This window comes from Schistocerca americana, chromosome 6 (assembly GCF_021461395.2).
Source record: "Schistocerca americana isolate TAMUIC-IGC-003095 chromosome 6, iqSchAmer2.1, whole genome shotgun sequence".
NCBI lineage: Eukaryota > Metazoa > Arthropoda > Insecta > Orthoptera > Acrididae > Schistocerca > Schistocerca americana.
Window position 1 is genome coordinate 138,082,467 of NC_060124.1, and position 60,948 is coordinate 138,143,414.

At 41.3% G+C, this 60,948-nt stretch overlaps 1 protein-coding gene across 2 annotated transcripts; it reads left to right on the plus strand.

Moving 5' to 3' along the window:
- The first annotated feature begins 41,883 nt into the window (after positions 1 to 41,883).
- Positions 41,884 to 60,654, plus strand: LOC124619584 (trafficking protein particle complex subunit 2-like protein). 2 transcript variants are annotated; one of them, XM_047146084.1, is made up of 6 exons: positions 41,884 to 42,044; positions 42,126 to 42,298; positions 51,920 to 52,007; positions 52,091 to 52,170; positions 52,301 to 52,373; positions 60,264 to 60,654. In XM_047146084.1, the coding sequence occupies exons 1-5, from the start codon at positions 42,012 to 42,014 to the stop codon at positions 52,371 to 52,373; spliced, it is 447 nt and encodes a 148-aa protein (XP_047002040.1). In that variant the 5' UTR covers positions 41,884 to 42,011; the 3' UTR covers positions 60,264 to 60,654. The 2 variants fall into 2 exon arrangements, with proteins under 2 accessions (XP_047002040.1, XP_047002041.1); XM_047146085.1 differs by lacking the exon at positions 52,301 to 52,373.
- The last annotated feature ends 294 nt before the right edge of the window (positions 60,655 to 60,948 follow it).

The window sequence follows — 60,948 nt, forward strand, 5'->3', positions numbered from 1 at the left end:
CTACGGAACATTTTTGTTCTACATATTTATTCTCCTGTCTGTTACTAAAGAATAAGCAGTCTTCATAGCAAAACCGAAATTCAGATTTTATTTGAAAATTGTTGATGTGTAACGTGACGCAGAGGGGTGTTAGAATAAAAGTAAAGAAAACAGTATAGATTTATCATATAGCACTAGAAAACACAATTGCCTCAACAAAAAGGTAAAACAACTTTCGCACTCATCAGTAATTACAGGAAACTTTTGCCTTTGGTCACGACGAAGAACGTTCTATTGAGCACAAACTAAAAACAATATTTTTGTTGCTTGTACGATCTGTGGCGCACGGCCTTCTGGCCACCTTCAGGTGAATACAGACGAGCAATACATCCCGCCGGCACATGAATGCGCTTTTGCCGTAACTCTGTGCACTGTTATGGGCGCCCTCCGTGCTGAAAGCTCGCCTCTTCGATATCGAAACGATTGGCTTCGCAAAGCAATATGGCAGGACAACGCCGATTACGCGCAGCACGAAGATTTTCTATAGTCGAGTCCCACGCAGAATTTAATTTGAAACCACCGTCTCGATTCGTAAGGAATTCAGAGAGTCGTATTTCCACTGATTCATTGATGATTGAGCTCCAGAAGTTTGACGCATGGACAACAAGTTTTGTTTCATCATATTTCATCGAATGACCAGTGGAAATACAATGCTCAGCGATAGCGGAGTCATTTTCCTGGAGAAGGTGAGTATGCCACTGATCTTTTGTAATGCGATCCTGCACAGTATGCGTCGTTTGCCCTGTATAAGATATTCCGCTTTCGCACGAAATCCTCTAACCACCTGCTTTGCGCAATTCTGAATCGTCTTTAACAGATTCCAGAAGCGCTGATATTTTGCTAGGAGGTCGAAAAACTATTTCAACTTCGTGTCTTCTCAATACTCTGCCTATTTTAGCTAAACCATTTCCAATATATGGTAGACAAGCAGTCGTTTTGAAGGCCTGATTCTCTTCCTTGTTCTGTCGTTTGTGCGTCTATAGCTCTCTCTGTAGTTGTTCAGACGAATATCCATTGCTCAGGAATGCAATCTGTAGGTGTTTCGGTTCCATTTGCAGTCTGTTCGCATCTGAGATGGTATGGGCTCGATGAATCAAGGACCTTAGAACGCCCATTCTTTGTGCAGGATGGTGATAAGTATCAGATTGTAAATAAACGTCAGTATGAGTGGTCATTCGAAATACTGAATGCCCAATTGTGCCAACACTCAAGCAACATAGGCTCAGTGCCAACTGGGACACCACGCATGTGCCGTCGGGATCTTCAATAGGGAGGGTTAGTGTATCGCTCGTCAGTATTCACCTGAAGATGGCCAGAAGGCTGTGCACTGAAATATCGTACCAGTAAGTTACAGACATCTGGTAGTTCTCCCGAAATTTTATGGAACAATCTGTACACCGGAAAAGTTGTATATATATATATATATATATATATATATATATATATATATATATGATGTCCCAAAAAGAATGACCCGATTTTAAATAGAATTATTTATTAGGAAGAAGGGCTATATATATATATATATATATATATATATATATATATATATATATATATATAGCCCTTCTTCCTAATATATATATATATATATATATATATATATATATATATATAAACACCAACAAATTGCAAACTAAATTAATCAGAAAGGACAGAAGTTTATAAAAATCTATCATAAATGTTCAATATATTCTCCATTGGCTTCACGAACAACATCTAGCCAATAGCCGAATTCATCCCAAACTGAGCATAAGGTCACTTCTGTCACTGAAGCTACAGCAGCTGATATTCTGGTTTTTAGTCCATCAATGTCACGATGTAAGGGAGGAACGTAAACACATTGTTTATCATATCCCCACAGGAAGGAATCACGTATTTTTAAGTCAGGGGACCTAGGAGGCCAAGAGTCTAAAGCCTGGTCTCGTGGTCCTGTACGCCCTGTCCATCATTGAGGCACATTGGCATTCAGGAAACTGCACATGTTGTTGTGCCAGTGCAGTGGCGTCCCATCATGCTGATAGATGAAATTGTCAGAGTCAAGTTGTGGGGAATAACCATTTCCATAGCATTGCAAGATATGATTGTCCTGTTATGGTTTCTTCCTCAAAAAAGTAGGGTCCATAAACCTTGCTTTGCAAAACAGCACAAAAAACATTCACTTTTGGTGAATCACGTTCGTGTTCAATTGTTTCATGAGAATTTTCGAGCCCCCAAATACACACATTACGACTTTGAACCTTACCACTAATATCGAAAGTTGCCTCAACGCTGAATATCAACCATGACATAAAGGTGTCATCTTCCATGTCCTCTAGAATAGCATTGCTAAAGTCCACTCGCTTCACTTTGTCAGTATCTCGAAGAGCTTGTACCAGTTGTAATCGGTATGGTTTGAGGGCTAAACGACGCCGTTACACATGCCACACTGTTATGTGCGGTAATGCAAGTTCAAATGGCTCTGAGCACTATGGGACTCAACATCTGAGGTCATCAGTCCCCTATAACGTAGAACTACTTAAAGCTAACTAACCTAAGGACATCACACACATCCATGCCCGAGGCAGGATTCGAACCTGCGACCGTAGCGGTCTCGCGGTTCCAGACTGAACGCCTAGAACCGCTCGACCTTTCCAGGCGGCGTAACGCAAGTTCTCGGGTAGCACGACGCGTAGACTTGCGGGGGCTCTGCTCAAATGCTCGTTGGATTTGTTCCACTGTTTGTTCAGAAACGCAACCCGGCCAGGACTTTTACCTCTACAGAGACACCCTGTTTCTTAAAACTGTTTACACCACCGTCAAATGTTCTTTGGTGATGATGGTTTAGTACGAAATCAAATATGAAACGCCCGCTGAACTGCGATCACTGATTTAGTACGACTAAATTCAATAACACAATACGCTTTCTGTTGTGCGGACGCCATATTGAGCGAGACGCTACACGCTCCTGGTCAGCACTCGTAGCGACATGTAGTGGATTTTTTTCTGAAACTGTAGACCATGTCGATTAGTGATGGGCTAAACTGCGATTTTCCGATATCAGTGATTTCTGTGAATGCTACTTTTCAGTATCTGTTATTCTTAACTGTGATTTGTCGCAGCTAAGAGTCGCAGTTAAGGAACCTAGGTCGTGTATCCCTCCGCATTCTACCACTGCTATTTCCGTGATTTCTGCTACTTCTGCGACTTCCGCGACTTCTGCGATTTCTGCTACTTCTGCGATTTCTGCGACTTACCACCGTATGAAAAAGTTACATCTGTCCACACAGAAAATTGCATCTCAACGAACCTGTCATTAGTAAGTATGTTTTACGTTTATTCTTCCGTTTGCTTTAATTTTGTATTAAAGAAACAACTGTGAAAAGATTGATAGTGTAATTAATATGTAAGTAGCCATACAGTACCGTAATAGTTGGTGTTTAGAAAATGAATTCTAACATATTGTTATGTTCACAGGTACCCGAACTACATTTCAGTCACTCAGTAAAGTGATGACTCAAAATATCATTGTCAACAGATCTGGAGAAATTGCCCCAGCGTCTTTAGACCATTTTCGTCAGACGAGAGGTCAGTTTCTAAGTGTTTAGATGAACTTAATTACTTAAGTGAGATCGTTCTTGCAAATGTGAAATATACTCCATTGAGTGGCTTTCATTACAGTAAATATTAGCAATCTACTCTGTCAATTATATTGCTTGTAATTAGTGACAGCAAAAACTGTTTAATAATCCTTGTGATTTTGCAGACACAGTTCTGACTCTGATTACTGGTTGCTGTACATATCTATCCACATCAAGGCTGTTGAGAGAGACCCGTGAAGATTCGAGACAGCTCTTAGAGGATTTGCAGTTTAGAAGTGCCATAATTGTGGAAAAAGTGTGCAGATGAGTGATTAAACTGTGTTTTATTGAAGTTGTGCTATTTTAAAGGAATAATAAATGTTAAATACAGTGAGTGAATAATGAAAATCTCATTTTCCACATGTTAAGCCGTCCTATACCCGTAACTTTTCCGCCACTTATTTATTGGTAAACACTTGTTGGAGAGTGGCATGCCGCCCCCCCCCCCTTCTCCACCATCTTGGTGTGACACTGACCTGTAACAATATCCCGAAGTCTACAATATGCATTTTGAGGCTGTTGATGAAAGTGGGAAGTACAGATCTTCCAGTTAAATCAGGAATAGCTTAACTGTTAGTTGCGACTTGTCACTAAAATCGAAGAAAGCAGTACGGAATTCGGCCAACAGATGGCTCACGGCGTTGAATGTGAAATGCTACTTGCGACTGCTAACTGTGACTGAAATCGCAGTTAGATTCTGTAAAGTTGTTATTGTGATATCTGTAACTTCTCAATCACTGTGATTTCTAACAGATACGCGATTTCCTGCCCACCACTAATGCCGATTACAGCTAGCGCTGTTTCAGTTACCGGTACCTAGTGACATTTGTCTCAATATTATTACAAGTTAAAATCGGGTAATTCTCTTGGGTGTGTGTGTGTGTGTGTGTGTGTGTGTGTGTGTGTGTCAAAAGTAATTGTTTTGGTTACATAAAAGCGTGAAAGATGGACCTTCAACTAAATTTTATTACTTATAAAATGCAATTTATATTATGTAAGGACATAAAATAACTGAATGGTATTCGGCACTAATTATGCGCAAAACGAACAACTTAACACACAAGAAAACAAAAAGAAGTGTTCGTCTCCCATTTTCTCTCTTACACATTCATTTACATTTCTTTCTCTATCCATATTATCGATACTACGTGTAATCCTACCACTTACTCGTATTACTTCATTTGTGTAGTGTATAAAAATTAACAAACGCAGTTTCGGTAAAGAGCTGCTCTTATGGCGATAGAACCACTCAAAGAAGGAAAGACCTGTTGGCTAGTTCTGCTGGATTCTATTGCGCATGTCCTCCGTTTGATTCCCAGTGACCACATCCGATTAGGCTATGATGGAATGCGCTGGAGTAGGGACAGATCAGCCTTGTGAGATCACGTGGTGAGAAGCTACTTGATGATATGGTCAGCGATACTGACACGAAAGCCGCCGAAACGTCATCAGAACAAAAGGTGGGAGACACTCGACGTTTCAGTATTTTTGTCATTAAAATATTATTTCCTGTTGGTGTACAGCTTCATTTGAGAGCGGCGCTTCAAGTGATACTGAGATCAATGCCCCTTCTCGGTATAATTATTACAGTGCCTGATCTGGTAGCAACATGAGATGGTAAGCACAATTCCGAAATCTCATGTACACCATTATAATAGGTGGTCACACTCTCTGGGCTCTGTTATCTAAGGGAGCTTAAAATGGATATTGCAACACATATCCAAATTAAACGCAAATAATCAATGGTGGCAAGAACATCAGTTGTCTGAAGGACAACATTCGAGCGTTGATCTGGGCGATAATTTTACTGCGTAATTCTGAATCACAATATCTCAGTAGTTTATCTCCTATTAATAAATACTTGCAGCCTTCAGACTGAAGCACTGATGTATTGCAAAGGTCGGCGTTACCTCTGCCCAAGACACTATGCGGTATAACTCCATACAGCAAGTTGTTGAAAGTACAGCACAGAGGTAACGAATGATATGGTACAGAAAAGTCAGAAGTTGACCAAAGGGGGCATTCGAGCGCAGGGAAGTTTGTTTGCCACCGGAAAAACGACAATAGTTTTGAATGCGAGCTGATTTCCCGTATCGTATTAGTCATGGTAATGTGTTTTCGGTGTTGCCGTATTTTTGTTACCTCCTGTATGCACATCAGTCGTACACCTAATTGGAACACACTGGTCGTCTTATACACAATTCCGTTCTATTTTTTAAAAAAGATCATAGTTCCGCCAGCCACAGTGGCCGAACGGTTCTAGGCGCTTCAGTCTGGAACCGATACGGTCGCAGGTTCGAATCCTGCTTCGGGCATGGATGTGTGTGATGTCCTTAGGTTAGACAGGTTTAATTAGTTCTAAGTTCTGGGGGACTGATGACCTCAGATTTTAAGTCCCATAGTGCTCAGAGCCATTTGAACGATTACAGTTCCACCATCAAGAGCAGGTAATATGTACTTCATTATTTGTACTTCCTTATTACAACCGGTTTTAATCCTCAGACTATCAAAAGGTCATTTACAACAGCTTACATTGAAACTTCTTTATTTAAATGTGTGTGTCTGTACTTAAATTGCTGAATGACTGAGAAGATGAAACTTCTACGTTATTTGATTGTGAAACAGCTAAGTAAAACTGAACGTACTGAGCCTACTTTCTCTTTACTTTTTCTTATCATGTCAACACTGACCCTCAATATCCTAGGGCAACGCAAACTGACTGCTCAAGAAAATTACAAGCTGACTTCAAATAATTAATACAAAAGAATGGCCCTGAATAAGAAGGAATCCTGACAATAATCCACATATTTCATTAAGCACTTACCTCACAAAAATCTTCATTACGCGAACTACTGCAATACAGGGAGCGTCAATACTGCCAGCTAAATAAAAGATTCTAACTACTGAAGCCACTAACTACTAATAGGCATGTGGTTAGCAAAAGAAAGATTTTGTTGCAAACCAAACAATGTATTTTTTACCTTAATAATGTGACATCCAGTTCAAACACGAATATAAATCACCATTGACACCCAGTACAAAGATATATAATCATGAATAATTTTCAGTCTCCAAGTCGGATACTTCCAGTTCGTTAGCCTACGCTAACACTTCAGACCTCTACCCTCCATCAGTGCCAACTTCTCACATTTAACATCCATGACTGCTGGCTGTTCACCTCCAAATGCCCAACAGTAATTCCATCACTGCTGGCGACTAACTTCCAACTGCCCAACACTACTGGCGATTAACTTCCAACAACGAGTCCAACCAGCCACAGGGTCTCTTACAAAGAAAGCACAGTCAGAGATCCAATGCAAAGCGCTACACACCGATGCCATCACAGAATCAGCCCACTTACAACATGGCAATATTAAAACTAGGATGTCAAACAACATAAAACCCATCCCACAGCACTACTGTCAACAAGCGTGAGGGAAGGTGTCACCGGATAATGGTCAAGCACTTCCCTTCTTCATAGCTCCCTAAAATGAATAGCGAGCAGGCGCTTCTACTCCTTCTCTCTCTACCCCACTACATAAGAAGAGGCAACTGCAGGGAGTTCACGAAGTTATACAGACCCTCCCGCAGTGCACCTGGTGAATCACTGGTGACTCACAAAGAACCCCTTGCATGAGAGTTCGCAAGTTCAATCTTTAGTAAGGTTCATTTGAAAGTGTTGTGTTAACAATTATGACGCGAAAAAAATTAGCTGCTAGTGACTTATCATATGCATGAGGAGAGCGGCAGAAAATGAGCGACTGGCAGATGCAGAGATCAACCTTCTAGGGAACGTATGTATTACACTTCACAAAATGGATATCGTGACCTCCAAGAAATATTCAGAACAAACCATTAACTTTCACCATGAACACCGAATAAAAAATGGCATGCCACAGTGATCACAAAGGTTTTCACCATCAAGATCGAAGGCGAATTCCTTGGGAGGTACAAATCGTGCAGAACGTTCAGCTAGGCATCCACTCTTAAACAATGCATATATTTGAGAACTGACTGAATGTGATAGTATGCAACCGAATGCGAAACAGTCTGAGGGGGAACTTATCGTGGAACTATCCTCTAAGGCGTAGCTGCAGATAGTGAAATAACATGTTTTATAGACAAACATCCACAGGCCGAATTTGTCCAGTGATTCCATGTAATGTGAACTGCAATGTTACACTCTTTTCAAGAGGAATAGTTTGCTCTAAAGGAATATGATTTTTTTATACGCAGACCAGGAATCAAGCAAAATCAAGTTATTTTGACCAGCTGTTGGCCAAAAGTAGTGCTCATGTTATAGTTGTAGTTGTATTACGCCAATTTTTCCGCTCTTGCTTGCTGTGCCGTAAATATTCCCTACTGCCCTTGCAAGGTCACACACACGAGGGGCAGAGCACCTCCAACTCCTCGCTTCACAATAGATAACTTTCCAGCCAATTTAGTAACCAGTGGGCATAACTGTATGCGAACGCATTAAGGCATTAATGTTAGCTGATCTTGATACAACTCTCTTAGTACCTCTAATTTCCAAGGTCCTCTCGTATGCATCTCCTCTTCAAATATTGACTTGTCAGAGTTGAAAACAAGTTCCTTACTGAACGATGAGATACGTTTGCTAATCTCCTCTTCAAATTTTGGGGCCGATTGCGAGTTCGCTGTTCATCGTCAATTTGACGTTTTATTTGAACTTCCGTTATCTTACATCTTCCAAATCTGTAGCACTGTTTGAAGTTATGTAAACATCCACTGCTTCCCTTGAATTTACTGTAATCTACGTCACGCGCAATCTGATGTACACAACGTAGCAGGTCACTACCATGCATATCCCGTATAAATTGTTTCGAGTATCCTTGAAACGCGCAAATACCAGTTTTTGTAACAAGAGGGCCTGTCCTCCCTTTAATATCCGTAGTTTTTCTTGTGCACTACACGGTCATAATGCTGTGGACTTACTAGAAATCCGTTCTTAATTATTTTTTTTTACTACGCTGCGTATGATCTTCCAGATACCAGTACTCTTTCTTGGACAACGTTTCTTTACCACTTTACACTGGACACGGGATATCATATATATATACATATATATATACATATACCGTATAAATTGTTTCGAGTATCCTTGAAACGCACAAATACCAGTTTTTGTAACAAGAGGGCCTGTCCTCCCTTTAATATCCGTAGTTTTTCTTATGCACTACACGGTCATAATGCTGTGGACTTACTAGAAATCCGTTCTTAATTTTTTTTTTTACTACGCTGCGTATGATCTTCCAGATACCAATACCCTTTCTTGGACAACGTTTCTTTACCACTTTACACTGGACACGGGATTCGTGACTCCCTGTCGGACAAGTATGGTGAATTACATGGCTGGACACTTGTTTCAATATCACTGTCACTTCTTAAGCACGTATCGTCATTATTGTACTCCTCATGTAAATTGCCCGCTCGGTCGAGCATATGCGACGCCACACGTTCCATTGACTCATCTCACAGAAACGCTCATGTTTCATCTCCCACTTCTTTCTCGCTCTGCGAAATTCCTTTGGTTCCTTTCTGACGAAATTTCAACTTTGTCAAGTGTTGCAGTAGGTAGATTGCAATTATTGCTTTGTTTATTGTTGCCATTGCTCTGCTTTGTATTGACACCGCTAACGATGTAGCACTGTTGTGTGTTACTCGTCAAATAAGCAGCTCAACTACGCCCCGTAGCCTCATCCTGTGTTCGCAATTGGATACCTCCAGTCACGCCCCCTGTAGCCATTAGCAACCAATATTGCGTGGTTGAACGTCAGCCTGTTGCGATATCGCACTGAAGAGTTCCGGGTGTCAGAGCATAGACACACCGGGGGAAGGCGTGCGTTAACACTACTTGGAATACAGATATGACTTACTAATAATACTGACTCAAGAAAAGCATATCGACAGAATCTACACTCACGCTCATAAATTAAGGATAATTGCAGAACGTGGTTCCACGCAACGTGGCACTACACAAAACTGGCGCTGATAGCATAGGCACATAGGGAACATACACGACACAGACCTGTAAGTCCGCATTATTGGTGATAAGTTGAGAAAACCGTCCCGAAACACATGTGCTACAAAACGCCACTGTTTCTTACGCATGTACCCCGACATCAATATGGAATATGATCATCCTGCACACATACACAGTCTGCACAACGGGTTGGCATACTCTGGATCAAATGGTCGAGCAGCTGCTGGGGTATAGCCTCCCATTCTTGCGCCAGTGCCTGCCTGAGATCTTGAAGTGTCCTAGGGGTTTGAAGACGTGCAGCGATACGTCGGCCGAGAGCATCCCAGCCGTGCTCGATGGGGTTTAGATCTGGAGAACAGGCAGGCCACCCCATTCGCTTGACATCTTCTGTTTCAAGGTACTTCTCCACGATGGCAGCTCGGTGGGGCCGTGCGTTATCATCCATTAGGAGGAAGGTGGCACCCACTGCACCCCTGATAAGGCGGAAATACTGGTGGAAAATGACGTCCCGATACACCTGACCTGTTACAGTTCCTCTGTCAAAAACATGCAGAGGTATATGTGTACCAGTCATAATCCCACACCATACCATCAGACCACGACCTCCATACATGTCCCTTTCAAGGACATTAAGGGGTTGGTATCTGGTTCCTGGCTCACGCCAGATGAAAACCCGGCGAGAATCACTGTTCAGACTATACCTGTACTCGTCCGTGAACACAACCTGGGACCACTGTTCCAATGACCATGTACTGTGTTCTTGACACCAGGGTTTACAGGCTCTCCTCTGACCAGGGGCCAGTGGAATGCACCTTACAGGTCTCCGGGCGAATAAACCATGTCTGTTCAGTCGTCTGTAGATTGTGTGTCTGGAGATAACTGTTCCAGTGGCTGCGGTAAGGTTCCGAGCAAGGCTACCTGCAGTACTCTGTGGCCGTCTGCAGGCACTGATGGTGAGATATCGGTCTTCTTGTGGTGTTGTACACTGAGGACGTCCCGTACTGTAGGGTCTGGACACGTTTCCTGACTGCTGGAATCGTTGCCATAATCTTGGGATCACACTTTGTGGCACACGGAGGGCCTGTGCTACGACCTGCTGTGTTTGACCAGCCTCCAGTCGCCCTAGTATTCTACCCCTCATAACGTCATCAATATGTGTTCTTTGAGCCATTTTCAACACACAGTCACCATTAGCACGTCTGAGAACGTCTGCACACTTACTCGCTGCACCGTACTCTGACATGCACCAACACACCTCTGCGTATGTGGACTGCTGCCAGCGCCACCGTGCGACAACCATAGGTCAAATGCACCGCATGGTCATACCCCGAGTGATTTAAACCCTCAAACCGCCCACCAGAGATTTGTTTCACTATGTATCAGCATTATCCTTAATTTATGAACATGAGTGTATGTAAATCTCTGCACAATGTTCTGCGCTGTTGAAGGAGAACTTGATCCTTAGTCATCCTGTACGGCAGCTGTAGCGATCTTCTTGGAAAGGTAATTTTCCCCACCATAACCGCTAATCATTTTTCAGTTTGCAGACAGATTATATCTCTTCAGCATTTCCTGTCCAGTTCTTTTATCTGAGTAGACAAAATAGCTCCACTGAGTTCGTGTTTGTATAGCGGAGATATTTTCAGTTTATTAAGTTAGTACTTATTTGCAGTGAAGTGTGCTGTTATGTTAAGAACTCAACAGCTGTAGTCATCAACTGTCTGTCACACAGAAGAGCCTGGCCCCGGTGTTACATGCTCTTAATATTTACTCGAAAACGTTGATTTTATTGTCTGCACTATCAATGTCTCGAAAATTTCCCACAGGATGAGGGTTATCAAATGCATCAATCCAATCTCACCTCTCCCAAAATCTAAAGAGGACCAAAGTCTTAAATTGACTCCCTCTGCAATGGAGGTAGGTCACTTAAGTGTTAAGGAACTTCAGGTATTTCAGCATAAGTCAAACAATACCTTACAGCAGATTACTGTCCTAGACTTGAAAGTGATAAGTCCCATTCCACTATTCACACCCATCTTGGAAGATATACTGTGGATGTGTATGGTAAGTGACTCTACTCAATACGGCCCATCATATAAGTGCCGGCAATTTCTGAATGGAAGAGACTTATGCAGTCTACAAGTAACACAAATAATGGTAGGAGAATGGCAGTAACTTTCTGATCATTCAGTAATTCACTACCAAATGACTTCAATACGATTACATAGCTTTACAATACGATGTCAACGACAGACAACAGCAAGGTGCCATACTTAGCAATTCAATCCCTTTCCCCCTCAACACTGTACTGTAGGTCACTGGCAACATCACGCTTACTCATTCATCAATTCTAAACTATTGTTCATCAGAACGTATGCGGTCAGTTCAAAAATCCTGCACACTGCGCATGCACGACCGTTACGGTAGCGTGACCTAGTTGAAATTCGTGTCAGTTGTGAACAATACTTTAGGGATGACTGTACTGTAAGTGTTTGCTGATTTTCGTGGCTGTGCCGTGAGTAATTCAGTTTTAAAATGGAAGCAGAAACTGAATCAGGTCGGATTACACGCAGTGATCAGCGTTCCTACATCAAAATCGAATCCCAGCTTGGAAAATATCCATCAGAAGTTTACAACGCTTTGAGAGAGTTGTGGGTCGTAGCACAGTTATCTGCTCGTTTCCGTGAAGTTCTGGTAGGCATTGAGATCAACCTAGGAAGTGGAAGACCATCAACTACTACAGACTTCATCCGTTTGGTTATTGATAATGACATTTTGAGAATGGATCGATGAAAAACGTGAGTAAATTGCATATGAGGTCGGAATGTTTACCACTTCGGTTTATAGAATCATAACTTAAAAGTTAAAGATGAGAAAATTTGCTGCCAGATGGGCTCCACATGACCTCAGTGAAAATCAAAAAGCAGTTCACAAAACGAGTTGCAGTAGAATTGCTTCAGCGTTATCGAACAGAAGGAGAACAGTTCCTGAAAATAATTGTTGCACTTGGTAAAACCTGGATACGAGATTCTGAAACAGAACTGAAGTCGCTGTCGTCACAATGGAGAAGTTCCGACTCTCCAGGCCCAAAGAAATTCCGCCACCAACAATCAAAGGTGCAACTGATGATAATCTTTGCGTATGACATGAATGGAGTCATAGCTATAAATAGTGTCCCAAAGGACGTCTGCAACAGACGCGTATTACAAGTTCTTTCTGCAAAGTGTTTTGCTTCGAAAATTCGTCAAAGAAGGCCTGGCATAGTTACAGCTGGTGTCGTTTTGCACGATAATGCAAGACCACATGTTGTCCTACGCTACCAGTAAGAGAAACTCTTTGCGGATATGGGTGTGAAATACTTCCCCATGCTCCATACATTCCTGATAAGAGCCCACCAGACTCTGATTTGTTTCCCTAATTGAAGGAAAACTCCGTGGAAAATATTTTGATACAATTTGAAAAATTTTTGAGGTGATTCGAGTAATCAGATAGCTGAACAATGAAGGTGTCCTATCCAGATTACGAAAGCTTCCAAAACTTTGGGAAGCTGTCGCAAGCAAGAATGGAGGTTATATTGGAGGCCTGTAAAGGTATTTTGTAAAATAAATTATTTTCTTCAATTCTGTCTGAGCTGTAGGAACTTTAATTTTGGCGGGCATGGCACTCTGCTGGCACCAGTAACTACTCGGTCTGCCGATATCGATCATGATCATATGTCGAGGGCTAGGGTCTTTGGTCAAAGGATGTGTTGTTGGATTTTGGAGGGCCATAGTACTGAAGGTTAGCTGGAGGGCACATGGCTGGCAAGTTGTAGGTTTCGGAGGACTCCTCCTGTCTGGCATGAGTCTGGAAAAGCCGTGTATGATTAAATCGGCCGGAAGCAAGCTTCGACCGCTGGATTAACGATTGATAGTGGCGAGTTAAGGGACGAGCAGCGGACGCCACGTGCAGCCTGGTCAGCAAATTTTATGGCACCTGGAAGATCACCTATTTGGATTGGAGCCAATAATACCCCTTGTTGGTAGTTGTTATTGTAAGGCCATGTCTGTGATAACATGGAATTAGACATCTCATATTAATGCACCTCTGAGTGGTTGTGTGGATGGTCATTGGTCAGTGTAACTGATAATAATTTGTTGTTCCACGCCATATTCAGTGCAAGTGTACGAACTTCTCCATTGTAACTTGAAGTGAGAAATGGAAATTGCAACATAGTCTGTGTCGGAGGCAAATCACTTTTTATAGTTGAGAATGCCCTAGTAACTGGATTTGCAGGCGCTGATATTTTACCTTGTTGATTTTCAAGTCTGGAAGTCGTTTCTGAAAGTATTTGCATGGAGTGTAGCCATATATGTAAGTGAAACATGGACGATAAATAGTTTGGACAAGAAGAGAATAGAAGCTTTGGAAATGTGGTGCTACAGAAGAATGTTAAAGATTAGATGGGTATATCGCATAACTAATGAGGAGGTATTGAAGATAATTGGGGAGAAGAGAAATTTGTGATGCAACTTGACTAAAAGAATGGATCGGTTGGTAGGACATGTTCTAAGGCATCAAGGGATCATCAGTTTAGTACTGGAGGGCAGCGTGGAGGGCAAAAATCGTAGAGGGATACCAAGAGATGAATGAACTAAGCAGATTCAGAAGGATGTAGGTCGCAGTAGGTACTGGGAGATGAAGAAGCTTGCACAGGATAGAGTAGCGTGGAGAGCTGCATCAAACCAGTCTCTGGACTGAAGACCACGACAACAACAACATTTTTCAAGTAATTTTAAGCATTGTTAAGCTTGTAACCTGTATATGTAGTCACTTCTGGAATAAGTTAAAATTGCCTACATTCAAGATATGCTAGTTTGTGGGCTTATTTGGGCAGATTACTGTTCCCTTCTGATATGTGATGGCAGGGTAGTTCTGGCAGTGGACAACACTGGGCCTGGAGCAGAGACGTGTTTTCTTTGATCTGCAGTGATACTTCCATTGTCGCATAACATCTAGGTTGACCCACAATCAGGGGCCTCTACCAACTGCTTCATGTTGGCTCAAGTTAAGTAAATTTGATCGTTCTGTGCATGCCATAGCATAATGTCACTAATTAATTCCGGAACTCTTGATCTATTCAGTATCATGAATTCATTAATCACATAAGCTTTAAAGCATGTTCTGCAAGTCCTAAGTTCCTTGTCACTGTATTTGCTCTTTAACTCCTTGTTTAAACCTTACATCCTTATTGGTAGTTCTGGAGCACATTAAGTTTTACAGCCGTTTGCTTTGAGTATGAACTGTTGAGTTTTTCCTTTTTTATCCACAGTCATTAGCTAACTCCATTCACTGTGAAACTTGCCTGCTTGTTGCTTTTGATAGCCATTTGCTGTAATTTGCCACCTTTTCTTGTATTTTTAAGAATCATTGTCAATATTTCTCCTGGTGCGTACCAGATGAGAGTCACATTTAAATTGTATGCCTTCCATCTTTTCTTGTATTTTGGGGGATTGTGTATTTTATTACTTAAGGGATTTTATTAAGATTCATAAATTTTTAAGGGCTTTCCAACACCCACAATCAGTAGATGACTTGTTATCCTTTCTGTATTATGAGTGTGTGTTGTCTATGTATTTAAAGGTTTATCCATGTTTAGGAATTATTAGTACTTTCCATCACAGCCATTTCTAATTCATTTTACTGGTAAAACTCCACTTGTTGAACCAGTTTGTAGCCACACCTAATTGATGTGACTTCTTACTTGTATTTGGGGACTTATGTATATTCCTGGCTTTAAGTCGTGTTCTTAATGGTATAAATTGTTTTAAGTTTTTTTATTAATCAGTTGATCCTTCTTTAAATTATTCTGAGCATTTTATTCATTTTTGACAAGGTTTTTAATTTGTAATCATAATAATTGTTGTTAAGCAATAAAATGTATTCCATGAAATGACATTAGGAATATGTGGGTCCACCTTCCATGTGTTTTTCCTTAAAATTATCCCACCCTCGTTGTGAGGAACTACTGTCTCACACTGTGCAGAACTTTTGAAATTACCCTCTGTTTTACGTAAAAACTCAATTAACAACTGCAAATAAGTATTATTAATAAAATGAAAATAACTCCACTCTAAAGAATGAGTCAGGAGAAAAGGGGTGATGGTATTGGTGATTCTAAAAAATTCGAAATCGACATATGCCATTTTCTTCACTGTATCCAACATCATGCCCATCACCAGCAATCACATGTGAATACAATCAGAGTGGCGTTAAGCTACATAGTATTGTCTTTACTGACCATTTTAGTGTGTGCATCACAATGGACACAAAGAAGGATCTTCTCACTTGTATTTTACATGCATGTGCTCAGGTAAAGGACTGTATGAATGAGCTTAGATCAGTGACACAGCAGCTGTCTACAACAGCTGCAAAATGCATTGCAAATGATAGTGGAGTTCTTTAACATCTTTTCTGAGGAAATGTACATAACGAAACAAAACGTTAGATCACAGAGTTTCATTTACACCATGTAATCAAAAGTATCCAGACAACCCCAAAAACATATGTTTTTCATACTAGGTGCAGTGTACTGCCAGTTACTCTATATCAGCGACTTCAGTAGTGATTAGACATAGTGAGAGAGCAGAGTGGAGCACTCTGCGGAACTCATGGACTTCGAACGTGGTCAGGTAATTGGATGCCACTTGTGTCGTATGTCTGTACATGAGATTTCCACACTCCTAAACATCCCTAGGTCCACTGGTTCCGATGTGATAGTGAAGTGAAAACGTGAAGGGACATGTACAGCACAAAAGCGTACAGTCAAATCTCGTCTGTTGAATGACAGAGACCACCGACACTTGAAGAGGGTCGTCATGTGTAACAGGCACACATCTATCCATACCATCTCACAGGAATTCCAAACTGCATCAAGATCCACTGTAAGTACTATGACAGTTAGATGGGAGGTGAGAGAACTGGGATTTCATGGCCGAGTGGCTGCTCATAAGCCACACATCACGCCAGTAAATGCCAAACGACGCCTCGCTTGGTGTAAGGAGCGTAAACATTGGACGATTGAACAGTGGAAAAATGTTGTGTGGAGTGACGAATCACGGTACACAATGTGGCGACCGGAAGGCAGGTTCCGCAGCTCGTGATCGTGCGGTAGCGTTCTCGCTTCCCGCGCCCAGGTTCCCGGGTTCGATTCCCGGCGGGGTCAGGGATTTTCTCTTCCTCGTGATGACTGGGTGTTGTGTGATGTCCTTAGGTTAGTTAGGTTTAAGTAGTTCTACGTTCTAGGGGACTGATGACCATAGATGTTAAGTCCCACAGTGCTCAGAGCCCTTTGAACCATTTGAACCATTCAGAAGGCAGGGTGTGGGTATGGCAGATGCCCGGTGAACGTCATCTGCCAGGGTGTGTAGTGCCAACAGTAAATACGGAGGTCGTGGTGTTATGGTGTGGTCGTGTTTTTCATGGAAAGGGCTTGCACACCTTGTTGTTTTGCGTGACACTATCACAGCACAGGCCTACATTGACTTTTAAGCACAATCTTGCTTCCCACTGTTGAAGAGCGATTCTGGGATGGCGACTGCATCTTTCAACACGATTGAGCACCTGTTCATGATGCTCGGTCTGTGGATGACTGGTTAGGCGACAATAACATCCCTGTAGTGGACTGGCCTGCATAGAGTCCTTACCTGAATCCTATAGAAATCCTTTTGGATTATCCATGGGATAATTTGCATCTATCTCTCCCAATTCAAGTTTTTCGACATTTCCATGATGCTCTTCCTTAAATTAAACAGATCTGTGATCATTTATGCTGCCTTCTTTGTATATATATAATATCCACTGTTATCCCATTTGCTATATGTCCCACAAACTTGAGCACTTTGTTTGTTGAATGCCTTGACGATTTCAAACTTTGTGAGGCTAGCACTCCTGGAAGAAAGGGCTGTGGAGAACTGACTTCACGACAAGCTTGGAGATTGTTTCCAGAATCAATGTTTCATTCTGCAGTGGAGTGTGCACTATTCTGAAATTTCCTTGCAGATTACATCTGTGTGCCATATCAGGACTGGAACCAGAATCTTGCCTTCCTCATTCTATGCTCTTACCAACAGAGCTGTTAAGTCTTTATGCATGATTCACCCTCACAGCTAAGCCATTACCCTGCAATGTCCTTCGGGAGGACGACGGTTCAATCCCGTCTCCGGCCATCCTGATTTAGGTTTTCCGTGATTTCCCTAAATCGTTTCAGGCGAATGCCGAGATGGTTCCTTTGAAAGGGCACGGCTGATTTCCTTCCCAATCCTTCCCTAACCCGAGCTTGCGCTCCATCTCTAATGACCTCATTGTCGATGGGACGTTAAATACTAACCACCACCACCACCACCACTGCAATGTCCTTTCTTCCAGGTATGCTAGTTCTGCTATGTCTGCTGGTGAGCTTTAGTGAAGTTTGGAAACTAGCAGAGGCCTGTCTAGGTAATATAACTCTTTTAAAATATCCGAGAAAGCGGGTTTGTTTAGAGACTATGAATCTCTTAAGGTAACCTTGAAAGAATACCTGTTTAGCAACTGTGACGCTTTAGGTAGCCACCTATAGTAACTATCATTCTCTCAAGGAAGTCAAGAGAGCAGGCATCTTTAGCAATTATGACTCTCTAAAGATAGCTAAGAAGAATACTGGATTGATAGTTATAACTCTCTTAAGGAAGCCAAAAAAGCAGGCTTGTTTAGTAATGATGACTTTCATAAGATAGTCCAGAAAGTAAGTGATAGTAGTAATTATGATTGTCATAAGACAGGCAAGTGAGATTAAGGAAGAGGCTGCTTATGATACTCTTCAATTCCTGTATTGATCAGTGTAGGAAATACAATAGTAGTTTTTTGGATTTTCTGTGATTCCAATAGCTGTTCAGAAACTCTACACCTTTATTGGAAAATGGAGTGTGTTTCAGGCATTCACTCATTAAGTATTAATTACAAATAAATTATTAATTACATACACAGGTATTTGCAGAAGTAACAGTAAATACATACAGGAGAAACATTTCGTAGTATTTTCAGTTTTTGTGTATGAAGGCACGATGTCCGTAGTTTATCTGTTTGCACATACTCATTATAGCTGGATGGTCCCAGTTGTGCAGGTTTGGTATTATCTGTTGACCCAGTTTTTGACAGATTTCGTTGGTATATTACTGTAACATACAGTGAGTCTTCAAAGATGATTGCTTGGGAGACATTCAAACAATCTGTCCTAGAATACTGCTGACCTGTACAGGACTAATAGCGAATAGGATTAATGTGGGATAGTGAATACATAAATACATGGGCATACTAATAATCCTAAAACCATGCATGGAACATTTCGGGATGATAGTAAGTTCAAGAGTGCATTTTTAGGAGATCAGTGACAGAATGCTTTAGGTAAAGAGTTGTTTGAAGAAAGAGTAGATTCTGAATGAAAAATTTCAATGTGAATAGTACAAGGTTTTATAGGAGCGAAGTTAGTATAATTTTTGCTGGACACAGAGAGTCAACTTAGTTTATTGCCTAAGGATGTATGGGGAAGAAATAAAAATTACTGAAGATATCCCTCTTTCCTTGTCACCAATGTACAGGGTCTGGAATGCTTGCATTGAAAGGCAGTATACCGGTGACATTCTAAATATCAGGTATACAGTCCACCAACCCATGTTACTAGTAGTTGATACCAGTTTATCTGTGTTATTGTGTGTATGGACTGGAAGATGAGTCTCAGTATGTTATGGGAATTACTAGGGAAGTGACATGAATAAATGTAAATACTGATCAAACTTCAGTCAGGTTAAGCAGATGAGAGGTACAGAGAGACCTGACTGATTATGTTAATAATTTGAAGATAAAACTCAAAAGAGGGTTAGATGCCAGTGACAGTGATGAATAGGGAGGAAATGTTGAGGAAAAAGGGAAAAACCTACAGGAAAACAAGGTTAAGAGTAAATGTAACAGACTGTTAGGATTGAAACACAAGAAAAGAGAACAGTTAAAACAGGTTTAATCATATAGTGCCTAGACATTTACAGTGAGACAAAGGGTAATTGAGACTTATAACGAAAAATTTACATATCATTTTTAAACTATCTTGTATTCTTAATCTGAGTGTTAGGGAACCTGTGGACAAGAAAATACATAATATGACCAAAGGGGTATCATTGAGAAATCTGATTGTCCTTGGGTAACAAAGCAGTGATAATAAAAAAGACATTTATTGTTAAGATTAGATTGGTGCTGGATGCTCGCATTCTCAATAAAAATGATTGGAATTGAAAGAGACAGATCCATCCTTATGAAAGAATTGTTACCTGTTCCATAGGTAGTACTCATGACAAATGTTATGATGAGGAACATGTCAATGGAACAGACATATAACATATTTATATGGATGTGTAGTGTTTATTTGCAAGTTTTTTTACTGTGTAAATGACTATTTCTATTCGAGAATTTCTCTGTCGTAAAGAAGGAGTTGTGAAGGAGAAACAGTTGAAAGGGTCCTGTAGCCACCTTTCATTAGTCCGGTAGCCCATTTTCATTACCATTTCTCTTTCTTTTCCTTGTTTCTCTATTCTCTTTACTCTCATAGTAGTGTGATTGAATGAATGTGGTTGTGTGTCACGTTGCTAGACGGTGGCGTAGTCTGCTGCAGAAAGTCTGCGATAGTCGCACAGCTTCAGCTCAGCAGTTGCACAGAATAGCCAACTCTCGTAGTGGTCAAGTCGGCAAAAAGGTTTCCGCTACTTGTGAGAAATCCACCTGCATTAGGTTGGTGGCGGAAATGGCATCTTGGGGTTTTCCGGTCCACGCGGAGCGTGGAAGAGGCTGGAGAAGCGGGAGTCAGTCTGCCGCCGGTACGGGAAGCGACCACAGCTGTGCTCCAGTCGAAGAAGGGTGAGTTAGACTGACCGCGTGGCGCGTAGTTACTTGGCGAGAGGAGAGCTGTTAGCCTTTGGTCTCGCTTTTCAAATCTGGAAGATTGCTTTGCCGTGTCGCAGCAAGGAATGCAAAACTTTGGCAGATTTTTCTTTTAGCAAATTTCTGTAGCAGACTTGGATCCGCCGGAAGAGCGCCACACAAAGGTGTCGATAAAAAGTGAGCACTCGCTTCTGTATGAATGTCTGTTTGCCTTCAGCTGTGCCTGTATAAGCTTTCACCTTTCTAAATATTTAGAGCCTTGCCTTCTCGTAAATTTTCCTTACTTTCCGTGTCTTTCGTCCGTGGGGAGCCAACCACGTGGTAGAACATTATAGTTGTTGGGCTACCGGCATCACTAACTGTCCGATCGCATGTTTGTTTTAGAAAATGTTAACATGATTGTATGATGTGATATTGTTGGAATTTGGCACTATACCTAGAAATTGTGCCTCCACAAACAACGTGTTATCTGGAATCGTGTACATGCCTCACATCCTTAGTTTAGGAATAAATGATTTTGTCTACAATTTTCTCTTGTGTTCCGAGATTACGTTTTTGCGCCTAAGCCACTCACCTTGTAGCTTTCCCATTAGCACATCCAATGCGTTTCCTTATGCACAGGTCCAGTGATTAGTCTCCTCTTGTATTTTATAACAAATGCTTTAGATTAAGTCATATTTTCAGGTGTGTTGCTGGGAGCTGATCTTATGCAGTGTTCATGCATTTTCTATTTTATTTTAAATGTTTGATTGTCGTGAACAGCGCATGGGCAATACTATTAATTACATCGTATCCGCTGTGAGCGACCTCACAACGTATGCATTTTTGTGAGTTTTTGGTCTGTGATCAAATTAATTTATTTTCCGATTCGACCAAATCTTTGATGAGTTGTATGGTTTGAGTCGGTGGCGACCCTATTCTTCTCATGTTGATTTCATAAGCAATAAGTATTTCCTTTCCCAATAATAAGGAATAACCCGTAGTAACGTGGTTAGTTACACATGGCTTACCCTGCTCACGGATTTCGGTAAACCAGAGATCTTCTGATGCGCAGTGAGGATTAGTTATTTTCAGTTGGATGTGCTAATTGGTATATTGTTTTCCTGTAATATAGAATTTACGTGAATTTATGATATAGGCATGCATTTTCTTACATGTTTTATCTTGTATATGTATTACTGTATAGACATTGTGATTTAGTATTCAATTGTGTTACAAGTTTGGGTTGATTCTTGTCCTGTGGCGTGTACCGGTGTCATATAGTAAATATTGGGTGCTTTGTGGGGACTGTGAGTCCATTAGGAGACTTTGGCATTATTCTTGTTGTATTTTGGAGCACGGAGTAACTATCCTTATGATGGAGACGCATAGCTGTTCAGGGAGCCGCGATCGGAAAAACCTGCCAGACAATAACCCTGAACAAGGACAAGGTCAAAACGTCGAGTCCGACCAGGAACGAAACGCGGAAAACGCAAGTACAAGTGTTGTCCATCCTCAGCCCGCTGTAGTGATTTCGAATCATTCGATAGATGCAAATTCATTACAGGCTATGCTACGACAGTTACTAGACAGTAATAGGAGACATATCGAGGAAGTGAATAAAAAACAAGCAGAAGAAAATAGGAGGCATATTGAGGAAGCGAATAAAAGATTGACTAGTGAAATAGTACAGGGTGTTGGGGAGAAACTGGCGATCATTGACCAACGCATCTCCGCCTTAGAAGAGGGGCAGCAAGTCATTAGCAAGCAGGTGATGGAGCAAGAAGAAAGGTTCACTGGGAATATACGTATACTAGCAGAACAATGCCAGAGTGAACAAGCGGCTCTTGAGTCCCGAGTAGGACAAAATTCCGCCAGGGATTTCCGCGCGTTAGCAGAACAATGCCAGAGTGACCACGCGGCTCCTGTGTCCCGAATAGAGGACACTGCGGCTAAGTGCCCGGTCCACCTTAGCACGCAGGTAGAAACCCTCAGCCAGGCGATAATAGCTCTCGAGCGAGAGCAAGGGCTTACGCAAACAAAACAAGACACAGCCCACCGAGAGATGCGAGAAGAAATAGCCAGGATCTCAGATGAGGTCAATTGCACGCAATTGCTACACTGTTGGGGAGTTTCGACAACAGTTCCTGTCGATCTATTGGTCAGTGACAGAGCAAAGTCGTGTAAAACACAGACTCATTATGCTACCAGAGTTAAACAGGTCAAAATTCTCCAGCCCTGTGCAGATGTTCGAGCACATACTGCAGGCGAATGAACATCTTGACGATTCTTATGGACCTGCGGAAATTATTCGTATTTGCCTGGGAAAGTTTCCAATGCAGTTGCGGCACGTTATCCTTGCAGGGCGATGTAAGGATGACGTAGAGGGGTTTCGCAATTTCCTTTTTGAGCTTGAGTGCGATGCGAATGGCACCACGCAGAATTACGGTCAAAGCGCCTACGAGCAGCGGCCGCGCGAGCGAAGCCGCAGCCGTAGAGACAGATGGCACTCCAGACGTAACGGTTCGCCTGAGAGTTAAGGCCGGTTCCCACTAGGGCTGCCGCGCGTCAAAACCGCGCGTCAGCGGCGTGGTTGCCATGGAAATGGCGTCAGCGGCAAGGCGCCGCGGGCTCTGCGTCGCGGTTTGACCATGTCGAACCGCTTCCGCTGCCGCGTGACGCGCTCCAGGTGCGCGCCGCCAATCACAGAACGCGCTGAGCGTGACGTCAGGTACGGAACCCCGGGCCACACGAACTTTCGCCGAACCGCTGGCGCGGCCGCGGCGGCAGCTATGAAATACTTATCATCCGATTCCAAGGAAACTATTCGGTAGAAAAATTTGATTCTTGGTCATGTTACAGCCTGATATCTTCTCTCGACAAAGGACCGAATTTCTTTTCGTTATTCGTCGTGGTTACTTGCTGTATCGCATTTACGTAAACCTTTACACGAAATTTTAATGAGTGTGCAGAGGTAAAAACGCATTGCGTGGACTTTGCGTACAGTTCATTTTAGGTAATACATTATTGCGTATGAAATTTAGTCAACACATCGAAATTGTTTTTAAAGCTGAGAGCAGAACGATAGCTATCACCGTTCTCGAGATATTGAATGATATGTCGGTGGATGGGCTGTGCGGTGACCGTGCGCGGGTCGCTTGCGACGCGACCGATACTTCGTCCTGCTCGTCGTAAACCATGTGGTTGTATCAACTGCAAATTTCGTAAACGGTTCAGAAATCGAAAAGTGTTTTTTTGCAAACGATAACTTGTAAAAAGTCATGTATTTCGTCACATGATAAATATCCTAAATCTGTTTGTATACCGAGATATGAAAGAAACTACAGTTTTTCGGAAGGGATAGATGAATTTTTTTTAAACGGCATTTAATAGCATGTGGAATTAGAAGTTAAACCGAGAGTTATTTACTGGTATGCCATAAGATGTAATTTGCTAAGTATCTACAGGTATTGATTATTTCCTTTGGAAGTAACAAACGTTTTTTTCTTTATCCAGTGTACTTTATTGGTTCAAGACGCGTTTCGCCTCTTACTTTAAGGCATCTTCGGTGGATTCTAGAATGATTCAGTTTTGTTTTGATATGTGATACTTGCAAATTATAAAACAGTTCACATCTTTTTTACGTGAATAACTGATTACTTACAGTGAATCGAGTTATTGGCAGACATCTGCGTTTCCCCTCACCTGGTCACATGCTGTAGGTTGAACTAAAACTTAGATTATGGAACATAACCACATTTTCATGTTCTTTTTTTTCTTCTGTCACTAGCTGTAGACATTTTACAGAAAACACTGATTTGAAGTCGTAACTACAGTGTGTTCACCTCATGTCCCTTCCTGTTTGGTTTGTTTATGTACATGTTGCCAACCTAAAGAACTATATGCTGAAAACTAATGTTTGTTTATTTCTGTTCTCCTTATATCTGTATGTGTGTGTGGCTAGCCAGTGATAGTTATAGAAAGTTGAAAGTGAATGCAGTAGTTGTCAGACAGTGGTTGAAAGATTTGGTGTTCAGCTGATTTCAGTTTTGGTTTAAATGTTTTGTGGAGGAGTGCATGGAAGAGTAAATTCACTGCTTACATTAATAGATAAAATAGTAGAATAGCATTTCAACAGATGATTATTATCAGAATACTATTGCCCACCCCCGTTGTCCTCACTCTTTGACGCCTCATAATATGTCCTGTCAACTTACCCCTCTTGTAGTCAAAGTTGTGTCTTAATTTCCTCTTCCTCCTCTATTTAATTCCGTACCTCTTCTTTAGTTACACGATCCTCATATCTAATCTTCAGCATTCTTATTGATCACCACATTTTGAAAGCGTCCACTGTCTTCTTGACAGAACTGTTCATCGCCCACGTTTCACTTACATACAAGGCTGCACTCCACACAGATACCGTACTCCACACAAATACCTTTGTAAAATAGTACCCAGTCATTAGAATTTATATTCGATGTGAACAAATTTTCTTTTTCAGAATGCTTTTGTTGTTATTCACAGTCTTCATTTTATATCCTCTCTACTTCTGCCTTCTCAATTACTGCTTCCCTTTCAAGTCATTGAAGTCTTAGAAATGCAGTTTGGTTTCTGTACAAGTTGTAGATAATCTTGTGGCCCTGTGTTTTATCGATGACATCTCCAGAGTTTCAAAGAATGTTTTAATTAAGATTGTTGAAACCTTTCTCTAAACAAGCAAATGCTATAAACACAGTTTCGCAGTTCTTCAGTGTGTCTACTTAGCTAAGTGGTAGGATCAGTATTCCCTTGCGTGTTCAGACATCTCACAGGGCTCTAACATTGTGCTCATGTTAGTTTGTACAACCCCTCCCCCTCTCCTCTCTACAAATTCCTTCCACTTTCCAGCCTTCTCTCATTTGCTTAGTTCTGGCTTTGCCAAATGAGTTCTTGACAGGAACAAAGTTTTCTTTGTTCTTTCTCATTTTTCATTCCCCTATGTTTTCCAAGAGCAAAATCGCATTGCAATTTTGGACTTTCTGTTAACGTCATATTTAGACATTTCTGTTTCCGATGGCCTACTTTATTTGCTACTTTTTTATATTTTCCCTTGTGTCAAATTTAATATATCACGTTTTATCTCACGATTTCTACTGTACCTTCTTCCCGTTCATGTACTCTGCTGCATTCACCACTTCTTCTCTCAAAGATATCCATTCGTATTCTAGCGGATTCCTTCCTCTGTTTCTGTCAGTCGTTGCATTACGGTAACTTTAAAATTATCGAAAAACTGTGGGTCTTGACTTATTCAAGTTCCATTTCCTTAATTTGCTATCGTTTACTGTCTCTTTAGTTGTAAACTGCAGCTCGTAACCAATAAATTATTGTAGGTTTGCGTCTGCACCAGGAAATGTCTTAGAATTTAAAATCTGGTTTCGAAAACTTTGTTCCAAAAATATATTATTCTTTCATGATTCTTAAGCAAGGTGCTGGCGATGATTACATTATGCTCTGTGCGAAATTCTATCAGGTGGCTTCCACTTTCATCCCTTCCCCCAGCCTTTGTGTTCTCACTGTTTTCCTGTACATGCTACCGTATCACATTTTCAATTTTTGTCTCGCTTAACCATCTGTATAATCTCTTTTGTCGTACATTGTTTCAATGTGTTAGGAGATAGTGAACAATCATGAACGGTAGTCATGAAATCTGTTTATGGTGAAATGAGAAAACGTGAATAATGAAATATGTGAAAGAGTACATTGTACAGAAAATGAAAAATTGGTATGTCTTCACCAACTTCGTCTTTCCTTCATGTAGGTGTAAAGATATAGTTATTCAAACACACCGGTCGTTTCGGTGGGTCCCAGCCCGTACCTCAGTGGCTGTCCGTCATTGGCTACCGCTAGCGTCTGCCGCTTCCAGGTGGGAACGCCAATTCCGCGAACCGCCGCGTCAACGCGGAAAACGCTTGCCGCTGCCGTTGCCGCACGCCGCGCTGCCGCGCTCTAGTGGGAACCGGCCTTTACAGAGCGCGCGAGCGGTGGCAGCGTCGCGACTCCTCACGGAACGCGGGCAGAACAAACGATGCCAATGGTCATCATTCGCCAAGAGTAAATCAGAGACACCCCGGGGAGTTTAGAAGATACGGTAATGGGCAGAGATTTAGGCGCAATTATAGTGGACCTAGGAATGGTAGTCGTGATCGACCACAGAATAATTATCGAACAAGCAACAACAGGGGTACCGTAAACAGTACGGGTGGTCCGCCAGTGGGTGTTGAAATTCGTCCCGCAAACCCGCGTCACAATCCGCCACATGACCCTAATCAAAGGGATCAATGACTAGCGGCTGACTCGGTTGGCGTCAACTTAATGAGGACCAGTGATATTGATGTGCATTTGATAGAGGAAGGCGATATTAGGGAAGATTTGTTGAGGGAGGACCACAGTATTGGTGTGCCCGCGGTAAACCCAGTCGTGTCTGTTTACATTCGGGGAGTCAGTCTTAGATGTGTACTCGATACAGGCAGCTCCTTTTCGCTGATTAGTGAGGCGGCGTTTCGGAAGTCTGAGGAAACGGGGAGTTGGCCAACTTTCCAGGTGAGAGGAACCACAGTCAGGGGCGCGATATATGGAAAAAGTGTTAAAATGAAAGTTCAGACTCGAGTAAACTTCGTCTGTCAAGGACATGAGTTTGAATTCAATTTTTTTGTGATGCCGCTGATGAGCGTGGCGATGATATTGGGGACTGATTTCATGAATGCCCACCGCGCCGTAATCGACGTGGCTGGTGGTGTTATGACTATCATTGCCGGGAGCAACCCTGTCAGTCTAATTTTCGAGGAATGTGTTTTGCGCAAGGAGTCTGAGGTGAGCTGTCTGAAATTTCACGTTAGGACTGAGTCGCGACCTGGGCAGGAAGTTTTGGTCAATCTGATTAGTGACCTAGATTCACAACCTAATGAGTATGGTAGGAACGATGTTTTCACGAGCGCGGTGAAAAGGTGTATTGCTGGTGCGGGAGCCTCGGAAGCGAATCGTATGGAACTGTGTCGCGTTCTGAGAAGCTATTCCCGAGTATTTTCGGATTCACCGGGGGCAATTGATGGATTTTTGTACCGCTTTACGGTGCGCGAGCATCTTCCTTTCTTTGTTAAGCCCTACCCCATCCCACTGGTGCACAAGAGTAGTGTGGAAGCCGAAATAAGTAGGATGCTGGATCAGGGTATAATAGAGCGAGCTAGGAGTTCATATAACTCGCCATTACTCGTTGTGCCAAAGCGGGACAAGTCCGTGCGTTTGGTGTTGGACTCGCGGCAAATAAATACGGTAATCATATCTGAGACAGATAGGCCAGAAGGATTGGAGGAACTGCTGCAAAGGTTTCATGGCGTGAAAGTTTTGTCATCCGTTGACCTCCGAAACAGCTATTGGCAAATTATGCTCGATTCGTCTTGCAGGCAATACACTGCCTTCCTCTGCTATGGGAGCTGCTACCAGTTTAAACGTCTCCCTTTCGGGTTGAATGTTTCTTCAGCCGCCTTCATAAGAGGCCTGAATAGCATACTACCTGACGACCTAAGAGCGCGCGTAGCTTTGTATGTGGACGACATTCTAATTGCAGAGAAGTCATGGGAGGAACACAACCGGGTTCTAAATCGATTGCTCGAAGTATTCGAGAAAGCGGGGGTGACCGTGAATCTGGACAAATCCCAGTTCGGGCGCGAAAGCATAAAGTTTCTGGGTCATATTGTGTCGGCGGATGGAATTCATCCGGATCCCGAAAAAATTTCAGAAATTGCGGAGTGCGCAACGCCCACGTCAAAGCATCAGCTCAGGGGTTATTTGGGGCTTTGCAATTTCTACAAGAGATTTATAAATCTCTATGTTTTGTCCACCCCTCGTTTATGTGCACTGACGGGTAAGAACACCATTTGGATGTGGGACGAACAAGCACAGAGCGAATTTGACGAATTAAAGAATGCACTCGTTAACGCTCCATTGCTCGCCCATCCGGATTTGAATCAGGAGTTTTGCCTGATGACAGATAGTTCACTGACGGGGCTGGGAGCGGTGTTGTTCCAGACGGATGGTGGAAAGGACCCGTCCACCTGGAAAACTATCTCGTTCGCCAGCCATGTGCTATCGCGGAGTGAACGGAACTACTCTGTCACGGAGCTTGAAGCACTGGCGATTGTCTGGGCATTCAAGAAATTCCATTACTATTTGTTCGGGCGCACGACCAGCGCGTACAGCGACCACCGAGCACTACAATTCCTAATGAGCGCCAAAATCAATCACGGTAGACTCGGACGGTGGACGGTGTTCCTCCAGGAATACCACTTCACGATAGAGTACATTCCGGGGCACAAGAACATCATTGCTGATGCTCTATCTCGGATGCCTATCGGGCTAATCCATGCTGAGGATACCGCTATTGATGAAAACAATTTCAGTGTGTTATACCTTCAAAATGTGGCATTCGAGAATTATGTCACTACGTCACTAGGCAATATCAGGGCGGAACAAGACAAGGACGAAGTCTTGCGTGACATCAAAGAGAAATGGCATGATAAATCCCACGCGGCCATCAGGCAGTATTATATTATCCGGAATGGCATCCTATTTAAGAGGCGAGCTCTGGATGACTCCAGGTGGCTGTTAGCGATTCCGGAAGAACTGGTGAACAAGCTCGTGTGGTACGTGCATTTGAGCTACGGTCACTTTGGTGCGAGGAAATGCTTGGAGAAGCTGCGGGAAACCTGTTACTTTAATAATATGCTTCGGCGTATACGTAATTAGGGTATGCAAGCCCTGTCAGCAAGCCAAGCCGCCCACTGTGTCGTTTGCCGCACCAATACACCCGATCGTTCCCAATAAACTCAGGGATCTCGCAGCGGTAGATCTATTCGGTCCACTAGTGCGTTCTAGGAACGGATTTGCGTACATTTTTGTGGCAGTAGAGCTGACGTCAAAATTCGTCTGCCTCACCCCGCTGCGTAGGGCCCCCGGGAAGGCAGTAGCTGCCGCGTTCGCAAATCACTTCTTACAGGAGGTTGGCACTGTGAAGTGTGTGATTTCGGACAATGGGCCACAATTCAGGTCACATCACTGGGAGCATATGCTTTGGAGATAGCGAGTGAAACCGATCTTTATCTCCCTTTTCTGCCCTTCAGCAAATCCTTGTGAAAGGTGGATGAAGGAGATTGGAAAATTGTGTAGGTTATACTGCCACCGTGACCACCGGACGTGGGACACGAAACTAGCCGGTTTCCAGAACATATTAAATGAGTTGCCAAATGCCTCAACGACGTTGCCACCGATTCTGGTCCTGAAAAACAAGGAGCCTCCGAGTAAAATAAAAGAGGTGGTTCCCTCGCCAGTAGAACCCAGGTTACGAAGATCTGCAATTGTGGAGCTTGCCCTGAAAAATATAAAGAGTGCCGCCGAGGCTCGGATAAGAACCTACAAAAAGAAGGTGCGGAATATAACTTTTCACGTAGGCCAGAAAGTACTTGTACACCCGCACAACCTCTCTAATAAACGGGCTGGGTTGTCAAAGAAGTTCTTCTTCTTATTCAACGGGCCGTACAGAATCAAGCAGATTCCACATCCGAATGCGCTTGAAGTAGAAACACTCCGCTCTCGAAAGTCCAAGGGCCTGCACCACATCTCCAACGTAAAACCTTACATTGAATAAGAAGCAGAAGATCTTGCCCCTTGGAGGTCGGAATGACGTATTACCCATATGTTTTTCTCGCATTCATTCTTTCGTGAGTAAAATTACAGTGCATATTTTCCAATGTTTTGATTCACTCTGGTGTGATTAAAATTAAAGTGTATATTTTCTGTGTATTGTAAAGGGTCACCCAATATGTGTGTAGTTATTTCTTCTTGTCAGCAGAAAGGAGTAGTGTTGTGCAGCTTCAAAACATCTGAATGTGAATGATTATGAGGCTCATATGAAGCGTTTCCTATTACAGTAAGATGGCTTTCGTTCTTTGATGACTAAAAAGGTATCGGGTGTGTTGGCGTGGCGAGTCAATGGTCGTAAGGTAATTCTTGATGATAAATTACAGTTTTAGTGTTCTTATTCACCTTAGGTGAGCATGATTCAGTGAGAGTTTTCAAATGTACTGCGATGTTAATGAAGCAACTTGGTGACTTGTAGGTGAAGGACTTGTGTATGAAGGGAGATTAATAGTGTTTGATTTTCAGAGTTGCCATCTTATAAGATATTTGGAAAGTGTAACTTGCCGTCACATACTACTAGATACGGTTGAGGACACCAGGATGTGAAACCCCAGAAGATGTATATGGAAACAGCTTATAAACTCAAGCAGCTTGATATTTAATAGAGAATCAATGCGACTACCTCCAAGCTAAAATAACATGACGGTAGGTGAGGACCCCTGGGGACATGTGGTGAGTAAGTGTGTAATCATTATGAGTATCTTATGATAGCAGTAAGTTGGGTACTCATGGCCCTGGACAATGGATTTCTTTTGACAGTATTTTTTTATGTACTTATAGGACGAAGTGTTTATGTGTTTGCTAATAGGATAGGATGATTTTTATTTCCATTTTTATGCCCACTGACCTTTTGCATTAGTCTGATGAATAGATGTTGAAACATTTACCATTCCAGATGTGACTTGAATGAACCTTCTGTGTCTCATTAATCATAACTTTTATTATGCAATGTCCAAAGAAAAGAAGTCTCGGAAATTTTTCGCAGATCAGCAAACATGTTCTGCAAACCTTGGAGGAGCAGTCAATGAACAACGATATGGGTATTGGTGTTGAAAGGAATATTTTCTTTATATGTGGGAATTGTAGTCGGGCTATATGGTGATGGTGACTAGTACGAGCTCTGTAGATTGTGTGTGAGAGCGTAGTTAGGAGCAGGTAGAGTTTTGTGTCTGTAGCTAGCAGCGGCGCCAAATCCTATCCAAATCCTGACCAAACCTTGTACAAGATCTACCCTGAATGATTGACAGCAGATGTAATGCTGGAACTATATTTTATAAAAAGGATTTTTTGTTTGTTTGAATATTGGTTATTTAATTTTCTTCATTGTTTTTTTATTAGTAATGTTAAGAAGGCCCTTTTTGTCAAGTTAATTTTGGGCACTATTCCATGTATTGATCAGGAGTGAGAAACTCCGAAGATTTTGTGGTAATCTGTACACATGATATTTTGTAACGATCTCTGTGAGCGCAGTTCTTAAGTGGGTGCAAGGCTGCCTAGGGAGCCTCCGCATCAGAAAGCACAGGGCTTGGTCCACCGGCAGGCGTTGCAGAACCCTGGTATCAACGGCGAAGCAGTGGTGCGGCGAGCGGTCACAGCTGTTTCCCCATCAGAGGGGAGGGGATGCTGGTCTTCCCCCAGGCGCAGGCTCACACCGGAGCCCGCAGGCGTGTCACCACGGCAGCGCCAGCTGATGGCCGGCGTTCCACCCCATGCGCTAGTCATCTGACAAGCGAAAGGGAAAGTATGACGCACACCAGGCGAGGCCGCCGATCCCTGAGCGCCGCTAGTCCAGACGACTGCTGCGGTGAGGTAACGCCCACTGCCCGGAGGGACACGGGTCCCACCACTGACGCATCAGCTGAGACGGTGCAAAGAGGTGATAAGCGGGTCTCAAGCGCGACACCCGCATGAGTTTACGTCGACCTCGATGCGACGCAGAAGAGCGCGTGTCTCCCCATTGACACGACAGGAGACGGGGGCGTGTGTCGGTAAAACACATTCCTCCACAACACACGGACGACGACCGCCAAGCCGCCTTCTTGATGATGAGGCAGGGCCCACAAGTGGCGATGTCCTGCAAATCTGCAACGCCGAACCATCCCACAGTATGGACGCAGAGGGTGGAAATGGGCACGAGGCAACGTCGCGGGGTGCTGTCTAGGATGAACAACCTGGGTTACAACGGACGTTACAATCAACGCCGCTGCGAACTCCCCAGTTCAGTGTTGTGGTCCCCTAGTAGCTTATTCTCCAAGTCGCCTTTAGAAGAGACGCCCACCCCAGCACCTAAAGAGAATACCCAGTGAAAATACCATGTGACGAAACTGCAAAACGACAGCGTGTCAACGAGCCGGTTTCTGGGTGTGTTTTTGTACTCATGTCTTATTTTCCATAGGTGGTTATTTATCAGCTGTCATTCCATTGGGTTCATTAATGATTTTGTATCACTGTATTTGTTGCGAAAATTGTATTTTGCACTTTCACTTACATGTTTTTATTTATGTCAGCACCAGCTGATACTGCTTTGGTTCGTGATAATGATTTTGCAACATTGAATTTGTTTATATATGTATATATTTTGTGTACCTGTTCATCTATGTCTCTATGTTAACTTTTGATAATAGGTTTAAGCAATTTTAAGATAATATCTCATGTTTGTTGTCGTTGTAGGTCAGATGACATGATGTTAGCGTACAGTATCACACTTAATTTAATTTGTTTTGTTAGCCTTGTGGACCGCATAAGGTCACAATTATTGACTAAGGTCAGATAAAACTCATTTGGATCTAAGAGATCAATCAATTCTTTTGTGCTGCTGTTTGCCTGTTGCAATTGTTGCTCGTTAGGGTATGTTTGTTTTGAAGACTGTTGGCGAATCTCCTAGCATGGCGAGAAAATTCGCGGCACAGTCTTCTCCGGGACGTTTGGGGTGATGAAAGGGTCCTGTAGCCACCTTTCATTAGTCCGGCAGCCCATTTTCATTACCATTTCTCTTTCTTTTCCTTGCTTCTCTATTCTCTTTACTCTCATAGTAGTGTGATTGAATGAATGTGGTTGTGTGTCACGTTGCTAGACGGTGGCGTAATCTGCTGCAGAAAGTCTGCGATAGTCGCACAGATTCAGCTCAGCAGTTGCACAGAATAGCCAACTCTCGTAGTGGTCAAGTCGGCAAAAAGGTTTCCGCTACTTGTGAGAAATCCACTTGCGTTACGTTGGTGGCGGAAATGGCATCTTGGGGTTTTCCAGTCCACGCGGAGCGTGGAAGAGGCTGGAGAAGAGGGAGTCAGTCTGCCGCCGGTACGGGAAGCGTCCACAGCTGTGCTCCAGTCGAAGAAGGGTGAGTTAGACTGACCGCGTGGCGCGTTGTTACTTGGCGAGGGGAGAGCTGTTAGCCTTTGGTCTCGCTTTTCAAATCTGGAAGATTGCTTTGCCGTGTCGCAGCAAGGAATGCAAAACTTTGGCAGATTTTTCTTTTAACAAATTTCTGTAGCAGACTTGGATCCGCCGGAAGAGCGCCACACAAAGGTGTCGATAAAAAGTGAGCACTCGCTTCTGTATGAATGTCTGTTTGCCTTCAGCTGTGCCTGTATAAGCTTTCACCTTTCTAAATATTTAGAGCCTTGCCTTCTCGTAAATTTTCCTTACTTTCCGTGTCTTTCGTCCGTGGTAGAACATTATAGTTGTTGGGCTACCGGCATCACTAACTGTCCGATCGCATGTTTGTTTTAGAAAATGTTAACATGATTGTATGATGTGATATTGTTGGAATTTGGCACTATACCTAGAAATTGTGCCTCCACAAGCCACGTGTTATCTGGAATCGTGTACATGCCTCACATCCTTAGTTTAGGAATAAATGATTTTGTCTACAATTTTCTCTTGTGTTCCGAGATTACGTTTTTGCGCCTAAGCCACTCACCTTGTAGCTTTCCCATTAGCACATCCAATGCATTTCCTTATGCACAGGTCCAGTGATTAGTCTCCTCTTGTATTTTATAACAAATGCTTTAGATTAAGTCATATTTTCAGGTGTGTTGCTGGGAGCTGATCTTATGCAGTGCTCATGCATTTTCTATTTTATTTTAAATGTTTGATTGTCGTGAACAGCGCATGGGCAATACTATTAATTACACCGTATCCGCTGTGAGCGACCTCACAACGTATGCATTTTTGTGAGTTTTTGGTCTGTGATCAAATTAATTTATTTTCCGACTCGACCAAATCTTTGATTAGTTGTATGGTTTGAGTCGGTGGCGACCCTATTCTTCTCACGTTGATTTCATAAGCAATAAGTATTTCCTTTCCCAATAATAAGGAATAACCCGTAGTAACGTGGTTAGTTACACAGTTTTAATCTTCGTTTGATGTGCTGGCTGTATCTCAGAGTTGGGATGTCACGAATCCAGTTTAGAAATTTTATTGGATGAATGAATAAAGTAAAGTTTGCCAATACACAATTTGGATGCAGCACAATTACATTTCCGAGGATCACATTACTGTACTGAATTCCTACAAAAATCAGATTACACTAATACTCACATTGTTTGATATTATTAGTGACACACAAACATCAGTCAGTTCTAAAAGAAATTCGTCAGTGGACTAGAAGGAATTGGTCAACAATAAATCCTTTAGCCTCCTCTCAAATTGAACATTATTTGTAGAATTTTTATGGCTGCTGGCAGGTTATTGAAAGTTTGTATTTTTTTTAAAATGAACACACTTTTGGCCAACGTAAGTGACTTTAAATCTTTGTGAAGTTTACTGTTATTTCTAGCACTGATTCCACGGACAAAACTGTTGGTTTGAAAAAGATATATTTTTAATTAGGAATTTCATTGAAGAATGAATATACTGGGAAGCTGTAACTAGCATCCATATTTCTCTAAACGGTCCTCTACAGATTGTCCTACGATTCACACCGCAAGTAATTCCTATCACAAGTTCCAAAAAATTGTTCAAGTGGCTATAAGCACTATGGGACTTAACATCAGAGGTCATCAGTCCCCTAGACTTAAAACTAATTAAACCTAACTAACCTAAGGACATCACACACATCCATGCTTGAGGCAGGATTCGAACCTGCGACCGTAGCAGTAGTGCAGTTCTGGATTGAAGCGCCTAGAACCTCTCGGCCACAATTGCTGGCTAACGCCATTCTGGGCCCACAAAAATTTAGCTTAGCTTGATGAGTTACCCCAAAAAATAATTCTGCATGACATTATGAAGTGAAAGTAAATATAGTCTGCCAGCTTTTTTTTATTTTTATATCTCATTGCAAATAAAGATTTGTTTAGGTACTTCAGCAGTTCTGTGGTGTGCTCTTCCCAGATGAATTTATTATCATGCTGTAATTTCAAGAATTTAACACTGTCAACTTATTCTATCTGTTTCTCGTTATGTTTTAGGTATATACTGGTGGGAAACCTCATACAAGTCCTGAATGGCATGTCATTTGTTTTTTCTTAGTTTGATGATAGAGAATTGACTAGGTACAATTTACTAATGCCTATGAAATTTTCATTAACTGATCTCTCTAAGACTTCACTTGATTTGCTATTTATTGCAATGCCTGCGTAAGTTCCACCAAGAAACTAGGAATCTGGTAATATAAAAAAGGTCATAGGTGTTTTAATTAATTTTTTTGGTTCATTCACAACTGGATCGAGACCATACAATCAATTATAATAATGTATTTAAAAAATTTATACAAACTCTCAGCGCTTGAGCATGGCATTTTCGTTAAAGGTCCGTTCATATACACTCCTCGAAATGGAAAAAAGAACACATTGACACCGGTGTGTCAGACCCAACATACTTGCTCCAGACACTGCGAGAGGCTGTACAAGCAATGATCACAAGCACGGCACAGCGAACACACCAGGAACCGCGGTGTTGGCCGCCGAATGGCGCTAGCTGCGCAGCATTTGTGCACCGCCGCCGTCAGTGTCAGCCAGTTTGCCGTGGCATACGGAGCTCCATCGCAGTCTTTAACACTGGTAGCATGCCGCGACAGCGTGGACGTGAACCGTATGTGCAGTTGACGGACTTTGAGCGAGGGCGTATAGTGGGCATGCGGGAGGCCGGGTGGACGTACCGCCAATTTGCTCAACACGTGGGGCGTGAGGCCTCCACGGTACATCGATGTTGTCGCCAGTGGTCGGCGGAAGGTGCATGTGCCCGTCGACCTGGGACCAGACCGCAGCGACGCACGGATTCACGCCAAGACCGTAGGATCCTACGCAGTGCCGTAGGGGACCGCACCACCACTTCCCAGCAAATTAGGGACACTGTTGCTCCTGGGGTATCGGCGAGGACCATTCGCAACCGTCTCCATGAAGCTGGGCTACGGTCCCGCACACCGTTAGGCCGTCTTCCACTCACGCCCCAACATCGTGCAGCCCGCCTCCAGTGGTGTCGCGACAGGCGTGAATGGAGGGACGAATGGAGACGTGTCGTCTTCAGCGATGAGAGTCGCTTCTGCCTTGGTGCCAATGATGGTCGTATGCGTGTTTGGCGCCGTGCAGGTGAGCGCCACAATCAGGACTGCATACGACCGAGGCACACAGGGCCAACACCCGGCATCATGGTGTGGGGAGCGATCTCCTACACTGGCCTTACACCACTGGTGATCGTCGAGGGGACACTGAATAGTGCACGGTACGTCCAAACCGTCATCGAACCCATCGTTCTACCATTCCTAGACCGGCAAGGGAACTTGCTGTTCCAACAGGACAATGCACGTCCGCATGTATCCCGTGCCACCCAACGTGCTCTAGAAGGTGTAAGTCAACTACCCTGGCCAGCAAGATCTCCGGATCTGTCCCCCATTGAGCATGTTTGGGACTGGATGAAGCGTCGTCTCACGCGGTCTGCACGTCCAGCACGAACGCTGGTCCAACTGAGGCGCCAGGTGGAAATGGCATGGCAAGCCATTCCACAGGACTACATCCAGCATCTCTACGATCGTCTCCATGGGAGAATAGCAGCCGGCATTGCTGCGAAAGGTGGATATACACTGTACTAGTGCCGACATTGTGCATGCTCTGTTGCCTGTGTCTATGTGCCTGTGGTTCTGTCAGTGTGATCATGTGATGTATCTGACCCCAGGAATGTGTCAATAAAGTTTCCCCTTCCTGGGACAATGAATTCACGGTGTTCTTATTTCAATTTCCAGGAGTGTATTTTTAACTGTGTTTCTTTTCTCTTTGTTTTCACCAAATTTGGACTTTGTAATATGACAGCATCTGAAGACGATGGTGGTTCGAGCTGGACGACTTTTTCCATAAAAGTACAGAATCTTTTTCTATGCCAATCGACCCAACAATCTTACAATGACTAATGACACAAAATAAAACATACATAGGTTATTAATAACAGTGAATCATGAAATAAAAACACAATTTAAAAGTACCCTTACATAATGTGATTATGAGTGCTGTTTGGTTGCGATTCGTGAATAAAATAGTGAAATAATGTAATATTAATGACAGTGTGCAACATATGTCCAAATTGGACAACGCCTAGAAAACAAAAAGTGACTCCTCCTGTTTCGCCAATAATAGGATGATCAAAAACCTTCAAATGTTTCCAGCGGCTGCATACATTATTTATACAGCCATGGTCAATATCTATGGCTTAAATTATTTCTTTTTTTATTACTTATAATTACATTTCCTGCTAAGAAATGCCTTTAAAATATATACCAAACAGGAATCCATAGGAGTACTAAGATAGAACCCTGTGGGACACCACATGCAATTATTTGCCAGTTGGATGATGCCTGATAATTTAGTACACATCTCTTGTCTAATGAAACACTTTATCTCCCTTCGGAGATATAGGATTTGAACCACTTTGCAGCATTTCCTGTTAACCATAAGGTTATACTTGCAATTTACTTAAGAGGATATTGTGGTTTCACAAATAAATGCCTTTGACAGATCCTGAAATATACTAGTAGCCTGTAATTTATTGTCTAATGAAGTAAGTGCATTCTCACTGTATATTTAGGGAGCCTTCTCAATATCTGAACCCTTTAGAAATTTGCAGTATTAATTTGACCATATCCCATTTGCTGTCAGATGTTGAAGAAGCCAATTTTATATTAACTTTTCTAAAATTTTCGAGAATGCTGGCTTAAGTGAAATTGGGCAGAAATTTGACCATATTTTTTTATCTCCTGTCATAAACAGAGTCATAACTTCAGCAAATTTCATCCACTCAGGAAACATTCGACTGATAAACGACTGGTTACTCAGATAGCTTAACATGTTACTAAACTCAGAAGCATAATCTTTAATTAACTTTGTATTTTATCATAATCAATAGAATTTTATGATTTTAAAAATTGTATGGCGGACATTACTTCTATTGGTGTAGTACGGGGCATATTCATATTAGTGAATTTATTTGCAATGACTGATGAGAGGTATTCCATGGCAGCATGTATTGAACGTGAGAAACCCATCTTTTCAGAAGCAGTTAAGAAATTCTTGATAAAACGTTTTGCAAGAGAGCAGTACATTACTTTAAGTGAAGACTGATACGTCTCAAAATGAGAGCTGTTGAGAAGAGTTGCAATTACTTAAAAAGGAACTTAGTAAACCAAAAATATTGTGACATACTGATCTGGATAAGAATTTTGTTTAGCTGTAGATGCCTCTTAAACGTAAAGTTTTAGGTTATTTTATCATTAGAATTAGCATTGTAATACAATAATGTAAATTCATTTCATTGTACTGTACTTGAATTAAACATACATTTTTGAGTTCTTTCCACACACCAATACATACCAGAGACCTCTCCTCATGCGATCCATGAAATATGATAGAAGACCGATTCACAGTAGACATCAATGAAATGAAGCAGAATGGCAGACAATCTGGTTGGCAAATGGTGTTCACTCTAGATAGAACGTCAACACATCACTTCGCTTAACCCTGTAAGAAGTGGTGTAAGTGAAGTTATATATCAATGATATAAAAAGCCGGAATATACGAAACCTATCCCAAAACTAAAGTCCGCCTTAGGAAACTACTACAATGTTGGTTTGAGTCTGTAGTTGTTTGCCAGTCGGTGAGAGCAGATCATAATGGCCGAGACAATAATCCACCACTCCAATTGTAAGTATGCAGTGTGATTATATTTTGTAAGGGCAAAGGATCTTCAGCTGCTGAAACTCATGCCTAGTCTATGGACCTTAAATAATGAGTGACAATCAAGATCGTGACTGGCGGCAAGGATTTCAAAATGGCCGCAAAAATGTTCGCGGTGAACAACGGAGTGGCAGGCCTAGTATTAAGACCGATGACATCGTCGATCAAGAGAGCCAAAGAAAATATTTACAAATTGTAGACCTTTTCGCTAGCCACTTACTTGAAACGTTAATCATCTGTCGATTTCAGATATCTAGCCTCTCTTGCAGAAGAACACTCAATTGGAAAAAAGTCCAAGTCGTCATGACGCATTTGCAGTGCGTTGCAAAACAAAACAAAAGAGCAAAACTAAAGAATAAGAAGACGCAGAAGCACAAGAACCACTACTATAACTCGACAAGTCGTGAACTACTGATATTAGCAGACAACAACGCAGAAGCACAAGAACCACTACTATAACTCGACACGTCGAAAATATCTTAACTACTGATATTAGCAGACAACAACGCCAGTCACCCACCAACGTCAACCTCAAAACTTTCTGCGAGGGAAACTTTGTCCCAGACGTCCTGTTCTATCAAGTTCCAATCCGTTGATGGTCTGTGTAAATACCCAATTTGATATGTATTATGGAGAGTTTTGAGGTTCCGTTTCAACCACTTCCATCATGTTAAGTATGAATCGATAGTTATGTAGTAATGTTACTCTTTTATTGGGACCTTCGTCACTCCTTTAATATTTCTGTGGGAAATTCACTTTCGTACCAAATATTTGTAGGACTGGTTTTTTTCCCCTTAGCCATTCTGTAAGCTCTTGACCCAGAATCTGTTTAACTAGTACGAATTATTTCAGATGGCTGCATCTTGCAAACTGCCCGCCTTCGGTAACAGTTCCAGACTTCCGAAGGCGGCAATGTGCAAGTTTTCATTGTCTATGGAAATCTGGCAAATGTGAGGTTCGCAGTAAGTGCTCAATGTTTACAGTTTCCACTTCTCATCAGAGATCACTGCTTCTCATGTTCACTTGCGGCAAGTACATTAAGCCCGGTCCACACGCAACGATCTGTCTGCGCAGACATCGGCGCAGATGTCTGTACATGCAAAAGATCGCTCCAAATGTGGTGTGTTCACACGACACAAACCCCAATCTACTACTCGCCCGCCATCTGTCGGTGTAGAAAAGAAATATCAGTGGCAAGCGACTACGCTCCCCGAAAACGTCAAAATTTAATTCAGTTATTTTGAAAAATAGAAATGGAGGAAGTTCTGCTGTGGTCTGTGTTCGCAACTTGTGTTGCAAAAAACATTCAGACCAACCGCAGGAAACAGAGAAAGCGGTCAAAATGGTGCAGACAGTGGCTGCTAAAGCGAAAGCAGTTTTGTCACGTAAATTTACTGCGAGAGTTGCAGGGCGAACCTGTTTTGTTTTACATAACCTCGTGTTCCATTTCCTCGCACATTGGCACTCAAATTTCATCTTCAATTGTACTCCTGCTTGGTCTTGGCGTTTCTTGATCACTAAGAAAGCCAAGTAGATCAAAATACCATAACGTTGGCTGGTATACTTGATCTACTCCTACACCAGAACCTCTAGATTTCTGAACTTTGGATATCTCTTTTCGGTAAACAGTTCGCTGACAGACTAATTTACTTGACTTGCCTTCATGAACTCATCTTTCAGGAAAGCGTAAATAGCTTCACATGTGTTGGGTATTATTTCACTCAATGCTTGTTTCGATATTGCAGATGAAAATCCCAAATCATTGTAGCTCCTTCCTGTTGCTAGGAATCTTAATGTTACTGCCAGGCGTTCATTAGGAGAAATTTCCCTTCTCATACAAGTATTTTTCTCATAATATGAGGGGTTACATGCTTTAAGAGATAATTATAAGTTTCGACATCCATCCGCAAATAATTTCGCCAGTTCGCAACGAAATTATTTTTTTATTACCGTTTCTCTGTTTGCCGAGGCGCCAACTGCCCGCAATTTTTCAATTAGAGCATTGTATGCGGCTGTCTTTTTGTCTCGGTCACTATATTCTTTACTTTTAATCTTCCACAAACATGGGTGGTTTCTATATATTTCAATGAATTCACTTACAAACTCTCGAGAACACTGACGAGTATCAGCCATTTTATTGCCCTGTGCCCACAAATACAAACACTAGACTGAGCAAACAGCTGTTTCGCGCCAGATTTGCGACGATCTACTGTCCACACGCTCCAACTTGTCTGCGCAGATGTGGTTTGAACCGACAGATTTGAGAGGTTTCGCTCAAACCTCCAACTCCAACTTCCAGGTTTGCACACACCTCAGGTTGGTGCAAATCTTCTGTTCACACGCAACGATCTGTCTGCGCAGATGTGACGTGCGCAGACATTTGCGCAGACAGATCGTTGCGTGTGGACGGGCCTTTAGTACAAACATCTATGAGCAGAGGGCCAGAGGCTGTCACAGTGTCACACGATAAAAAATTTGTTATTGTTTCCATTCAGTATCTGACGTAGGAATGTGAAATAATATTTTATCGTCGCCATGGCTGTTTGTGTTGCTATTATAGGCAAAGATGTGAGGAATCTGTTATAATGTCTTACCACATCTGTTCACAGTAACTTCTTAGTGCCTACAAATCGAATTTTTTCTTTTCAGAATTCGCCAAAATATATATCATGCTTGAACCCAGAACTCGAACTGCAGTTTCACTACAAGGTTCATACATCTCTAGATGTGGTTGAAGAAAAATTGACATCAGTTGGTAAAACTACGGCAGATGTTAGAGAATTATATCTTGGTTTGCTATACTCAACAGAAGAACATAAAATGTATCCTGTACGCTTTTTGGATGTTAGGTATAATTAGACATATTGCAGTTAGTTATCGCCTGATGCCCAATTAACCTGCACTCTTGATAGTTTGGAGTTATTCTTCTTCTTGACTTCGAAGGGACATGAAGCTCCCATTCGGATCTTACATGCCGCCTTCGAATGTGAACCACGTTTCAAACATGGCATATGTGACATTCGTAATCGCGTAGTTCTCCTGCCATTGGTTATTAGCTCTGCGTAGGACACCCAACCTCATGAACTGAGTGTTTTTCTTTAGGTGCTTCCCTTCCTTATCCCTTGTAGATTCCTCTGCCCACCACAAAGAAGCAGTGCTAGTTTTGGTCCACCCAGGGTATTTTACTTTCTCAGTACCCCTCATATCAGATGGGCATTCAACTTTCTGCTTCCTGGGGAGGTGCCAGTTTGGAGACCACCAATTTCAAATTTTGGTTTGGTCAGTGTGAACTAATAAGGCCCAATATTTAGATCTGGGGTAATGTGCTATGGAACAAACTTTTATATGTTTGTGATGCATAATTAATTAAAATTTTCGTGTCTTGTGGCTGTTGTTAAATCTAACAATGTAACTAAAACTTCACCGTATTCAGCCTGAAACAACACATGAAAGTCAAATGTAGTAATAGGCCTGCAGACTGGTGCCATACAAAAGTAGGCACAAGTAATGCTATTTTCTAAATGTGTAGCCCAAATAAATGTCCCACTTAGGTAGAGAACATTAAATCATAGCAAACCTTTCCTTGTAAGTATGTTTTCAAAATCATAGTTCACCATATTTATTTATCCAAGAAAAATCTTTCAGATATTTCAGTTACGCCAAATTTTGAAGGAAAAATTGGTTTAATTGTTAGCATTGTATTTAGCCATCGTTTTTTATTATTTTTATGTAATTTTCCCTCCCCCTTCTTCATGCTGAATTATGTAAATTGTAGAGCTTGTTATGTCTATGTGTTTAGCAGTTTGTTTGGTCCATATTCTAGGAAAAAGAAAATATTATTTTTTCCCTTTATTTATTGATAATTTAAGCACATATTATTGTGTATTAAGCTTTCATCAGTCCCAAACAAGGCTATATCAATAAAAATGGTTAATTTCATACTGAATAAGACCCATTGCATGTTTGTATTTTCCCCTAAAACGTTCCGAAGCAGGGTAATTATGTAGAGTTACTGAGTGGAGAATGCAAAACAGTATGACATTCTTATTCCATTGAGATTTTGGAAAATGTGAAGAACCTACTAAATTGTAGTTACACTGTAACATAACTGAAGTCAAGGGCTGTTGTGATAAATAAAGATAAAACATTTAGGGACACAGAAGGGGCTTATGGTTTTCCAAAGTCAGGCACATACTACTAAATTAAAGGTAAGAAATCCTATATTTCCTAGAGTCTGCGGTTGAGAATGAAAAGAAGAAATTGAAACTAAACCCTTATACAGGATTATCATAATTCTATTGTATCCAGAATGAGATTTTCACTCTGCAGCGGAGTGTGCACTGATATGGTAGAGCACTTGCCCGTGAAAGGCAAAGGTCCCGAGTTCCAGTCTCGGTCCGGCACACAGTTTTAATCTGCCGGGAAGTTTCATAATCCTATTGTAATTTTTTTCCTTTGTGTTATAAGATACCATTGGATAAATTAGACCTCAGGCATTCTCAAGCTCTTCCTCCACATCTTGAAGCTACACTGGTCAGCACGATTAATGCTCATGCAGAAATAGGATATCTATGTGATAGAGAACAACTTAAATCATTTGTGTAACAATACGTTTAACAGAATTTATGGAACTCCATTAAAAGGTGACTGTCCTGTGGGGATCAGTATCAAGTCTTTATGAAATGCAACCTCCATATTTCTTTGAAGACACTTGAGCATCTTGAAAAGTCCCTAACTCTTAGAGATCCATTTGTAATTTACCCCTTCTACAATGAACTGAAGAATATGTATGAAATGTGTGGGCTAAAAGATGATGAAAATTTATGCTATGGCTACAGTTGTGATGGTTCTGTGTTTGACAGTGACCTAACTAGGGTAAGAGCTCTTTGGGGAAAGGAAAATCTACTGAATAGGGCATCTGCAGGATCAGGTAGGGATTCAACGAGTATTGTAGCCTACATTGCTGCAGACAGTACTTCGTTGCTATCACTGATCGTAAGTTAGTATAGTGCAGTTCCATATACTTCAAGTAATGCCTACCCAGGGATATTTTATGCTGCTTCAACAAGTGGTTGGATGAAGGAGCCTCAGTTTTATCAGTAGTTCACTAAAATTTTTATCCCTCACATACAGACATGTAATACAAATCAAAATCTACATTCATACTCAGCAGACCACCGCGAAGTGCATGGCAGAGTATATCCTATTGTACCAGTTGTTATGGTTTCCTCCAATTCCATACTTCATGGCACAAGTACTCATATACAAAATACAAAGGTTAATTCAGCAGTTTAGACTAAAAAGAATGAGTGCCTTCACTTCTTGAACGCCAACATTGCTCTGCAGCCTACAAGCAGCCAAATACATATGAGCAGCCACTTAAACATTATATACAATATATACTACTCATCTTGAAAATGGACCATAGAATTTGGCCAAAAGATAAGCTTACAGTCGTAATCCCTACCCAGCTCTCAGGCACTTAATATATACTGTTTCTTAATAAGTCACTCAGAGCCTGGTGGTAAAACATAACAGTCTTGCCAATGAACAAGCTTAAAATACTCTTCATAAAATAATTAATGCGATTGGTATTACTAAACTTTGAAATCCCAAAGACAACCATACCTTGCATTCAGTTAATTAACAACAACATAATTCTTGCTGAAAATAAATATTTAAAATAACTGCATGTAAGAGGTCTTTCGACACTTCCTACGGACCTCCGTGATCCAAAATTTTAAGTAAGTTTAACACACAGACCACCAGGTTTAGCTATTGTCCAGTATGCAATACCTTACAAATGAGCAATGTACCATTCACTTACAACCCCCACAGTGACAAGTTCCATCATACAACTGACCCCAGTACATCACTAGCTGCATTTGTAGTTACTGTAACCAGTCCAGAGTGACACACATTGTAAGCCCATTGCACAAACAACCTCGCCCCCACCCGAGTCTGGAAACAGGCTACAGGTCTTCCTGACAAATCAATTCAAATCAAAGAACTGAGAAGAGGGAACACACCATAAAAACACTCTACAATTAAGAACAGTGAGAACATACCACTAGCGTTCCATATGTGCTTCAGTGGAGTGCAGCCATGCACAAAATACACTCCTGGAAATTGAAATAAGAACACCGTGAATTCATTGTCCCAGGAAGGGGAAACTTTATTGACACATTCCTGGGGTCAGATACATCACATGATCACACTCACAGAACCACAGGCACATAGACACAGGCAACAGAGCATGCACAATGTCGGCACTAGTACAGTGTATATCCACCTTTCGCAGCAATGCAGGCTGCTATTCTCCCATGGAGACGATCGTAGAGATGCTGGATGTAGTCCTGTGGAACGGCTTGCCATGCCATTTCCACCTGACGCCTCAGTTGGACCAGCGTTCGTGCTGGACGTGCAGACCGCGTGAGACGACGCTTCATCCAGTCCCAAACATGCTCAATGGGGGACAGATCCGGAGATCTTGCTGGCCAGGGTAGTTGACTTACACCTTCTAGAGCACGTTGGGTGGCACGGGATACATGCGGACGTGCATTGTCCTGTTGGAACAGCAAGTTCCCTTGCCGGTCTAGGAATGGTAGAACGATGGGTTCGATGACGGTTTGGACGTACCGTGCACTATTCAGTGTCCCCTTGATGATCACCAGTGGTGTACGGCCAGTGTAGGAGATCGCTCCCCGCACCATGATGCCGGGTGTTGGCCCTGTGTGCCTCGGTCGTATGCAGTCCTGATTGTGGCGCTCACCTGCATGGCGCCAAACACGCATACGACCATCATTGGCACCAAGGCAGAAGCGACTCTCATCGCTGAAGACGACACGTCTCCATTCGTCCCTCCATTCACGCCTGTCGCGACACCACTGGAGGCGGGCTGCACGATGTTGGGGCGTGAGCGGAAGACGGCCTAACGGTGTGCGGGACCGTAGCCCAGCTTCATGGAGACGGTTGCGAATGGTCCTCGCCGATACCCCAGGAGCAACAGTGTCCCTAATTTGCTGGGAAGTGGCGGTGCGGTCCCCTACGGCACTGTGTAGGATCCTACGGTCTTGGCGTGCATCCGTGCGTCGCTGCGGTCCGGTCCCAGGTCGACGGGCACGTGCACCTTCCGCCGACCACTGGCGACAACATCGATGTACTGTGGAGACCTCACGCCCCACGTGTTGAGCAATTCGGCGGTACGTCCACCCGGCCTCCCGCATGCCCACTATACGCCCTCGCTCAAAGTCCGTCAACTGCACATACGGTTCACGTCCACGCTGTCGCGGCATGCTACCAGTGTTAAAGACTGCGATGGAGCTCCGTATGCCACGGCAAACTGGCTGACACTGACGGCGGCGGTGCACAAATGCTGCGCAGCTAGCGCCATTCGACGGCCAACACCGCGGTTCCTGGTGTGTCCGGTGTGCCGTGCGTGTGATCATTGCTTGTACAGCCCTCTCGCAGTGTCCGGAGCAAGTATGGTGGGTCTGACACACCGGTGTCACTGTGTTCTTTTTTCCATTTCCAGGAGTGTATTTGCTCTTGGAAATTCAGCTACCCTCAACTAGATGCACCATGTTTTATGTTGAGAAGCTTAATTTAAATCATCCACAGCCACATTCCAGGGCAGATTAAAACAATGTTCTGCAGGTACTATTGCAAAAAATAATGCCACAAAGCCACCATCTTCCCATATAATACAATTCCACTCGGAAATATCACTCAAAAGCTACTGGTAGCAGTCCATTAACTACTACTCCAGCCAACCTTCTAGTTTGGAAACCCACACAAGACTCCTCAACAGGCTGCTTCAAGCTTCCTCCTCAGCTTCAGCACACAGGGGACGGCACTGCTCAGAGGCAAAGATTACAAGCAGCTCCCAACAGTGAAAATGTGTCACAAAATGGCACAACATTAAGTGGAAATTCCTTACCGTTGGAATTTTTCCAGTTGACTCCACACATTTTTCAGTGGCTTTATTTGCCCCTGCTGACTTGCAACAATACAGGTGAATGTTCATAACGCACTGAGTCCTACATCTTCCAGCACTTCATGCACCAATTCATTGGGCACATGACTGTTGGCCGAACCCCTTCCAGCTCCTTCACTTGTTTGTAATGTTGGCCTAGCCCATGTAATAGTTCCGCCCATAGAGCAATAACATGTCTTGGGTTTAAGGACAAAATTGCATTTCTCACGTCAAAAACAGCCTTTCAAAGATGAGGCCTTTTTCACTAATAGTCTTTTAGATTTCTTCTGCAAAATTATTTACAATTGCATGAAATCAACTTCACTCCCACTCTAAGAAAAATTGATCCTTATTTGTGACAGCTTCAGTATAGAGAAGTGTTAACAAATAAAACAATTTTATGTCAGCTGATGAAAGCCACAGGGAAGAAAAGAGAAAAATAGGGGTAATACCAACAAGGAGAGGAAAAGAAAACCAAATTATGACTTCGAAGGTGAGGAGCAGCTGCCAGTACTTAATTATGAACTTGAAGATGAAGTTTGTGGTAAACATGACCAAGGTCATTTTGATTGATCTGTCCCAACACAATCTTCAATTAAAGCTGCAGCAAATGTACTGCTCGGTTCTTTCTGGAAAAAGAAACTCCTATCAACTATACCTATGCATTTGTGGTGTGACATTAAGAAGGTATTCCAAGTATAGCAAGACTACATATTTTATGTTGATAGGAATGATTTTTTAGGTATTTTGCCGCAACCATCTCAGCAAAAGTGTAGAGAACAAATTTAATTCATTTATGAAAATTCCATTGATATCCATGAGACATAGCCACATATTTTCGTGTTGTGTTTATGTGTCATCCAGTCCATGCTTTGAGATTGCAGTTTCTATCTGCCCCTGACCTAATTGGTAAATATAAACTTATTGTGATGTCATTTAGAACCAACAGTTAAATGAATCCAACAGCCTAATTTGTATTTCAGGCCCGTTAACCCTTAAAATTGCAAAAGTAACTGGCTCAAATGAATCAAGGTAGTAATTGAAAGTCAAAACTTTACAAAATCATTTTTCCTATTACCCTACCAGACCCCGTAGGTACCTTTTCTGAGTTAAGAAAATGACAGAATTAGATGACATACAACCCCAGTGTTAATTCCTTACAGAATATAATTCCTTACATACTGTGAAACTGGGCAAAATAGGCAAGTCTGACAGTGTGAAAACTTCTTGTAACAGGAAGTTAACATAGACTACAGTGTTTTATTTAGTGTGCCATTTATTTTGTATCCCATTTGAAGTCATTTTGGAGCTGAATGCGTAGAATTCTTTTTCTATGTGATTTTGTTGGAGTTTGTCACACTGGTGTTGCAAGCATCAGCTTTAATACAGAAGTTCAGAAATGTTACATCTTTGACATTTTTCTATCACTTATTCCCCTCAAACCATCCATTTAGTTGGGTTTCTATTTTATTTACACTTGCTTGTAGTCAACTTGGGTTCTTTCTTATGATGAGAAAGCTTGTCATCTGCAAAAAAAAGTAATGTTTTTGATTCAGTTTTCAGTTCTGAGTCATCTTTGTACAGGAGAAGAGGATTGACCCAAGAATGGATCCTTGGGCACCTCCTTTTGTTAGAATTTCTGCGACTGAGAAACATGTCTTAATACTTTCCTGTAGTTCATATTTTATTTGTATTCTCTGTTACCTGTTAGTCAAGTATCATGTGAAAAATTTTGATCCAGTGCCTCTAATGCCATATACTGGGAACTTCTCCAGCAATTTGTTGTGATTCAGAAGGTCGAGAGCTAAAAAAAATGTCAGTGGCATTTTACTTTTTGTCCACTGCACCTATAAGGTTTCATACAAATTAATAGTTGCTAATTAATTTTTCCGTAAGTCTTGCTGAGTATCAGTGAAAATATTCTTTTTATGCATTAACCTGTTACACATTTTTTTTCTATGATTTTACTAATATCTGACAATCTCAAACAGTAATTGCAAAAGCAACCTGTAACAGTAGTCTGCCACATTTTGATTCATTAATGTAAAGTGACTTGTTCCACGACCGTGATGCTTATCTCCCTCACAAATCCAGTAAAGCTCTTAAATGAAATTATGTCAGCACCGCAGACTTCAGTGACTTGTGGCTCACGTTCATCTGTGCACAAAATGATTTAAACCAAAGGAACACTGAGGTGCTGAAACTTAGGATATTAAGTCAACCCTTGTTTAATGAAAACTGCAGTACTCCCACTTGTAACTATTTCTGTAGAAATAATTTACTAGTATGTAGCCTAGTATAGAAAATGAGAAGATGTGGTCAATCTTTAGCCATTAGTTTGTGATGCACAGAACACTAGTAAAGTGTAGTACATTATTTAGCTGGGACTGATGACCTCACCATTTGTTCCCCTTCCCCAAATCAACTAACCAACATTATTTAGCAAAAACTATATATTTAAAACTTTGTGATTGAGTCAGATGGCAAATAGAGTTTTCACTGTGTAATTTGAAGTCCTTGTTGTAATCTGATCTCGAGGCAACTAAAATAGTGGGATAGGTAGAGGGGTGAGAGGATATATATGTTCAATTGTTATTTATTAGCTTCTAATGTCCACTTGTTCCTTTGCTTTATCAAAATCCTGTGTTCTTTCTATGTGTTTAATGATAACTAAGTGAATATTGTGTACAGTGCAGCAAGAAAACTGGTGTGTGTGTGTGTGTGTGTGTGTGTGTGTGTGAATAATTATTATATTGTTCCAGTTTTGTAGACTTGTCTTCAGTTACAAACATTTTGTAAATAATTTGGAGTTCCTTTAGTACAACTTTTCTTTTTGCATACCTTAAATGACTTCATGCCCCTCAAATGGCATTATTTCTATTATGTTTCTTTCATTATTTACAACCAGTGTTTGTGATTCACTCTTGAATTGTAGAAACATTTATGAGTAAAGAATTTTTGAATGCTTGTATAATTTTTCTCTCTTTTTTTTCACTTATTGTGTCACCATATGTCTTAACTCATTAAATATTGTATCTATCCAAAAGAAGTCTTGATTTATCTTTCTCATACCCTTGTAGTTTTCAGTCTCTCTCTCACCAACATTTTGTTGTGCCTGAATGTTTTTGTGTAATTGAGTACATTCTGCAGTTTCTGTTTAACAGCTAAATTGTTCCCGTTGAGATTTCATTTTCTTTTGCCTTCTTCATGCTATCCAAATCTTTTGCTGTTTGGGTAAGTACTTTTATTAATTACTAAGCCCTGGCTTATGTCAGTGTTCTCATTTCCCGAGGCAAAAACCCTGTTACTTAGGTAATATGATACATTCTTAAATAAATTGTCATCGTGTACATTTCTAAGTTCTTACCTGATGAATCTGTTTCTTTCTGACTTATATATTTTTACTCTACATCTTTGGAGCCTATGATCACGTGCATTTTTGAAAGTGGTTTAAGGCAGTCACTTCGTGTACAGTTTCTCCAATTTGTGATAAACAATCGGTTTCATTTTTAGTTCTATTTGGCCCTTGCCAAGACAGTTTCCCATTTCTCCCCTTCTCAAAAAAATAAATTGAGGATAAACATGTTATTCCAAATACTACTTTTGTTTAGTGTCTTGTTTTTGTTATTGCACCCACAGTTTCCCACTGTGGAGTCCTTCAATAGCTGTTCTCCTACCTCCATCCTAAGCTCCTCTTTCATCGTCATGTGTGATTTGCTAACATTAATCAGTTTTTGTAATTCTCCCTCATCATACGAAAGAGACTAGTATAATATATTTTCATGGAACGTCATTTCTTTATTTTTAAAACATATCTTATGTCTAAGGTTATTGTTGCATCTAATATCTATAATCTCCAACCCCCTCCCCCCCCCCCCTCCCCCTTGCATCCAGTCACTTCTAGTAACCATACTCTGTCATGTTTGGTGTTATGTATCTCTTCCAAATCCCCTAACCTATCCTGAAATCTTAGCCTCCTAAGCTATTACTCCTTTCCTTGGGAAGAATACATTGGGTAAGGTTAAAAAGGAAGGTCAAGCCACTCAGACTGTTGGATGAAAGGGTCCCTACAGTTGTGAGGATGACCAGAGATGAAAGTGGAGCGAGAGATGTCGGACAGAGTACGAGCTTCCCCTTTTATCCTTGTCTCCCTCATCCTCACAACAGGTGAGTCCCTTTCATCTTAGAGTCTGAGTGATGTGGCCCTCTTGTTAATCTTCCCCAACATATTCCTCCCTCCTCTCCAAGGAAGAACCCAATAGTATGAAAAGCTCGGATACCGTAATATACTTCTGTAGCTACCAAATGTTTCAGCACCTAAAGTTAAATAATGACCAGCATTTCTGCTACATAACTCTGTAGTTTTCTCAAGTGAAGTTTTCCTATCCTGAGATCATAAAGTTATGCAGTTTATTGTTCCTTTAAAAATACATGTGAAATATTGATATTTGCCTTAATGTTTTAAAAGATTTGGGTACGTAACAAACACAAAAATCAAATTTATAATTGTTGTTGAATCCTCAAACACTCTTCTGCGAGACAATGAAGTCAGAACGGTAAGTCATTTAAGCCTGATCTATACTGAAAAACTCATATATTCTGCAGTTAAAAGAGAGATTCCAAATGTGGCATTTTTCAGATGTTTCGGAAACTACACGGCCTATATACTGATGTGGTGTGTAATCCATTTTACATACCAGGGGATGTTATTACATCAAAGTAAGTATTTATCATTTTATTTCAATGTATTTAGGTTTGCACAGCACATTCAGATATAGGATATGCATAGAATTGTAATATTGTAATATCATTGTGAAAGCTATGTGGCTTTGTTTTTGTAATGATACAGTTGCTGTCATGACCTACCCAACCAACACAAGTTGGCACTATGCAGCCGTGTTTTCCAAACAGCTGAGGTATAGGTATGTTCTACACATGGTAAAGTGAACGATGATGGATAAGTCAGTAGCATGCGAATTATTCAAGGGCTACATCACGAACTGGCCCATCCAGGTTGCACCTACATCATACAGTGTAGTAAATGTCATGTTATGTGTAGATAAGTTGCAGTTTTTCCCTGTTGTGTTACTTGGTACGCTGTGTGTCTTCATGTAGACAATCACCTATGTATATTAAGAAATGAAATACTTTGTACAGTATTCAGTTTCATACAGTATCATCAGTCAGTAATAACTTTAAAATGAATGTTTCATTCTGAAATGAAAAATGCTCTATAATGAAATTTAACTGTGGTCAAGAAAGGTGGAACAGTGATTAAAACAATGAACTCATGTTCAAGACAAAAGCGGGTAAAATCATCACGCAGCCAGCCATATTTGATCGTAATCTCTTCCCTTTCTCAAGCGATGCTCTTACCAGCTGCAATCTACATACCCAAAACACAGCCCTGTTAATTATTTCATTTATTTATATGCTTCCATAGATCCTATTAGAAAGAAGCACCTTCAGGGATGTGAAACAAGTGAATGTACACCTTAGAAAATGAGCAGCTGTTAGAAACCACATTAATAATTAACTATTGTTAAATTTGTGCCTGAACAAGCTAAGGTTGCTTAAGTAGCTGCTGCTCTCTCAGCTATATTAAGTAATTACTGTTTATCTCCTGTTGCCAGCTCAGTATCTACATGACCACACTGAGATTTATGACAGATCAGTGGTTAGCAACAATGCAGGAAAAGCAGATTGCTACTTGCCATAAAGAAGACACATTAAGTTGCAGACAGGCACAATTAACAGACACTTAAAGCAAGCTTTTGGCCACAGCCTTCATCAATAAAGAAGAAACACACACTGTTCACACACACAAGCAAGCACACCTCATGCACACATGACCACTAACTACAGTATCTCGGACCAGAATGCATCTGGTGATAGTTGCGTTCCAGCTCGAGAAGCTATCCACACTAAAGATGGTGGAAAACTACAATACACAAACAAACGACTATCGACATGTGCTACGAAACTCTACTTCAGACACTAATGAAAATGCAAGAACTGTGTCTAATAAAATGGATTAACATGCAGAGATACAAAAATTAAACTACCAACACACACAGGGTGTTGTCACACAGGGTAGGGACCTGTAAAATGTCAAAAAATTGGTTACTTTCTGACATAAACAAAATATATTACATTAACTCACAGAAATTAAAAACTAAACTACCAAAACACAAAAATGAAACTACAAAATTCGCATCTGGTTAGGAACTTGTAAAATGCCACAAAATCGGTTACTTCCCTGTTGCTGCCCTGTCTTGGCCGGTGGCTGCTGCCTTGTTCATTGTAAACATGGCTATATTCTTACAGTACGTAACTACTGATCTAACATTGGAAACTCCAGGTAGGAATATCAACAATGTAGAAAAAGATGGGTTGTTACTTACTGTGAAGAAGATACATTAATTTGCAGACAGGCACAATTAAAATACAGTTAAATAAAGGTTTTGGCCACTGCCTTCATCAGCAAAAGAGAAAAACACACCATTCATCAGAAGATAAAAACCAATTGCAAAATGATTTAGATAATGTGTGTGGTGCAAAAATTGGCAGTTGACCCTAAGTAATGAAAAGTGTGAGATCATCCACATTAGTACTAAAAGGAATCTTTAAACTTTGGTCACACAATGAATAAATGAAATCTGAAGGCTGTAAATTTCAACTAAATACATAGGAATTACATTTATGAACAACTTAAATTGGAAAGAACACTCAGAAAATGTTGTGAGGAAGGCAAGCAAAAGACTGCATTTTATTGGCAGAACACTTAGAAGATGCAACAGATCTACTAAATAGATTTTAGAATACTGCTGCTCAGTGTGGGATCCTTACCAGATAGGATTAATGGAGTACATCAAGAAAGTTCAAAGAAGGGCAGCAGGTTTTGTATTATCCAGAAATAGGGAAGAGAGTGTCACGGACATGATACAGGATTTGGGGTGGACATAATTAAAACAAAGGTGTTTCTCATTGCGGCAGGCTCTTCTCACAAAATTTCAATGATCAGCTTTCTCCTCTGAATCCAAAAATATTTGCTGACTCCTATCTACACAGGGAGAAACGATCATCATAAAATAAGGGAAACCATGACTTGCACAGGTGTTCCTTTTTTCCATGCTTTTCGAGAGTGGGATAATGGAGAGTTATTGTGAAGGTGCTTCGATGAACCCTCTACCAGGAACTTAAGAGTGATTTGCAGAGTAGTCGTGTAGATGGATATAGATGTACTTATCATGCAGGTAACATAAATCTTAAATGCTTGGACCTAAGTAATTGGGTAAATTCTGGAAGTAGCCAATAAGGTATGACGTATATATGCAGACTGAAGTGACGAATGAAAACTTCTACCAAGGCCAAGATTCAAAACAAGATCTCATGCCCACTAGGCAGATGTGCTAATCACTATACCACCCTGTCACAGTGACTTTGCTCTCAACTGCATGGACTACCTTAGCACGCATCCTTCCTCAGTCCAAATTCCCCTTCATGCCTGAGCCCACCTAGTATTCCCCCTGAACTCAAACAGCATTGCAGAGGCTCTCCAGCTGTATTGGAATAGCTCTTCACGTTGAACGAAATAGGGGATCCTACCTGAGTGCCAGGTATATGTGCTTTAATCAAATGAAAGTATATGGTTCCAGAGACCTTTTCAGGTTTCACACATCTATAATGTATATATGCAGACTGAAAGACGACGAAAATTCCAAAGCCACCATTGAAAGACCTTGATTGTTATCCTAGCCTTGGTATAAATTCTCATTCACTGCATCAGTCTGCTTATAGGCATCATAGATATTTGAAGCTTGGAAAGGTCTCTGGAACCATATAGTTGCATTCCAGTAAGGTATTTTCCTAATTCTGATTTCAAATTAATAACGATTATAATTTCTAACTTTCTTCAGATGTGAATGTCTTGAAAAGCTTCACACCAAAATACAGAACCCCGCTATGAAACCTGAACTACGAGGAAAAGTTAACATGTAAATTATTTTTCCATGTTGTATCTTGTGTAAATCACAAAATAACTGAAACTGATTTTCTTGTAAGGAGCAGGTAACATTAAGGAGTACTGGGAAGTTTTTATAAGAATTCCCAAATTTCCTTAAAGAGACCTTCGCAACTCAAATTTTCAGTTTGTCTATATCTCTCTTCTGCTTCCCAACCTCCATAAAGGCTCTTCTGCATAGCTTGCTAGACTAGCATACCTAGAGAAAGGATACGGCAGTGCATGATGTGATCGCAGACTATGGATAACTGTCACAATTTCTGTAAAGTATTATTTGCTCCCCCCTCTCCCCCCCCCCCCCCCCCAAATGAAAAGCAGTTTCTTTAAATCTGCATTGTTTACTTTACTTTGGTGTTTGTGTCATGTATGTACAATCAATTTCAAGACAATATTGTCTCATCTTCAGAAATCTGTTAGGTGTGCTTCATTAATTGAGTGCCGTAACTGTCATTCCCTCGAGGGGAGGTGCCTATAATGCATCTGCCAAACAGTTTAATAATTTGTACCAAACACCCTCTACTCTCTCCTTTGAAATGGAAAAAAAATCTTTTTTTTCTATTTCTGCTGGAGGCCTATTGAAAATTAAACCTACAGAATAGCAGGTGTTATCAAAGTGCAAAGTTTTTTTCCATCCAGCATTCATTGAATATATGTGGAAATTTGTTTTGAATTGGTCCAAAATCCCATGAGGGAATATATGTTCAGAGATGGCTGCAGATTTAGGATTCAGACACACTTGAACAACAACAACATGCACTAATTGGCATGTCAGAATGTGCTGACTGCCCTTTTATGGGCGATAAAAATTTCATTGGCATTACTTTTTACATTCTTCGCATTGGCTTGTCACCTCCAGAATTTTTATTATGTGCCTGCCATGTTTAGTGGCATATTATTGGTATTTATGAGGGGTAGTGTTCCAGTTATCACTTTAGAACTTTAGAAAAATGAAACTGTGTTTTTGCTGGTATTAATCGTCCTCACCATATTCTCCCTTCATCACGATTTTACCCAACAGCAGATGGCTTTGATACCTTGGTAGTAGAAGTAGGGATTTTGGCTGTGCAGAAAAAATTCCACCTCAAAAAACACCTCGTTGTCATTCAGGAAATGCCTGTCACACACTGATTTCTTCGTCTGAGGAAAAAAATTACTGGCTGCCATCTCAGGAGTAGTTTTTTTTTTTTTTGGGGGGAGGGGGGGGGCAAAGGGAAGGAGACAAAATTGATTAGCCCAAAGGAACAGCATGTGAGACTGTCTAGTGCAAAAAGAGCTGGGACATTGGAACCAAAAACATTAACAATGCTTTGGCTTCATTCTATTATGTAGCCTAATGAGGAGATTTCACTAGTAATCTCCTGTGCTCCAAAACAGCATTCAGCATGTCCTTCTCCTATGATGGTTGCATCTTCTCCTTTTTTTGCTGGCTATGAATTCACATGCTTGCATTTGCTTCCCTTGTCTTGAGGTTATAATGATCATCCATCATTTGACCATAGTGATTAGGCAGCTAAAGCTGTCACCTAGATTAGCCCAACACAGCTGCAACATTCCTATTGCTGCCCTTGTTGGGCAGGTGTTTTGAGTGGATAGGAGTAGTTGTGGAACTCAGTAGGCGACAACTTTTCTTCATTTACAGAATTTGACATACTAGATTTTGAAAACTGTTCCACAATTTATATATTTTTTCGACTATGCTGTCTCAATTATAATATGTCTATCTTAGAGCACCAGGTCCTCCACTTCTCTTGTTATTCCCAGTTCTTCAGATAGGTGGTCTGTCACTTGTTCTTCGTCATTAAGAATTGTTTGACTTCACTGAAACTGTGAAATTCCACCTCACCTAACCAGTGAGTCATGTGATAGTGCATTGTTGCCATTCACTTCTACCAACTCAACATTTACATCCATGTTCCCTTTCAAATGCAGAAAATTAATTACCACACAATACTCCACATTATCAATGGCCTGTACTTAACTACAGCACTGTGTTGACCAGCATTATCACAGTACGTTAAAGTTTGTCAACAGTATATAATATTAGCTGTAATCCTTTTTTTTAATTTGCACTCAGATCTTATGATGAAATGACTTTTATTTATGTTCTTATATGTTTTGTAATATTTCAGTGACGATATGTCACTCAGACATGAATGACACTGGCTTTGTAAATGATGCTCCTTAAATTGTGCTTATCAAATGTTATCATCTTATGCCTTGCACTTTTTATCCATTTGTTTCATTGGTTTCAGTTTTTACCTTGCACATGAAAATGGCTGTACTGCCGAAATCGCAGTAGTGAAATAAATAATAAAAACTTGCCGTCAAATGGTGACAATGATTTAATTTAAAAACTAGAATATGTTCGTGGCGTTTGTAGACCTAGAGAAAGCCTTCACTGGCATAAGGCAGCATAAGACTAGAGAAAGCCTTCACTGGCGTAAGGTAGCATAAGACTTTTAAAATCCAAATTCTAATTAAATACGAAGGTACACCAGTAATCTAATAGGTGTGCAGAAATGATAGGCAAGGGAGAGGGAGGGGGAGATAATGAAAAAGACAAATTTGTCTTAAACAAAATATAAGGTAATACAGGAGTGCATAGTTTCACAGCAATATGTGCTAGTAAAAGTTTCTTGGGCTTCCAGCCACGTCAAGTGATTTAAAATCCATGAACTTTTGGCCGAGTATTTCTTGGCCATTGTGATGACTGTCTTCAGGTTGCTGCTGCCATCCTGGTACCCACTCCGGCACCATACATGATAACGTTTGCGTTGTGCGACCGCCACGCCCGCTTCAACCTTCCAATGGCCAGGTCCCATGCTGTGCTTAGCTGCCGGCCGCCGTTTTTATTGAGCGTGTTGTCACACATTTTTATTTCGATTGCTTCTTTTATATCTGAATCCTAACAGCTATCATCATCCATCGCAGAAATGTTCTGTTCTGAGGACCTTAGTGCATCGAGCCGAAACTGTCTCTGATTCTGAAAACTTGCTGAAGGAACTGAGCCACTTATGGAAAGTATTCAAGGAAAACGGGTACAACCACCGCCAGATTTCGGATTTCGCAAGCTCTCTTTCCGAAAATACGTAAGCGGAAAGACTGAGGAGGGCTCAAAGAAGTTTGCGTTTTTGCCATTCTGTGGCTCAATAACAGGAAAGATAATCCGGCTCCTAAAGAGGTATAAAATCGGACTCGGCCTTCAGGGCTCCAGCAAAAATTTGACAACTCTTGAGGCCTGTGAAAAACGACGTAGGCCTCAGAATGCCAGGAGTATTTAAAATACCACGTGGGTGTGGACAGTTATATAGCAAACAGACTGTGCGTATGATTGAACAGCGCTGTGTAGAACAGAGATGTTTTCGTCTATGGTACCCAGATAAATCAGCGGTAGCAGAGCATTCATTAGAAAATGGTCATCATATTGTATTTGACAAGACATCTGTTATCACACAGACTAATAGTTTTAGTGATTGTATAATAAAAGAATCAATTGAAATAAAAATTTGTGACAACACACATAATAAAAATGGTGGCCTGCAGCTAAGTAGGGCGTGGGACCTGGCCATCGGAAGGTTGAAGTGGGCATGGCAGCCGTACAACGCAAACATTACCGTATATGGTGCCGGAACGGGTACCAGTGATGTCACAAAAGGCAGCACGGCTATATAAGGACGGCAGCAACTAACAGAAGACAGTCACCACTTGACAATGGCCAAGGAGTACTCGGCCGAAAGCTCGTGGATTTTAAACCACTTGACATGGCTGGAAGCCCGAGAAACTTTTATTAGTAAAATATAAGGTAGTATGTTGGTTTATCGCCACTGTTGTTTGTATGTTGAAGTGGTAGAATCTAAACTAAAAGCTAAGCTCAGAATGGAATTAAAAATTCAAGAAGAAGAGACTGCAAGATTTTGCTCTGTCCAAGACACAGATGCTGTGCTGGGCTGCCTAGTGAGGATGTGGGTTATAAGGATTAACAAACCAAAAATTAATGTTATGAACTATAATTAAAAGAAGCATAGCAGCAGTCTACTGGTAGTACCAGCTGAACCAAGGTGCAGCAGGAATGTTGCAGCTGTGTTGGGCTGATCTAGATGACTGATTCTTAATGGAAATGGTCACAAGTGATTTGGCACAAGTCAGCAAAGTTGCCCTCACCAAAAAAGTAGTAGCAACTAGTAGCATGGAATTGAGGAAGAAATTTCTGAGAGTGCATGTCTGATGTGTAGAACTATGAGCACTGTGCAAAAATTGGAAGCATTTCAAATAGGGTGCTTCAGAACTGCATTAGAAATTAGGTCAACAGTTGAACTACAAAATATATACCAGAAGGAATAGTTGTGGAAATAAATCTTTGCACACTTATGAGAAGAGAGCACAAGTTAGTGGAACATTTGCTAAAACTTTCAAAATAGTTAATTTTGGAGTGGAAGAAGCAGTAGGGTAATAAGATATTTGGCAGGCAAATGTTAAAATATGTAAAGTAAATTAGCAATAACATTGGACATAGTAGGTATGCTGAGACGAAGAAATTAATATATTAATAAAAGAGGTGGAAGTTAGTGTGAAACCAGATCAGATTTTTGGACTTTCTTTTAAATCTTAACATGATGGAAAGCAATTGAGTTTGAAGGTATTTCAGTGTAATCACTTTCTATATACTTGCACATTCATATTCCGTACCTCCTTTCTGTCTTTTTTATCAGTCCTATTTCAATATGCATTATATTTTAACACTCATTGTAATGACTAAAAACATGTTTGAAATATTCTTTTTTTTCTGCAGAAATTTCGACACGACAGTGAGAAATATGATGACTGGAAATGCATGAATGTGCAACACCTTTATTTATTTGAGGCTGGAGATGGATGCTAAGGAAAAACTTGAAGTGCAGATGTGTGCTGGAAATATATGAAAACAAAGGATGCAAGTACATTCCCATGCCTCTGCTATTGAAAGTTTTTAATCCTTTTTATGTGGGACCCAAACACAGCATGGGTGGACACCATTGCACTGAATAAGGTGCGATTTCATCACTGCACTGAATGAGGTGCGATTTCATCACTGTACGATAGCTGTTCTGTGATCGATATATTGTGCAGTTTTTTCCCTATGTAATATTGTGGAATATGTTATGACTTTTTCTTTTGATAAAATAAAATTGTTATTCAACTCATTTCTTGTTTAAATAATTGGTAATCCCTTGTAAAGCCTGCTATTTTATAGAACCAGAAAAATAAAGATTTATAAGTAGATAATATGACACCTCACATTCTATACTGAAATACAAACTAAAAGCAGTGTCAGAGGGAACCAATATATGTGAAACAAAACAGTTTAGCAAACTTAAGGGCAGCTCGGATTGCCCGTCAGGTCCTAGTAAAGGGTGAATCAGCTCGAATCATCAAGACTGAAACAAAAATATTGGTGATAAATTGTGACTAAGTGCCTAACACTTGATCCTTGCCTT

Bases quoted from the DNA above. Each gene is read 5' to 3' on its own strand.
- LOC124619584 (XM_047146084.1), top strand. From the start codon at position 42,012: ATGGCTGTTTGTGTTGCTATTATAGGCAAAGAT. The intron at 42,045-42,125 runs GTGAGGAATCTG...TTTTCTTTTCAG, and splicing joins TTGCTATTATAGGCAAAGAT to AATTCGCCAAAATATATATC. The intron at 42,299-51,919 runs GTATCCTGTACG...ATGTTTTAAAAG, and splicing joins TCAACAGAAGAACATAAAAT to ATTTGGGTACGTAACAAACA.